This window comes from Triticum urartu, chromosome 7 (assembly GCF_003073215.2).
Source record: "Triticum urartu cultivar G1812 chromosome 7, Tu2.1, whole genome shotgun sequence".
Taxonomy (NCBI): domain Eukaryota; kingdom Viridiplantae; phylum Streptophyta; class Magnoliopsida; order Poales; family Poaceae; genus Triticum; species Triticum urartu.
In genome coordinates, this window is record NC_053028.1 from 684,275,163 (window position 1) to 684,341,526 (window position 66,364).

The 66,364-nt window shown below is 47.0% G+C and overlaps 1 protein-coding gene and 1 pseudogene across 1 annotated transcript; one reads left to right on the forward strand and one right to left on the reverse strand.

Annotated features, from left to right (window-relative positions):
* Nucleotides 1-19,735: 19,735 nt before the first annotated feature.
* LOC125525800 lies at nt 19,736-25,446 on the forward strand (annotated as a pseudogene).
* Nucleotides 25,447-25,799: 353 nt separating this feature from the next.
* Nucleotides 25,800-59,706, reverse strand: LOC125519407. Its single transcript, XM_048684225.1, has 3 exons — nt 59,170-59,706; nt 28,541-29,864; nt 25,800-26,884 (listed from the first exon to the last, which is right to left on the reverse strand). Exons 1-2 carry the CDS (start codon nt 59,704-59,706, stop codon nt 28,545-28,547), a joined length of 1,857 nt encoding a protein of 618 aa, XP_048540182.1. The 3' UTR covers nt 25,800-26,884; nt 28,541-28,544.
* Between the last annotated feature and the right edge of the window lie 6,658 nt (nt 59,707-66,364).

Sequence of the window (66,364 nt, forward strand, 5' to 3'; positions counted from 1 at the left end):
GCGCCGCCCCGGCCTCCCCCAACCCCAACGCCGCACCAGCCTCCCGCCGACCGCGAGCCGGCCGCAGCTCCTGCCGGCCCGCGCGCCCGGCCGTCCCGTCCCCGGCCGCCCCTGCCTGGCCCTCCACCGCCGCCCCTGCTCGCCCGCTGCCCCGGCCGCCCCTGCCTCGGCCCTCCACCGCCGCCCCCTGCTCGCCCGCTGCCCGCTACCCCGGCCGCCCTGCCTCGTCGTCCCGGCTGGCCCGGTGAGCTTTTTTTTTTCATTTTTTTGCATTTTTTACTGCTTGTTATGTGATAGATGCATGTTGTATGGATGAATGGATGGATTGATGTATATTGGTTAGTTATTTTATCATGATGATCTTGCTAAAAAATGTTGTCAAATGTTGTCAAATGTATGTGATAGATGCATGTTGTCAAATGTTGTCAAATTTGAAGAACAAAATTGGTATATTTGAGATGTTGTCAAATAGCTATAGTTTCATTTTGTGATGTTGACAAAATTGGTATCTGATGAGTAGTTATTTTATCATGATGATCTTGCTAAAATAAATTGAAGAACAAAATTTGACACTTGATGAAAATTAGGATTTGAAGTATCATGATGATCTAAAACCTTGACTAGATGTCATTAGCAATATGATTTTTTTTCATAGTTTGAAGTGTCAATGCTTTATGTGATGTGGTGCCGTCAAATTTTTTGACTCGGTAAAATTTACAGGCTTATGCATATATTGTTGTGATGGTGCCGGATGATATCCCGTTGTGTTTTATATGTCTATCTCATCATATATATATCTGCTGATATGTGCTGCTATTTGAATTGAATTGATCTGAAAACAAACAGAAAAAAGAAAAAAAAAAGCAAAAGCAAAAGCAAACTATGCCGACGGCTAGGCCATCGGCATAGGGCTAGCGTGAGCTCCCAGTAGCTGACACGTGGCACCTATGTCGACGGCCTAGCCGTCGGCTTAGTTTAAAAACTGTGCCGACGGCTAGGCCGTCGGCATAGGTGCCACGTGTCAGCTACTGGGAGCTCTGTATGAAGAACTATGCCGACGGCATAGGGGTGCCACGTGGCGATCAGTCATTGGGCAGACTTGACGGCGGCCGCCGTTAGGCGTGATAGTTGCCGACGGCCGGGGCCGTCGGCATAGATGTACGGCCCCCGTCGGCGTATCATATATGCCGACGGCTTTTCTAAGCCGACGGCCTCCCTGGCTGTGCCGACGCATATGTTGCCGACGGCCCTATGCCGACGTGGGCCGTCGGCATAGGTCTACCCCGACGGGACTCAGGCCTATGCCGACGGCCCTGGCCGTCGGCATAGGGGGCGATTCCGGTAGTGCATCTACATACCTTTGTAGATCACGCGCGGAAGCGTTCAAAGAACGGGGATGAGGATGACGTACTCGACGTGATCCAAATCACCGGAGATCCTAGCGCCGAACGGACGGCACCTCCGTGTTCAACACACGTACGGTCAGCGTGACGTCTCCTCCTTCTTGATCCAGCAAGGGGGGAGGAAAGGTTGATGAAGATCCAGCAGCACGACGGCGTGGTGGTGGATGCAGGGCGTCACAGCAGCAGGGCTTCGCCGTATACTGTGAGAGAGAGAGAGCTGTAGCAGGGGGGAGGGAGGCGCCAGGACTCAAGGTGTGGCTGCCCCCTCCCCCCCTTTATATAGGCTCCCCTAAGGGGGCGCCGGCCAAGGGTGGAGTAGCCACCACAACAAGGTGGGGCGCCCCCCCACCCCTAGGGTTTCAACCCTAGGCGCATGGGGTGGGCCTAGGGGGGCGCACCAGCCCACTATGGGCTGGTTCCCCTCCCCACTTTGGCCCATGGGGCCCTCCGGGATGGGTGGCCCCACCCGGTGGACCCCCGGGACCCTTCCGGTGGTCCCGGTACAATACCGGTGACCCCGAAACTCTCCCGATGGCCGAAACTGCACTTCCTATATATAATTCTTCACCTCCGGACCATTCCGGAACTCCTCGTGACGTCCAGGATCTCATCCGGGACTCCGAACAACTTTCGGGTTACTGCATATTCATATCTCTACAACCCTAGCGTCACCGAACCTTAAGTGTGTAGACCCTACGGGTTCGGGAGACATGTAGACATGACCGACACGGCTCTCCGGTCAATAACCAACAGCGGGATCTGGATACCCATGTTGGCTCCCACATGCTCCTCGATGATCTCATCAGATGAACCACGATGTCGAGGATTCAAGCAACCCCATATTCAATTCCCTTTGTCAATCGGTACGTTACTTGCCCGAGATTCGATCGTCGGTATCCCAATACCTCGTTCAATCTCGTTACCGGCAAGTCACTTTACTCGTACCGTAATGCATGATCCCGTGACCAGACACTTGGTCACTTTGAGCTCATTATGATGATGCATTACCGAGTGGGCCCAGAGATACCTCTCCGTCATACGGAGTGACAAATCCTAGTCTTGATCCGTGTCAACCCAACAGACACTTTCGGAGATACCCGTAGTATACCTTTATAGTCACCCAGTTACGTTGTGACGTTTGGTATATCCAGAGCACTCCTACGGTATCCGGGAGTTACACGATCTCATGGTCTAAGGAAAAGATACTTGACATTGGAAAAACTCTAGCAAACGAACTATACGATCTTGTGCTATGTTTAGGATTGGGTCTTGTCCATCACATCATTCTCCTAATGATGTGAATGATGTGATCCCGTTATCAATGACATCCCCATGTCCATAGCCAGGAAACCATGACTATCTGTTGATCAACGAGCTAGTCAACTAGAGGCTCACTAGGGACACATTATGGTCTATGTATTCACACATGTATTACGATTTCCGGACAATACAATTATAGCATGAATAATAGACAATTATCATGAACAAGGAAATATGATAATAATCCTTTTATTATTGCCTCTAGGGCATATTTCCAACAGTTATAGGGGGTGACTATCTGTCAGGCGACTGAAAAAAACAGTGTCAGTCGAGCTCTACGTCTCCGGTGGCCTTGGCTCGAATGGGATGTCAACGACCGGCCATGGAAAGGCACCAAAACACCCATTGACAATGTGGATAGACAACTATTCACGGCTTGCACTCACGTAATGATTGGAGATGGGAAACATGCCAGTTTCTGGCATAATAGATGGATGCAGAGGAGTGCTCCAAATGATATTGCCCTTGTTGGATAAACAACAACTGCATTCACAGGAGGGCCACAGGTCAATACATATACATGTGTATGATAAAGTGCAAGAGACCCCTTATACAATGGGGATAAACCAAAAGGGCTATACACATCTAACACAACCCCCCCTCAAACTCATGGTGAATCGACAACACTGAGTTTGAAGAGAAGAAAACTATGATGCGCTTGAGTCTGTGCCTTCGTGAAGAAGTCCGCCAACTGTAACTCAGAGGACACATAGTGAAGAGCAAGAGTCTGATCCTGCACATCAGCACGCACAAAGTGGGCACCCACACCGATGTGCTTGGTGAGCTCATGCTTCACCGGGTCATGCGCGATACTGATAGCACCAGTATTGTCTGACAATAAGGGAGTCGAGGCTATAGCAGACACACCAAAATCCTCAAGTAGCCACCGTAACCAGATCACCTCAGCCGTCAGCATAGCCATGGCTCGCAACTCAGCCTCTGTACTCGAGCGAGAAACTGCAGTCTGTTTCTTGTCTTCCAAGAAATAAGAGAGCCATCAAGAAAGACATAATAAGCAGACAGCGAGCGTCGATCAGAGGGATCACTAGCCCAGGTAGCATCAGAGTAGGCATGGAGCTCAAGAGAGCTGGAGCGGGGAAAGAAAAGGCGCTGAGAGATCGTGCCACGAAGATATTGTAGAACACGGAGGAGATGACTATAGTGGACAGAGGTGGGGGCTGAAACGAACTGACTCAGAATGTGGACAGGATAGGAGATGTCAGGACGCGTAACAGCAAGATAGACAAGACTGCCAACAAGGTGACGATAGCGAGTGGGATTAGGAAGAGGGTCACCATCAGAGGCACGAAGTTGAACGTTGAGCTCCATGGGAGTCACAACTGTGCGCTCATCACCTAGAGCAGCGCGAGCAAGAAGATCCTGAATATATTTTTCTTGGGAGATGTAGAAGCCATCAGAGGTGGAGGAGATCTCAATCCCAAGAAAATAGCAAAGTGGACCAAGATCAGTCATGAGAAACTGGTCGCGAAGGCGAGGCTTAACAAAGGCAATGTAATCAGAGTCGTCACTAGTGATGATCATGTCATCAACATAGAGAAGGAGAAGAGTCCGACCACGAGGAGACGTGTGAACAAACAACGCGGGATCATGAGCACTGGGCAAGAAACCAGCGGCAGTCACTACAGAGGCGAAGCGCTCAAACCAGGCGCGAGGGGCCTGTTTGAGACCATAGAGGGAGCGGCGAAGCCTACAGACCATACCATCAGGAGCATAGTACCCCGGTGGTGGCTACATATAAACCTCCTCACGCAACTCGCCATTGAGAAAAGCGTTCTGAACATCAAGTTGAGAGATAGACCACTGATGAACAGAGGCCACAGCAAGAAGAGTGCAGACAGTGGTCATATGGGCCATAGGTGCGAATGTCTCATCATAATCGCGCCCCTGCTCCTGCTAAAAACCACGGGCCACAAGACGAGCTTTGTGGCGCTCAAGAGAACTATTGGAGCGAGTCTTAATCTTGTAGACCCACTTGCAGGTGATGGGACGGACACCAGAAGGAAGGGGAACCAGATCCCATGTGCCAGAGCGCTCAAGAGCAGCAAGCTCTTTGGCCATCGCAAGCTACCACTCAGGCTGAGTCATGGCAGTTCGATAGGAAGTGGGCTCAGCAATAACAGAGAGACCGTACCGATTAGGGGAGTAGCGATCAGGCGGGAGGTGAGGCCGAGCACGGAGGTTGTGAACCGGGGGAGGCGTGAGAGGAGGTGCACCAGAGGTGGAAGGCTCGTTAGAGGAGACATCGAGTATAGTGGAGATGAAACGGTAAGAGAGGGCTACGTACTGGAGATGATGGTGAAGAGGTGGAGGAGGAGGATGGAGAAGACGGGGTCGGTGGTGAATGAGAAGGAAAGAGAGGTGCCGGAGGTAGAGGTGACACATGAGGCACATAGCAGGGTGTATCAGGAAGGAGAAGGAAAGAAAGGTCGTCCACAGAGAAACTCGAGGAAGAAGAACGTGGGTAGTAAGAACGAGACTCGTCAAAAGTCACATCACGCGAGATGCGCAAGCGACGACCCACAGGATCCCAACATCGATAGCCCTTGTGCTCATCACTGTAGCCAAGGAAAACACACTCAACCGACTGAGCAGTCAGTTTGGTGCGTTCTCGGGGGGCAAGAAGAACATATCACACGCATCCAAACATATGAAGAGCCGAGTAGTCAGGAGAGCGACCAATGAGGTACTCCATAGGAATACCACCCTGCAGAGCAGTCGATGGCTGAATGTTGATGAGATAGGTGGATGCGGAAACAACCTCAGCCCAAAAATGGGGTGGAAGGGAAGCAACAATCATCAGCTCACGAGCCGTCTCAAGCAAATGACGATGCTTTCGTTCGGCAACGCCATTCTGAGCATGAGCACCAGGACAAGAGAACTGGGCAAGAGTACCCTGTTCCGCGAGAAAACCACGCAACAGCTGAGAGATATACTCTCCAGCGGAGTCAGCACGAAAAGTACGAATGGGCGTGGCAAACTGGGTGTGAACCATGGCAGCAAAACGTTTGTATATAAGGAGAACCTCGCTATGATATTTCATGAAGTAGAGCCAAGTGTAGCGAGAGAAATCATCAATAAACAAAACATAGTAGCGATGACCACCTTTCGAATCAAAGGGAGCGGGACCCCAGACATCAGAATGAACTAAGTCAAAAGGACGCTGAGATACAGACTCACTAGTAGGATAAGGTAACTGAGTCTGTTTGCCAAGTCTGCAACCATTACAATGTAAGGAGACATCTCCAGATACAGACCCTAAGAGGCCCTGACGAACTAAAGAAGACAAGCGAGAGCCACATATGTGACCAATGCGATGATGCCACTGCTGGAAGGATGCAGTCGAAGAGGCAACAAGAGCATGAGAGCTAGCAGAAGTGGTGGCAGCGGAAGGAACACAAAGCCAGTCAACCTCCCAAAGGCCCTTTGACTCACGGCGCCGGGGGCCAGCACCAACCAAAGCCTTGGTGCGATGATCCTGAATGGAGCAAGAGTCGGTATCAAGAATGACACGACAACCAGAATCAGTAAGTTGGGCAGCGGAAAAAAGATTCATGGTAACACGAGGAACATGTGAAACACTCGGAACAGAAAAAGATGGAGTGGAAAGAATACCACGACTAGCAACAGGAAGAGATGTGCCATCGGCAGTTAGAACATTAACAGGCGAATCAAGTGGTCGAAGAGAAGATAAAGCAGAAGAATCAGAAGACATATGAAAAGAAGCTTCAGAATCCAGAACCCACGAGGATGTACCTGACTGAGTAGGCTCCGGCGGGGGCGGAGTGGTGGTGGCTGTCACAGCGGCAACATAACCCGTCGAAGAAGAACCAGATGAAGCTAACATGCGCTTGAAACGCATAATATCCTGGTCAGTGAGTGACGAAGTCGAGGAAGGCGCACGAGTCCCACTAGAAGAAGAGCGCTTCAGGTCTCTTCGCTTCTTGTGACAATCTGACTTTGGGTGACCTGGCCGGTTGCAGTATCCACAGAAGGTGTGCGAGCGTGACTGACCCTCTCCTGAAGGAGGGTAACCCGCCCCCCTGGAGGTGTGGGCAGGAGCGGTGGAGTAGAAGACACAGGAGCTCGGGCAGCAAGAACAGTAGGAACCACAAGCAGACCAAAGACGTGTCTCCTCAGCACGAAGCTCTGCAAGCACCTCCAAAATAGGAACATGACCACGAGCAAGCAAGTGAGCACGGCGAGGCTCAAACTCAGACCGGAGGCGAGATAAGAACTCATGAACCCTCTGAAACTCCAAGTCAGACCTCGTAGTCTGGCAACAACGGCAAGTGCCACAAACAACTGTCCACAGTGAGTCAAGCTGACGCCAGATGGTAGAGCACTGTGAGTAGAACTCATCAACAGACGAGTCACCCTGCTGAAGAGCATGCTCCTGACGCACTACAGAGAGGTATAGAGCATCACCAGAGGGCTGATAGCGCTGACAAAGATAAGACCACATCGCTGCAACAATGCCGAGGCCCATGAACTCCGAAGCAAACTGAGGGAGGACACTCGCAGTGAGAACAGCAGCAGCCCGAGCATCATCATTGCACCACTGAGTGTAAGCAGACAGATCATCCCGGTAGACAGAAAGAGCATCAGAATATGCAGATACCTGCTGATCGTAGGCAGCAACGACAGCATCATCAAAAGTCTTGGCTGCATCCCGATTAGCCTGAGAAGCCTCGGCAGCAAGCACCGGTGGTACTGGCGGAACAGGAGCCACCGAAGCAACAGGGCAGGGTGGATAGGGTACCTCGCCAGAGAGAACTCCCCACAGCAGAAGACCGCGCATGTGAATACGCATGAAGCCCGCAAACTCGGCATAGTTGGTGCCATCGAAAATCACCGAACACCGAGGAACAGCACATAGCCCGAAGAGGACATGAGGTAGTCACTCTTCTCTTCTTCTTTTTTTGAAGTCAACGGACTCCCGAACTGTATTCGGAGCGAGGGGGCCCGAACAGTATTCGGACTGAGATCGGGATCGAGCCCAAAGCGGGATCGAGCGGGGGGGGGGGAGCGCTCGCGGCCAGAGCGCTCGAGACAGCACTCGAGCGAGGAGCCCCGAATCACGAACGAGCCTGGCGCGCTCGCGGCTGAAGCGCTCGAGGAAGCAACTTCAGCGGAACTGGCGGCGGGAGCCGATTGGACCGGGAACGACGCGGGCCGGCCGGACTAGGGGCAACGGCGGTCGGGCGTTGAGGAGCCCGGGACGGCGCCGCTCGCGGCTGGACAGAGCAGGGCGTGGCTGCAGAGCGGGGAAGAGGCAGGCCCGGGACAGCGTCGACTGGACAGAGCAGCTCAAGGCGGCGACCGGGCAGCAGCTCAAGACGGCCGGATGCGCGACGAGGAGAGCCGAGGTGGCCGGATCCGCGGCGAGGAGAGCCGGACCTGGTAGTGGATGGATCGGGGGAGGAGCTAGCACGGAGTTGCAGCGTGCGGGAGAGAGGGGAACCTAACATCTGATACCATGTTGGATAAACAGTAACTACATTCACAGAAGGGCCAAAGGCCAATACATATACATTTGTATGGTAAAGTGCAAAAGACCCCTTATACAATGGGGATAAACCAAAAAGGGCTATACACATCTAACAGCCCCATCCCTTTTCAGGCTTGCCTCAAGGAAAAACCTAACTGTTGCTGAAGCGATGCAGGATGGCAGATGGATGCGGGGACTGCAGAGGATTACCTCCGATTCAGAACTGGATCAGTTTCTCAGTCTATGGAGGGCCACTAATGAGCTTATTTTGAATGATAACAGAGACACCATCTCATGACTGCCAGCATCTAATGGTTGCTACTCTGCTAAATCTGCCTATGAGTTTCAGTTAGTCACCAGACATATCACTGCGGCACCTGGAAAAGATTCGGAAGATCAAGGCTGAACCAAAAATTCAGTTCTTTATCTGGACGCTACGTACTGCAAAACAGGGTGTGGACTGCCGACCGTTTACGTACCCGGAGCTGGCCCTGTATTGATAAGTGCTGCCTCTGCGACCAGGAGGAGGAGACTGCTAAGCATTTGATCCTTTTTTGCTCCTATAGCAAGCAAGTTTGGCACTCCTTCAGAGATATATACACCGGAGCCGTGGATGCTGCCATTGTTGCCACTTCCATTCTTCAATGGTGGTCTGCATCTTCTGCATCATTGCCACCTGAAAATGGGATCAAGAGGACACTGTCGCTGCGTACATCGCTTGGAATATTTGGAATGAGCGTAATAGAAGAGTCTTCCAGCAAAACAGTGCCCCAGGACAGTTGTGCGATCTTTTATCAGAGAAGAAATCGGCCTCCTCATGGAGGCATGAGAGTAGTTGTATTTTACTCATCTCCTTTCTCTGACTAAGCTGGTCTTGTAAACGTCTTGTACCGCCTCGATAATACTGTAGCAGTGCTTAGGCGAAGCCCTGCATTGGTAGAACATCATCATCGTCATCACGCCGTCGTGCTGACGAAACTCTCCCTCAACACCTGGCTGGATCGGAGTTCGAGGGACGTCATCGGGCTGAACGTGTGCTGAACTCGGAGGTGCCGTGCGTTCGGTACTTGATCGGTCGGATCGTGAAGACGTACGACTACATCAACCGCCTTGTGCTAACGCTTCCGCTTTTGGTCTATGAGGGTACGTGGACAACACTCTCTCCTCTCGTTGCTATGCATCACCATGATCTTGCGTGTGCGTAGGATTTTTTTTAAAATTACTACGTTCCCCAACAGGTTGGGCCGACGTTCGTCTTCGGCAAAGGCGAGTTCTCTTGCTAGGAGATTAGGGAGGGTGATGACGCCTCTTGGAAAAAAGTGATGACGATGACACCATAGTTTATATTGACGAGATATGTGTTTTTTTGGGGGAGGGGGGCGGGGGTACCATGTGTGTGACGCTCGACAATTTGTGACAGTGTTAGCCTAGTTTTTCATTAGTTACCCGGACAACTCTCTTCTGCTTAATTTGGATGAGACAAATCCTGCCTCCATTTCGACAAAATAAATGTTATTTCACTCAATTTCAGTTTTTTAGATATTATTCACAAATATTCACACATATCTTACGCATTTTAGTTATATTTCAATCAATTACAGAAAAAAGTTCCACATGCATATGTCGCAAACATTTTAAACACATTTCAAGCAATTATTTAACATGTATTCAACGCCTTTTAATAGTAACTCCATTTATGTTCTTTCAAATGTCATTTCCCTCAATTTCAAGTTTTCAAATAATATTCATAAATATTCACACATATCTTAACCATTTTATTTATATTTTAATCAATCACAGAGAACATTCCACATGCATTTTTTCGCCAGTATAAAATTATCTTAGCGAGATGTCAATTAATTTAAGGATTTTTTTTACAAAAATACCCACACATTTCAGTAACATTTCACACGATGCATTTATTCGGGTAAATCTAGGTCGCCGCAAGGTTTTGTTAGTGTGTTTTTTTTAACCCGCAAAAGGTTTTTTTGGAGTAAATGTAGTCAGTTTCTTGGTGTATCAGTCGGGTCTGTGTGCTTTGTTTATGGGTGTTGAACCAGAGCTGCTGTGTCATGTGGTGGCAACTGACAATGACGGGTGATGGTTGACTCATCGAGCCCTTTTGGTTAAACGGATATACCCTAAAAAACATGTTTGAACTGAGATGTGGTGTTCCATAAAAAACCTGAGGTGCCGGGCCTGAAAGTAGAAATGTAAATGGGCAGTGTTGGCCCGAAGATGACCATTTCACAGGCCCATCGGCAGAACGAAAAAATCAGTCTCTCCAGACTCCAGCAGCGTCCGCACAGCACGCAGCCGGCTCCTGCTAAATCAGCGGCGAGGGTTCCCGAATCCCGATCCCAGTTCAAAAAACCAGGGTTCCCGATCGACTCCCCTTCCCCGGCGGCCGCCTCCTCCGTCCACCGGCGATCGCCTCTTCCGCCCCAGCCGCCCTCTAATCCCCTACCACCAACCACCCTCCCTCCTCCGCCTCACTCGCGTCCGGCAAGCAAATGGCCTCGTCGCTCATGTCCATCCCCGACCACCTCAAGGCGGAGATCTTCGTCCGGCTGCCTGAACCAGAAGATCTCGCCCGCACAGCTGCCACCTGCGTCGCCTTCCGCGGAGTCCTAGCCGACGGCTCCTTTCGCCGCCGCTTCCGCCTCCTCCACGCCCCGCCCCTCCTCGGCATCCTCGATCGCGACGGCTTTCATCCCGCCCTCCCGCCTCACCCCGCCGCGTCCGCCGCCCGCGCGCTCGCCCACGCCGCCGACTTCACCTTCTCCTTCCTCCCCTCTCACCGCCGCTGGATCGTGCAGGACGTGCGCGACGGCCGCGTCCTCCTTGCCGGCGATCCCGAACCCCAAGTGGGCACGGAGCTCGTGGTGTGTGACCCCTTGCACCAGCGACACATCCTGCTTCCCCAAGTACCTAACGACCTAGCCGCTTGGCTGGTCCCTATGGTATACCGGTGCCATCTTTTCATAGCTTCCCCCGGAGCAGGCAAGAACGAGGCAGCTGCAGCCATGGAAGAGGCGGCAAGGGCATTCATAGTGGTCATGATAGCACATTGTGAAACTGGTGTGGCTGCCTTCGTCTTCTCTTCGAGCACCAGACAATGGCAAGTTGCTGCATCCAAGGGTTGGAGTGATTTGTTCCCCTGCCAGGGAGAGTCAGCCATGATGTCATCTATGCACCCTAAGTTTGTCGGGCGCCATTACGCTTATGGCTGCTTTTATTTGGAGTCCACAATGAATAAGAAGTTGCTTGTGTTTGACACCCGAAGGATGGAGTTCTCCATTGTCGACGTCCCACACGAAACATCAAACATATTCAGTCTAGCCATTGTGGAGGCAGCAGAAGACATGATTGGCATGTTTGATATCCATAATGATCTCCGTTATTACATTAGAGGAAACAAAGGTGAGAGTTCTAGCCAGTGGAAGATCAAGAAGACAATCTCACTACCTTCTGATTATCAGTACTATATCCAAGATTCAACGGGGAGGTACTTGCTCCTAAGAAAGATTGGACCCCTGCAGTCCATAAGGTCGTCTCCGGAGATGCTAGAGGTGGAATATGTCTCAATGGACGTCAAGACATTGCAGCTTGAAAGGGTTTGCGGTGTATCATTCGGGTTTAGCTTGGCCAGCGCACGCATATATACCAGCTTCCCACCATCCTTGTTGTCTGCACCGACAATATGAAGTGGTAAACTTTCTATTGCTTCCTTATGTCCTCCCCTTCATAGTTAGCACACAGCTTGTCTAATGTTTATACGCTTCAGTTGTGGTTATTTAACTTGTGCTTGTGGGAAAACTAATCAATCACAATAATTTAATTGTGATTTGTTGTTTTATTTGTTCTAATCACTTTCCGGATAAAATCGGAAAAGAGAAGATTTTTCACATAGCTTATGCATTCACTGTTATTTAGGCCTCATGAAATCACAAAAATGATAGAACAATTATTTTACATGAGTACTTTATGGTCAAGGTGTAGAAATAATATTGGTGTAGATCCAATTTTCATTTTATTGTTCCACTCAGCTCACGCAAATTCATTCCATTCAAGCACGACTCATCTTGTCTGCTTCTTTTATATATAACCATAAGGGGGCAGAAAAGATTTTTTATATTTTGAGGCATCTTCACATATATAATATCTTCAATTGAATAACTATTGTGGTCACAAATAAGAGACTCACTACTCTGTATAGCAGGAATAGCTTGTGCTGGACAAGCTGTTTGATCTGAATCAGCCTCATAAGGTCACTGATAGGCGGGGCACCCAGTTTTTCTTTTTGTTTCCATTTTAAGATAGTTTAAACTATTTCCCGTGCCTCTTTCCGAGTCTCCCAGTGAACGGAAAATATAAGCATGCAAAATTTGTCGGTTGTGGCAAGTACTCTTGATTTTTTTCTTCCTTTCAGAGGCATAAGTTTTAAGTGTTTTTTTGAAATTGACCTAGGTTAAAAGTTTGTTAGACTATTATGTAGTATACAGAGCCCTTCAAGGCTGCAACACAAATCTACCTTTTTTGCATGATCTAAGTTTTACCGGACTCATTTACTTATGTTTACAGACTTTGCATTGCAAATTACATGGCTAAACACATAAAAGTAAAGTTTTGATGTTGCACATAAAAGTGCCCAAGACTCGTGTCTTCGTTGTGCTTCCTTTCAACTAATCACGTGGCTACTCCTTGCCTAATTAAGTACGTGAGACTGAAGTTTAATAGTTGTGATCATCATTTGTGAAACTATGGTGCCAACATTGCTACAATTTAAGAACATGTTTCTCTATGACAGTGTGAGCCTTGTCATCTATGTTTAGTATGTTTACAGGGTTCACTAGGACCTGGTTAGCCGCCGGCCTTATCTCTGTTTTGTCTTGCATATGTAGGAGTATACATCAATGCATGGTTTTGGCGTGACCCGTATTTTGAGCATAAAGTTAACTAATGTGATTAGGCTTCAATTCAAATAATCTATATTTTGCTCCCGTCCACTCCACCATACGTTGGTGTCTACCTTTCAATCAACAAATTTTTAATTGTTTCACCAAGACCTACACAATTGTCGCTTGTATCTGAATCTGAATTTGGTTGATGTTTTTTTTCACTTACTTGAATGTCATTTCTATATATGTTTTAATCCTACTCTAATTTCTGGTGTCATTTTTCTATATCAATCCGTACTAACTGTAAACATTCCATCACACTCACTCTAGTTGGACTTCATATGGAGTTCCTATGGAAACCAAATTGCTATATTTCCTTTTTTCCTTCACATATAAGATAGAAAATAAACTCCAGGCATGGATGTTGTGTTTTCAATCTGTCATATAGCAGTGCACAGTGCACGCCTTGGTCTGCCGGACCGAAAGTGAAATATATCTGAAGTTGGAGAACACTCATACAGTGAACTGTGGTGCGGTAGTTTAGCGAGTTAGTCCATCTTAGTTGCTTGCGCATCTTCCATTAGCATGTATAGATGTCAAGGCATGCATGTATCGGCTTTCCGTTTTTGTTTCAAACATATATGCTGATATTAGGTGTTTGCATACATTAGGTACATTAATTTTTTGAATCTTGGCCACAAAAATATACTGCAACACATTAGATAACTTTTCTTTTGTGGAATAACGTCATGGATTTCTTATATCCTGTTTAATAATTAATACTCCATCCGCCCCTAAATAAGTGTGGTTTTAGTTCAAATTTGAACTAAAGCCACAACACTTATTTTAGGACAGAGGAAGTAGATCTTATAAATGGCAAGACTTCTGTGACAGAACTAGCAACCAACCCAACACTTGACAAACACTATTGCAGCATGTCATTGGACTTTTTATTTATTTTTGCTTTTGCTCATCTACAATGACGCCAAACCTAGATCGCAAATAACAGTTTGAGCGGCTGCTCTGAATAGCAAGAACAACATGTGCTCACAAGCTGTTTGATTGAATCAGCCTCATAAGATTAGTTGTAGCTAGACTTCACATCTATCATCTGTGGATTGTGACTAACCAAGACTCCTCAGTGGTATCTTCCTTCTGTGGCCTAAGTTAGATTTTTTTAATGAAACCGACCTAATATAGTAGTCTATTACTAGAATAAGGAAATATATGAAAAACAAGAACCCCCAGTATCACACCCCAGGGCGACACCTAGCCGTGGCGGCGGCGGGCCAGCTGCCAAAGGTGATGTGGGAGATTCGGCAGCGCCTTGCTGCATGGTTTTGGGCAGAGCTAGCTTGTGGCCTCTGGAGGGCGTGGGGATGTGCTCAGGTCGAGGTTGTTCCGGTGTTGCTCGGCTCTGCATGCAGTGCAGCTGCCGGTGGCACGCATGGATGCTGTGGAAGCGGACTCAGGTTTGTGATTGTTGGCGTGGCGATGCCTACCGTGTCATGAGGTGCCACGGTAGGTGCTCCGTGCGGAGGTGCGCGGTGGTGGCTGTTGTGGGAGTGCCGGAGCCTCGGGTGAAAGCCTCGCTCCACCTTGGTTGGTGCCAACGACAACGGCACCAGTGGGTGTGGTTCCCCTCTTGTCGAGGCGTCGTCTTGGCTGCTCAGGCTCATATCCTACCTCCTTCGTTTTTGGTTCCTCCGGCTGAAGGTCGAGTTCCTGGTACCGGTGCGGGCGATGATGGCGTCCTCGTCACTTTCTCCTTGGAGGCATCGCCTTTGGACGACATGCCCTAGCCAGACGTGCCTCTGCTATGTGATGTTGCCATGCGTGAAGAACGACGTGGTCAAGCCATCGAGGTGTGTTGTGTGCGGCCTCGGGGCTAGTATGGAAGTCGGAGCGGCGGCTCTGGATCTAGTCGTCATGAAAGGGTGTCGACACTATTCATTTGGTTGACAGTATCGTTGGCTAGCCTGGTGCGCGGCCTTGGGGTCGGCGTGGATGTCGAAGCGGCGGCTCCGAAGATGGTTGTAGGATGTCGACTTTGGTTGCTCGGGTAATGCAGCAGCGGCTCACCTGGTGCGCGGCCTCGCGATCGGCGTGTGTTGTGCTTGCATTTATAACGTGCAGGTGACTTACATGGCGTGTGGCCTCGGGGTCTGTGTGGATGCCGGAGCGGCGGCTTCAGATTGGGTTGTAGGGTGTCGGCTTTGGTTGCTTGGGTGACGGTGTCGGCGACTCGCCTGGTGCGTGGTCTCGCGGTCGGCATGTGTTTTGCTTGCATTTGTAAGTCGGAGCGGCGGCTCCGGAGATAGTTGTAGGGTGTTATCTCTGTTGCTCGAGTGTCAGAGTAGGCGACTTACATGGCGCGTGGCCTTGGGGCCGGTGTGGATGCCGGAGCGGCGACTTCAGATAGGGTTGTAGGGTGTCGGCTCGGGTTGCTCAGCTGACGGAGTCGACGGCTCGCCTGTTGCATGGCCTCAGGTCTGTATGTGCATTGCTGTTGTTTCAGTTTTGGCCAGTTTTCCCTATTAATGTATGACTAACCTCATTAAACATTCTTCTTCTTGTATTTACCGTCACTTTCTTATGTATGACTAACCTTTGTTTGGTGGTGCAGGAGGAGAAACTGAAGCGGCCGCTCTCACACATGGAGGCGTGGGAGATCACCCATACGCGGAAGGACTCCAAGCCCGGCGAGCCCAAGTACTACGGCAAGAAGACCGCGCAGAGGAAGAAGGCCTACTCCGATTGGTATCTGAGGTTACATCTTGACACACCTGGCCCCATTGCGGCGGATCTGGACGAGAGGGTGGTGGTGGGCATGGGGCCCAAGGAGCATGGTTGGGAGGCGGTTCTAGATGCTGTGATCACTCCTACTATCTCCTACACATCATCCTGACAAACCTGACCCCGTTGCGGCGGATCTGGATGAGAGGGTGGTGGTGGGCATGGGGCCCAAGGAGCACGGTCGGGAGGCGATTCTCGATGCTGTGATCACTCCTACTACCTCCTACACATAGCTCCGTCGGATCGACCCGAGCCTAAGCCAACGCACGAGCACGCCCATGACCAGTGCACAGTCATAGTCCCTCTTTTAGGAGCGGCAATCTGTAAGTATTTTCCCTCTTATCTTCATTGCTCACTCTATTTTCCGCATTTAGTAGTTTTATGAGTTCCATCATGTCATACCGTAGGCCTACATGGAGTACACACGCTAGGAGACCATGGCGTGGCACCAGAGCCTTTATGCATACCATGAGCAGAACAATCGCCAGATGCAGTACGCTCTTCAGGAAACGGCGGCCCACAGGGTTCCTCAATTGCAACCAACACCATCTCCTCCACCACAACCAAGGATGCTTACCTTTGGGGAGTTTCTGGCACAGAGCGCTGGCCCCTCGCCGGTTAGTTCATCCCCAATCAATTCACCCAAAGCATAACATGCCTTTCAACACAGTCATATATCCTGTTAACATGTCTTTTCAACATCCAGGGAACCAATGGATCAACCGTTGGTGGTGGTCTTCGCAGCACTCCCGAGTCACGGAGCCCGACCACTCCGATCCACGGAGGCGGAGGCGGAGGTGGAGGCGGTCTTGGTGGAAGCGATGCCGCTAGCAGTGACGACCTGGGCTTCGGCGGACTTGGCGGTGACGACCTCCGCGGTGCTCGACGTTCTGGCGCTTAAGCCTTTGGGTTACTTGGGTGTGGTGATGATGATAAACTTGTGGTCTTTTATGGTTCTTTAGATGACTTGTGTGCTTCTTTATATGCTTTTTGTTGAATGTGATGATGCTTATGCTTTGTGATGACGCATATATTGTTGTGATGGTGTCGGACGATAGTTAGATGTGTTCTGTATGTCTATTTCCATCATATATATCTGTTGATATCTGTTGTATATTTGAATTGAATTGAACCGAAAACAAACAGAAAAAAGAAAAATAAATCAGATACAAACTATGGCGACGGCCTAGCCGTTGGCATAGGGCTGGCACGAGCTACCGGTGGGCGCCATGTGGCACCTACGCCGACGGCTAAGCTGTCGGCATACTTTTGAAACTACGCTGACGGCCTAGCCGTCGGCATAGGTGCCACATGGCGTCCATTGATAGCTCGTGGGGCGCCGCTATGCCGACGGCGGCATAGCTGCGCCCCAGGAGCGACCAGGAGCAGCCACATGGCATATGTATGCCGACAGCTAGGCCGTCGGCGTAGTATGAACCTATGCCGACGGCCAGGCCATCGGCATACAAATGCCACGTGGCTGCTCCTGGTTGGGCAACACTTGACGACGGCGCTTGACGGCGGAAACGTTGCCGACGGCCGCCCCCGTCAAGATAGATGTACGGACGCCGTCGGCATAAGAGCTATGCCGACGACCTTTCTATGCTGACGGCCTCCTGGCTATGCCGACGGCCCTATGCCGACGGGGGCCGTCGACATAGGCCTGTCCCGACGGGAATCAGGGCTATGCCGACGGGGGTTGATTCCGGTAGTGGTTGTTAAGTGGAAAAATACCATAGTTGTTCACCATTTATAATCAATGGAAAGCAACCATATGTAATGCAGCAATCATAATCATATTTGTTCGTATCCATAGACAGATATAAAGCAGAAAAATATCAAAGGAAAGCAACCGTATTCAAGATCACAAGACATGGGATTTCGGTCAAGTGGCTTTCAGGCCACCTCCATTGTGCAAAATAATAAGGATTTGGGCTTGACATTTGAGAGAGAGGGAGAAAAGGAGAGATTGACCTATAGATCATCGGCAGCCAGTACGACAATGTCCTTGACGCACGTGTTGGTGGCAGCTTGCGCTCTTCCTAGCCAGTAGCTCAACAGGTAAGCAAGCCATGACTTTGTCCGCTGCAAGCCAAGAAGGAAAGAGCAGCGGTCACACACACACACACAGAGGCTTTGTAATGGTTATTGATTAGAGTTATTTCTAATTAGGCAAAACACTGAACCAGTCTAGATTTTTTTTTTCAAATTTGTACTTTTAAGTGGTTCCACTCATAGAGACATGTTACACAAGGTGGCTTTTCTTTTGTGCAATATTAAATCAGTGCAAACAAAAATTACATTTCAGTGTGTGTTCTTATCAGCATCTGATGCTTTTTATATTTATCTTCATGCGACAAAAGAGACAACAATTCAGAATTTAGTAACAATAGTAAACAGACAAGTATCATTTATTCATATCAAGAAAGGGTATCGTCCATGATTATTATTCTGCCTAGTTGTTCTACATGAAAGATGCAGTGCGAAATAAAAACACTTGAAGAAAAAAGCATACCTGACTCCGAATGTTTTGGATATTGGAAGCAACATCATATGAAGCGGTGAGGTTGCAGCGAGATAACCCATCACAATAGACAGATTTCTAGACCAAACATACCTAATCTACTCTCCGCATATTGTGGCATCTCAAGATGCTAGCAGTGCATTGCTCTATAATTGAATGTCAAGAAGACGAAACAGCCTGTGCAGAAGTTAACCAAAACAGATCAGCAGACATCTCAAGATGCAGGAGTGCATTTCTAAGTGAAACATAAAATGGATATCAAGCAGAACAGAGGTAAAAAAATGACATCACAAATCTATCAGGAGGCAAAGCAATCCAGTCCGTGAAGGGTTAACCAAACCACATCAGTAAACTGAACTTGTTAGCTTTGTAGTAGATTGTTTAAGAAAATGGATGACTGCATTGAGTGCTCTCGTCCTGAGTTTTATACATCTGCCTGCGAAAAGACGAGAATGGGGGAGGTCGGCGGCAGCAGCGGCAGGGGTGGAGGGGATCGAGAGAGGAGGAGGAAGGAGCGGCGGGCCTTGTTGAGTGCTCTCGTCCTGAGTTTTATACGTCTGCCTACGAAAAGACGAGAATGCCCTCGATGGGGCATGGGAATTACAGGCGGTGGCACGAGTTTGAGCAGACTATTCATTGTAGCAGTGTTTTTATTGATCGGACGGCTCGGATCGTCTCACCCGAAGATCCGACGGCTCGGATCGTCTCACCCGAAGATCCGACGGCTCGGATCGTCTCACCCGAAAATCCGACGGCCCGGATGCGTTTGGAAGCGCTATCCGACGGCCCAGATCCAGACGCCCTGAGGAGGCTTCATTTTGCTCCACACTCTAACTATGGGATTTCCAAAATTTCTGAGAGACCTTCGATTTCATCAGAGGAGAGAGATGCATTATTTTTAGGGGTAATTTTCTCAGTAATTTTGCTCTAGCTCTTTCATTCGCTGGAGTAGGAGATAGAGTATATATATGTGAAGTATACAGATACAGACTGTACCGTGTTGCGTGGTCGGCAATAATTTTCAGAGCAATGATAAGATGATATGAAACTGACCCGTGCCGTGTAAGAACCTGCCTGGAAACTTCCTGCTGCCTTCAAGGTCAAGCATACCGCGTAGTACTGTCCTAGTATATACTATCATGCATGTTGTTATTCCGATAACCTTGTCGTATGTAAAGCAAACCAGTGGGTACCAACCAGAGTGGTTACGCAAGAGACATGAGTCATCCAATCTGAAATTGGGCAAAGTCTTGTTCAGCTTATATTAGTTCATGAGTCATTATGCTTTTTGTTTTTTCGTTAGTACTAGTATACACTATACAGGCATGATGGGATCCATTTGGCCTTATTATAAAGCACACCAGTGGAAAACAAAGCATTAGTTCAAGCATCTCTCTCAACTGCTACTTGTTTATGGGTCTTAGCTGTCACCGGGTGCATTACCAGGAGTTATGTACATACAGATCCTGCAGCAAAGCTATCTAGCATTACCGGGTGCATTGGTGCTGTTGTGGGATGGGGCGTATCCGCAATAGGCTGGCTCACCTCGCCCATCATTTCAAGGGTCCTCAACAAAGGTTTCGCTCACCTCGACTTTGATGCAACGGAGAAACTGAGGATACTTGATTTGCAAGTTTTACAACTGCAGCGGGTGATGGACGTAGTCGATGAGAGCACTTACAGGGTTCGCTTGGAGCCACTTCTAAACAAGCTTCGATCTGCTCTCTACGAAGCCGAAGACATCTTGGATGCTGTTGAATATCAGCGTCTCGAGAAGCAGATCCAAGCTGGCAAGTCAGCCGGCAGCATGCTGCATGCCTCAACGTAAGAGGAATTGGCTGAAGAAGAATCTTAGGTCTGCCATGCCAAGCTGCCTACTGAAAGATAAGGTATATATTTCCCTGCCCTCATACTTGGATGTGTTCTGATTTATGGCAGGCCTTCTCATCTTTTGTGCTTCTTCAGAATATATGACTATAGCTGCCCAATCGGAATGCACTCTCACTTGTTTGCCACAATTATCTAGAGACTAGATGTTAAGATCTTAGACGCAGTAACAGATACTACACAGGTTGTCAGGAAAAATAGGATTATTTTCTTTGGAGCAAAATAAATCAAGAGTTTATATAGTATTTTCTTAAGAGTAATTAGTCCAAGGAATAATCAAAGACTAGCTAGCACCGTCTTCCACAAGTTCCTCTTCCCTGTGTAGCCCTGACAGTGACAGCACAACTTTTGGTGTTTGGTCCTTTTCCGACGGGACAATAATGCCTCTCGGTGCACCCTTCTTCATGCATGATGCACGATCTGTGTCACTCGCAGAGCCTGGGGTCTCTATCCATTCTAAAAAGTAAAAACTCTCCTTCATACGGCGGTGTAGAGTAGCACCACCATCAACATGGCTGGCCGCTCGGAGTTGGGGCCACTTGTTCCTTCTTTTACTAAAATTTTCTTTCCTCTCCCCAAGCCCAATCTAGAGGAGCATGAGAAGCAACAGCGGTACGAAGGGAACAGTTTATTTGCCAAAATCAGTTAGATATATGTCCAGTCCGAGTATTACTAGTTTGAGTTAGTTTCCATGTATGTGTGTGGGCTTGTGCTACTCCGTTTAGAAATGTTTTGCCTGTATGATATTTAGGAGTTGGTATTCGAGTAGAATTTGAGTCGGCATAGACAATAACCAGAAAAGATACGAAAAGCGATAAGAGGAAAATACGTGCCACTAATTTCGAGTTTCTGCATTCGTGTGCTAACAAGTGCTATTTGTTTTTTGCAGGAGAGTGGTATGTCAAAAGTGGAATTGAAGAAGAGCCTAGAGAAGATAGAAAGTGCTGTAAATGATGCATGTGAAGTTTTGAAACAACTGAACTTGCCAGGTGGACGTAATGATGATGGGAGGCGAGCTGTTGCTACCAATTCACGCCGTGCAGTCACTACAGCAGCCCCTGCGATAGGAGTAATTGGCCGGGATCAGGATCGTGACAAGATCATCGCAATGCTTCATGAGAAGGAAGACCATTGTCAAGCAAATACTATCAGTGATACATGCTATTCTGTAATTGGCATTCATGGCGTGGCTGGGTCAGGGAAATCAACACTTGCACAGTGTGTTTATGATCATGAGAAAAAGTGTTGGAAAGAGAAAATGGAAGGACATTTCGATATTGTCATGTGGATTCATGTTTCTCAGAAATTTGATTTGGATTCCATTTTTAGGGAGATGTTTGAGGGGGCTACAGGGGAAGAATGCCCGAAATTCAATAGTCCCAACGTCCTAAAAGAAAATCTGGAGGAGAAACTGCATGGGAAACGGATTTTGGTGGTACTGGATGATGTCTGGTATAACATTAGGAATACGGGAGACCATGAAGAACTACGACAGTTAATTTCTCCGCTGGATGTTGGAAAGGCAGGAAGCAAAATCTTGGTGACTAGTCGAACTGAAGCTGCATTAGTAACCCTGGGTGCTGTAAAAGAGAGATGTATCCCAATATCAAACCTGGATGATAAAGTTCCTCAAAATGTTCATGCATTATGCACTTCGAGATGCAAGGGTAAATGACCATGATCGAAAAATATTTGAAATGATTGGAGAGGATATTGCAAAAAAGCTGAAGGGATCACCTCTAGCAGCCAGAACAGTGGGTTCACGGCTCCGTGAGACACAAACTGTTGAGTTTTGGAGGAGTCAGAAAGATCGGGACCTTATGAACGACACGATGGGAGCTCTATGGTGGAGCTACCAGTATCTTGATGAGCAGGTCAGGCGATGCTTCGCTTACTGCAGTATTTTTCCCAGGCGGCATAAGTTGAGACGTGATGAGCTAGTAAAGCTGTGGGTGGCAGAAGGGTTTATAAAGACTAGTAAGCCTGAAGAGGAAATGGAAGATGTTGCTAAAAATTATTTGATGAATTACTGTCGGCCTCATTTCTGCAAAAGGTTGAATTTGGAGATGAACATGAGGTTGATTACTTTACTATTCATGACCTGCTGTGTGATTTAGCGGAGGAGATTGCTGGACGAGATTGCTTCAGGATTGAGAAAGGCTTCATAGGAGAAGTTCCTCAAGATGTTCGCTATCTTTTTGTTGGGACCTATGACACAAAAATCCTTGCTGAAAAGATATCCGGATTGCAAAAATTACGCACTCTCATCATCGGCGACATGATACATATTGAGTCAAGTACTGCGTGCAAAGTCCTTGCGAGTATGTTCACTAAGTTAACCGAATTGCGGAAATTGCGGGTACTGAAGATAGATTTTGTTGGACTAGCTGACGCTAGGTTCTCATTCCCGGATTCTATTGGTCAGTTCAAGCATCTACGATATTTTGCTTTTGTGGTGACTGCATTTGTCGGGCTAACTTTACCGGGCGCCTTTACCAAGCTTTACCACATGCAGGTGGTAGACTTTGGTTCTTGCCATTGTTTGGATTTTTCTAGAGGTGAAGATATGATGAACCTCGTCAACTTGCGCAGTGTAATCAGCTGGGCAGATTTTGATTTTCCTAACGTGGGCAGGTTGATATGGCTCCAGACGCCACCATTCTTCAGAATAAGAAGGGAACAGGGGTATGAGCCACATCAGCTGAAACACCTAAACAAGCTTCAAGGCAAGCTGCTGATATGCGGTCTTGAGAATGTTCAGAGCAAGGAGGACGCTCTTGAAGTCGATCTTGCTGGCAAGGAAAAACTCACAAAAGTGGTACTGTCCTGGGATGATGATAGCTGCAGTCCAGAAGTTGAAGCAGAGGTACTTGAGGGTCTTTGCCCATCGAAGTACCTTGAAAGACTAGAACTCTGGAATTACCACGGTGCAAGGTTACCGAGTTGGATGATGGGTAAACATAACGGCAGCCCAAAGAACCTGAAAGAACTTACGTTCAGGGGATGGATCCAACTGGGACCTGCTCCTGACCTTGGGGCTTTCATTCATCTTCAGTCACTATTTCTTTCTGGCTGCAACTGGGATGCCTTACCAGGCAACATGGAGCACCTCAAGAAGCTGGCTATAGATTCGTGCAAGAATATGCGGCTGCTTCCAACACTGCCCAAGTCTCTTGAGGAGTTTATCGTTTTGGACTGCAGCTGTAATGCCTTACCAGGCAACATTGAGCACCTCACATCACTCAAGACACTGATTATAGAGTCATGCAAGAATATGCGGTCGCTTCCAACACTGCCCAACTCTCTTGAGGAGATTAAAGTCAGGTACTGCAGTGAATAGTTCACACAATCTTGTTTAACGACTGATCATCCAAACTGGCACAGGATTGAGCACATTCCAAAGAAAACAATTAAATTCTATGGTGAAAAAGGTCCATAGAAAAGGTATGTAGTTAGATTCTTTTGATGTCTTCGTTTTCCATTTCTTGTGTTCAATAAATGTTACTGCAACTATTAGCCGTTAAGGTTGTTGGTATTTTTCTGATTCGGCTGCTAACTGTCAGCCACGTGCCCTTTGGTTGAGGATGGAAGTCGAAGTCGAAGCCGTGAGACTCTTGCTAAATCTACAGGCTCTCTTTCTGGGTAACCTGTTCGTTGGGTTATGCCTACTTAGGCGTGAAGTGGTGCTACCCTTTACTCTCATAAACTACGGGTACTACAAAATGCTATGTCTCCATGCATATTCATGAACAATGGGTTTATTAGTCGTTTACTCCTACTATGTATGGATTTATGAGTTGTTTGCTGTCTACTATGGATGTAATAACGTGGAATACTGGATTAATTTGCTTCCTATATACAGTACTATATATGATCTGTAACGCTTTGGAATGGTGATCACTGAGTTTGTTCCTTTACTGTCATTTGTGGCATCGTTCACCAAAGTATCTGATTTGATTGATAGGAATCAGGGGCTACATAGCATGGTATGGTATGAGGAGCTTACCAGATTGGCCGAAGCTAATCGCAGGACCTGCTCCTGTCGTTGAGTCTTCCATTCATTTTCAGCAGTAGAATGCCAAGGCTTTAATGGTTGCATTCAACGCGCATTGTAATTAGTGGTCACATTTGTATTTCTCCAGGTTGGGCATTCAGGGGAAGTGCTCTGCACACGACGGCCTGTCCCCTGTTCTGCATAATCTCTTGTTGGCAATAATGTTTTTTTGCTTCGCTTAGGCCTGCAAACACGATTGACATCCTTTGCTCAAACATTGCCTTGCCATTTCATCAAAAAGGAAAAAAAGTATTGCCTTGCCGTAGTACAAGGCGTGAAGTGGACAGTGCTGGAGTCCAAGTTTTGGGCTGCTGCCTTTGGCTAAAAATGTGTTTAAAAGAAGGATATGAGCTGCAAATGTACATGAATACATTGATAGAATGATTGAATCGAAATGTAATTGAAAACAAAAATCTCGTTTTCCCCACAGTTGTTGACTGATTGAACGTGTTAATTTCATTGTCTGTGGCTCCACGGTGATCTTCTCCAGGTGAAAATAGAAAGAAGCGCCCAGACCAAGATCCCAAGAATCTCCAGCTCACATTCCCAAGCTCAAATCAACACCACAAGAACCGAACCAAACACACATAATCACTTTTGGGTTGAGAAGTGGTTGAGCTGCCCTGTCCTCGCCCCCAAGCCCCAAACAGTGCAAACAGTAAACATACAACAAGTACTTTGAAGTAGCATGAAAACAAGAACAACATTCACATATGAGATTGACATGCACCAGCCTGTCAGCAAGCTGGATCACATCTGGTGACAACTCCATGGTATCGAAACAGCAACCACTCTGAACTCAGAAAAGCTGATCTGTTGGCGACTCCACTGAATCTGGACAAACAAAAGGACAGAAGTTTAGATACCAGAGAAGAAACTTGGGTCCAACTTGTACACATATTTGAGATCTTACGACCTATTAAACGAACAAATTATATGCGCTTATGTAGTACTCCCTCCGATCCAAAATAAGTGTCGTGGTTTTAGTTCAAATTTCAACGCTTATTTTGGATCGGAGGGAGTATCTCATTGCTATACTGCTCTTAGCTGAATTTGAAATGTGTCACTACAAAACACCCAGTTCAGTGTGCTTAGCCTTGTAATTTGAAAAGACAGGTTGGAATACATAGCCAGACAGAGGCACGCCAACATAATAAAGGAAATGATTCGTGGAAAACTTGAGTCACGCAGAATTGGTACATTCATGTTCCAGCGTTCATATACTGCCTAGGCACCTAGCAGTATAGCAAAATTCAACTGAAAAAATGAAAGAAACTGGTGTGTATTGGTAGCAAGAACCAACACACTAGGTGCTGTCTGCCATCGATCCCAGTACAAAAGGGCATCACGGAAAGGAAACAAATACACGATTCATCTCGTTGAATTGCTAATGCACAAGCACCTGAAACCACCTGAAGACAGCAAAGTTTTCAGAGTATTGGCGTGATGTTCTACCAGGTAGCTGACTGTTGGCGTGAGGAACTCCTAATTCAAGTAAGTAGCTTGTGTAGTAGCTGATAAATCAAATGTACAGCAATATGTTATACTGAAAGTTTAGCCTGTCATTGCCATTGCAGGCTAGCACATAAGACCATACGAATTTCCCTATTGTTTTACTTAGAAATAAGAATGATGATGGTGGTGCTAACAGCAGGATTGTGAATATGTTTTCACGACAAAGTACTATTTTCCCTTGCTTTTACTTAACACACCGACCATTTGTTTTTCAGGTTTCTCAGAAAAATAGGCTGTTGTGCCTCCAAAGGAAAGTTTAAGTCAATCATCTCACCCATATGATCTGCTTTAAAATTCAGGAGAACTACCACGACACGAGGATCTAAAAGTGGTCGAGATTGACTGAAATAAACAAGAATTTTTGGTTGCCTGTGCAGCGATAAGCACTGCCTTGAGGTTGATTCCAGATAAAACAGCTTGTGAGCATAAGCTATTCTTAGTATTTAAAACAGTAACTCAGAATCTTGTTTCTGACCGTACCAAATTATGCAGATTTCTAAATAACACCATGACATAAAATTAATAAATTATACTACATGTGAAGATGATTAAAAGGAAACTTTTCTCCCTACTTACATATCTATCAAAAGAATACTAATGTACAAAATGAGTTGTCCTTGACTTTAATGAATTTTCTTTGAGGTGAAACAATCCAAGGTAAACTGGATCCAAACTTGTATTCCTTCTATGTTACATTGGAAATAATTGGTTCCATCAGGACTCGTGCATAAGCTACTCACAGTGTCCAAGATATTATTTTCTTACCAACCTCGTTCAATTAAAATGCCAGTTGGAATAAACAAGATAACAGAACACAAATATGCTCTCAAACATATGACCACAGCCAAGTGAAATATGTAGATCATCACGCGCTATCTTGTCAGCAAAGGTGATCACATCTGTGACAACTCCACGCTATCGAAACAGCGACCACTTTGAACTCTGAAAGCTGATTTCATCGGGACTCCACTGAATCTGGACAAACAAAAAGACAGAACTTTAGACACCAGAGAAGAAACTTGGGTCCGGCCTGTACACATATTCGAGATCTTAATTATGAGCTTAAAGGAACAAATTATATGCGCTTATGTAGTATCTGATTGATAATACTGATCTCAGTTGAATTTGAAATGTGTAACAGAAAACACTCGCTTTGGTGCGCTTAGCCTTGTAATTTCAAACACAAGTTGGAATATATAGCCAGACAGAGGCACGTCAACATAAAAAGTAATAATGAAATTATGCCATACAGAATTGGAACATTCGTGTTGCAGGAGTTCATATGGTACTACCAAATTACAGGCACATAGAAGTTTAACAAAATTCAACTGAAAAAATGGAAGACATTGGGTGTATTTGTAGTGAGAACAAACACACTAGGCGCCGTCTGCCATCCTCCCAGTACAAAAATGGGTCACAGAAAGGAAAGAAATACAAAATTCATCTCACTGAAGTGCTACTGCACAAGCACCTGAAACCACCGCAGGACAGAAAAGTGTCCAGGGTCTTGGTGTGGCATTTTACCAGGGAGCTGACAGTTGTTTCTTGCATATGATCCCAATATTACCAACTCGTTTCAAAAACTCAACAGTTGGCGTGAGGACTTCCTAATTCAAGTAGCTTGCTTAGTAGCTGGTGAATCAAATGTACAGCAAATATGTTATACTGAAAGTTTGACACGTCATGCTTTTGCAGGCTAGCCCATCAGATCCATCCCTTTTGTTTTACTTGGAAATAAGAATGATGATGACAGTGGTAACAGAAGGACTGAGTATTTCTTCGACAAAATGCTATTTTCACTTGCTTTACTTAATATACTTTATGATCTTTCTTTAGACTATTTGTCTTTCAGGTTTCTGGTAAAAAGGCTGGTCTGCCTCCAAGGGAAGGTTTAAGTCAATCATCTCACCCATATGATCTGCTTTGAAATTCAAGAGAACTACCACGACACAAGGATCTATGAGTGGTGGAGATTGACTGAAATAAATAAGAATTTTGGTTGCATGTGCAACGATAAGCACTCCCTTTAACTTATGAGGTTGATTTCAGATAAAACAGCTTGTGAGCATAAGCTACTCTTACTATTTAGAGCAGTGATTCAGAATCTTGTTTCTGACCATACCAAATTGTGCAGATTTATTTCTAAATAACATTGTGACACGAAATTATACATCTGAAGATGATTAAAAGAAAACTTTTCTCCCTACTTATATCTATCAAAATAATAGTATACAAAATTAGTCCTTGACTTTCATGAATTTTCTTGAGGTGAAACAATATAAGATAAACTGGATCTAAATGTGTATTACTTCTATGTTAAATTGGAAATATTATTGTGATGTAGTGTTTTTCATGGTTCCATCAGGACTCGTGCATAAGCTACTCATAGTGTCCAAAATATTTTTTCCTTACCAACCTCGTTCACTTAAAATGCCAGTTGGAACAAACAAAATAACAGAACACAAATATGCTCTCAAACATGCTTAGCTTTCCCCACACACACAGGAAAACATATACTAATAAATCATGTAAACAAGAATAATCGATTGCAATAATGAACAATCTAGAATTAGATAAGCTGTGCGATAATTACAAAGGGAGGAGATAACAATGATGCAATAGAAATTTTACCACTTCATACTGTCCGTGCAGGTAACAATGATGGTGGAAAGTTGGTATATATCCCGGTTTGAAAAAAGTAGGCATATATGCTTGACGTGGGCAGCCTAAGCTTGAATCGTTTCGCACAAACCCTCTGAAGCTGCAATGTCTCGATGTCCATTGTGAAATACTCAAGGAGTGGCTTCTCTATAGGTGAACCTGGCAGGGATTCTGCTATCATCAATAGCAAACACCCCTCTGTTACAGCTTTGATAAAATAATGGTACCCAGAATCTAGTGAGATTGTCTTCTCCATCAGCCACTGGTTGGGACTATCACCTCTGTTTCGCACAATGGTGCCATAACTGAGATCAGATGCAATTTCTTTTTCACCACAGAGACCAAACATCCCAAGCCTGCCTTCCCCTGCCTCAACGATGGCTACACCTTCCCTATACCATTCTCCGGGTGGGAGTTCTGCAATGGAGAACTCCATCCTCCTGATGTCAAGCACGACCAACAGGTTCCGCTTGACCACGAGAAAGTCCCAGTAGAAGCAGCCATAAGCATAATGGCGCCTGAGATAAAAAGGGTTCATCCATGAAATCATGTCCGAGTCACGCATGGCAAGGCCCAAATCACTCAAATCCTTGGATGCAGCATCTCGCCATTGTCCCGTGCTCGAAGAGAAGGCGAAGGCCGCCAGCTTAGTTTTGCCTAGTGCCAAACAGATCACCCTGAATGCCATCTCTTCCATGGGCGCCGCCTCCTCCTCCTCCTCGCCGAGGGGAGCGAGGAAAGGGTGGGGGAGCCGGTGCTCCACCGAAGCGGCTAGGTCGTCAGGTACCGGGGGAAGCAGGACATACCGACGGTGCAAGGGGTCGCACACCGCGAGCTCCGGGAAGACTCGGGGCTGCCCGTCTTCTGTGATCTTGCGGGAGAGGAGGACGCGGCCGTCGCGGACGTCCCACACGATCCATCGGCGGTGGGAGGGGAGGAACGAGAACTTGAAGTCGGCGACGAGGGCGAGCGCGCGGGCGGCGGGCGCGGAGGGGTGAGGCGGGAGGGCTGGGTGGAACCCGCCGAGGTTGAGGAGCGCGAGGTGCAGCGGGGCGTGGAGGCCGCGGAAGGCGCGGAGGAAGGAGCCGTCGGTGGCGAGCCGGCGGAAGGTGACGCAGGCCGTGGAGGCGCGGGCGAGGTCAGCCGGGTCGGGCAGCCGGAGGAAGATCTCGGCCAGGAGGTGGACGGGGAGGTCCGTCAGAGGTGACGCCATCTCCTGGCCGGTCGGCAGAGCAGGTGGCCGCTGGGAACCCTCGCGGCGGTGCCGGCGGCGGCGGATGTGTGCGGCTGCCTGCTGGAGTTAGGGGAGGGTGATATTTTCTTTGTTCTGCCGAATTGGGCTTGTAACGGGCCCTTCTTGTGCCAAACAAAAGATGCTGGACACAATGCTAGAGTTTTTTTTTTGGCGCTGGAAATGCTACAGTGTTTATATTGGCTGGAAACCATCCAAACCAGGTTTCTACTGGCCTCTGCAAGTCATTCTGGGATTTAATCTTCAACGTGTCTCCACTTGTTCAAGAAGCTACTAGTAGATATCAACACTACCCTATCCAGGAGATTAGGGTTTAGCCTACTCCATCGGTACCTCCTGTCGGCGTCGAGTTGTTCCTACTGTTTGCTCACCACATTCGATATCCGTCCTACAGATTCGATTCTTGGGCTGACTACGGGAACGGTGGTCCCGTTCACCCGGACTTGGTCTTTGCCGTGGACAGGACTCGAGTGATTGCATCTTCATCATTGTCTTTGAAGGCTTTCAAGTGTGTCGTCGTGGAAGCCCTAGTTCGAGTTCATGAGGGGCATTCATAGGAAAGGAGAAGCAATTCGAGAGGGATCTGGAGGATGCTTTGAGAAAGATGAGACTGCAGGAAGGGAAACTTAATGGCATGTACGTGGGGCTTGAGCAGACCGACGAGATGGCCAAATCACCCCGCTAGATGGAGGTGGCGAAGGTACACACCACCAAGAAACTTCAGCAGTGCGGTGTTCAAGGAAACATTGATGTTCATCTAGCCTAGCCCATGAGCCACAGATCAAAGAGGCAGAGGACAATCTTTTTGTGGTCTAGATGTTTTGTCTCGAAGACTCTAAGAGGGTGATGTTTCAAGAGCCCTGGATCTTCCATGGTCTGATGGTGTTGCTTGAAGATTTTGATGGGGAAAAGGCGCCGAAAACAATAAATCTTGGCAGGGCCTCGTTGTGGAGCACAAATACATAAGATCCTAGATTTATATAAGAAAGATCCGATTATGGATCAATTAGCTCGGAGAATTGGGACGGTGCAGAGCATTGAGCTGAACCCGACGTGGTACTTTGAGAGCAATTATGTGCAAGTAGGGGTGAAGATTGAAGTGAGCAAGCCCTTAATACGATGAAATTCATTAAACCTGGATAGATAAATATTGTTTATGGATGTGGAGTATGAAAAAAATCAGTTACTTTTGTGAGGTTTGCAGTTTGCTAGGGCATGATATGGAGGAATCCAATGACGGCGTACATCTTCCCGATAGTATACAACGGGGAAAATAGTTGGTGGCAAAGAGAAGGAAGACCCGGGTCTCCCAGGGTGGTGGTCGCGGTGGCATGAGCTCCTCACAGGGTTGCTCTCGATGTAGAGGACGCGATCGTGGTGGAATCCCATGAAAAAGAAGCTCCGAAGATGTAGGTTTGAGGGAGGAAGAAGATACCGTTGATACAACTCAAAGCCCCATGAAAATTGCAGGATGTGAAGGACAGAGATGGCATAGAACCAAGTGAGGTAAAAAGTCGGGCTATGAAAAGGCTCGACATGAATGTTGGAGAGGAGGGTGAGCCCGAACAAGGGGCAACAGTTTAGTCAAGAATGTCAGTATCAACATCGGGGGGGGGGGGGATAAATTTGGCACTAATAGCTATGTCCCGTCACTGCCTCCAGCCTATATTACTCCTAAAAAATGCAAGAAGGCAAGTAAAGGCAACTCACCAAGCAAATATGTCACATCTGAAGCAGAATCGGCGGCCTCCCTCGAGGAAATGCTAGTGTGTGTTTGGCGGTGGAAATACTAGAATCTTTAAATTGGAAACCACCCAAACTAGGGTAGTATGTACATTTTTTGCTGGCCTCTAAGAATCTTTCTGGAATTTAGTCTTCGTTGTGTCTCCACTTGTTCTCCGTTCTTAAGAATTATCATGCATCCGTTAAACACATGTCACCGTTGCAACACATACATGTGGAAACCATGAAAAACATCTGGAAGAGGACACTATGTTGGAATATTTATAGAATACCCTAGAATAATAATAATAAACCATAGGGTGTTTTGCAACTATAATCACCATCACCCGTTGTCATCGGACATGAGGGAGCATCATGCCACTAAAGGGCTTTGTGAATCGAAGAAGAAGCTCATAGGCGGTGGAGTCAATGATAATGTGGCACGTCAAACGGGGACCATCACCATGCTCTTTGACCCGCAAACTCATCGCTTGTTGTTAATATCACCAGGGCAACCCACCTGATTTGGCACCCTCGAGCCACCATCCATGTTCCTAGACCGCCCGTCCTCCCTTGTACATGGACAATTACATCACCATTGAAGATGCTAAGTGCCACAGCATTTAGAAAAAAAAACAAATACTCCACACCAAGGGAGTGACCGAGGACAAATCCCACGGATTCATTGACTTCAGAGAGGGTAATGCTGAATGGAGCTCATGTTGGGGAACGCAGTAATTTCAAAAATTTTCCTCCGCACACGCAAGATCATGGTGATGCATAGCAACGAGAGGGGAGAGTTTTGTCTACGTACCCACGTAGACCGACTGCGGAAGCGTTGATGCAACATAGAGGAAGTAGTCGTACGTCTTCCCGATCCGACCGATCCAAGCACCGTTACTCCGGCACCTCCGAGTTCTTAGCACACGTACAGCTCGATGACAATCCCCGGGCTCCAATCCAGCAAAGCGTCGGGGAGGAGTTCCGTCAGCACGACGGCGTGGTGACGATCTTGATGTTCTACCATCGCAGGGCTTCGCCTAAGCACCGCTACAATATGATCGAGGTGGAATATGGTGGCAGGGGGCACCGCACACGACTAAGGAACGATCTCAAGGATCAACTTGTGTGTCCTAGGGTGCCCCCTGAAGGAAATATGCCCTAGAGGCAATAATAAAGTTATTATTTATTTCCTTATATCATGATAAATGTTTATTATTCATGCTAGAATTGTATTAACCAGAAACATAATACATGTGTGAATACATAGACAAACTTAGTGTCACTAGTATGCCTCTACTTGACTAGCTCGTTGATCAAAGATGGTTATGTTTCCTAACCATGAACAAAGTGTTGTTATTTGATTAACGAGGTCACATCATTAGTTGAATGATCTGATTGACATGACCCATTCCATTAGCTTAGCACCCGATCGTTTAGTATGTTGCTATTGCTTTCTTCATGACTTATACATGTTCCTATGACTATGAGATTATGCAACTCCCGTTTGCCGGAGGAACACTTTGTGTGCTACCAAACGTCACAACGTAACTAGGTGATTATAAAGGAGCTCTACAGGTGTCTCCAATGGTAGATGTTGGGTTGGCGTATTTCGAGAATAGGATTTGTCACTCCGATTGTCGAAGAGGTATCTCTGGGCCCTCTCGGTAATGCACATCACATAAGCCTTGCAAGCATTGCAACTAATGAGTTAGTTGTGGGATGATGTATTACGGAACGAGTAAAGAGACTTGCCGGTAACGAGATTGAACTAGGTATTGGATACCGACGATCGAATCTCGGGTAAGTAACATACCGATGACAAAGGGAACAACGTATGTTGTTATGCGGTCTGACGGATAAAGATCTTCGTAGAATATGTAGGAGCCAATATGGGCATCCAGGTCCCGCTATTGGTTATTGACCGGAGACGTGTCTTGGTCATGTCTACATTGTTCTCGAACCGTAGGGTCCGCACGCTTAACGTTACGATGACAGTTATTATGAGTTTATGCATTTTGATGTACCGAAGATTGTTCGGAGTCCCGGATGTGATCATGGACATGACGAGGAATCTCGAAATGGTCGAGACATAAAGATTGATATATTGGAAGCCTATGTTTGGATATCGGAAGTGTTCCGGGTGAAATCGGGATTTTACCGGAGTACCGGGAGGTTACCGGAACCCCCCGGGAGCTATATGGGCCTTAGTGGGCTTTAGTGGAAAGGAGAAAGGGGCAGCCCAAGGTGGGCCGCGCGCCTCCCCCCTCCCCTAGTCCTATTAGGACAAGGAGAGGTGGCCGGCCCCCTCTCTCTCTTTCCCCCCCCTCGAGGAATCCTATTCCAACTAGGATTGGGGGGGGGGAATCCTACTCGCAGAGGGAGTAGGACTCCCTTGGCGCGCCCTCCTTGGCCGGCCGCCCCCTCCCCCTTGGCTCCTTTATATACGGAGGCAGGGGGGCACCCTAGGACACACAAGTTGATCCTTGAGATCGTTCCTTAGCCGTGTGCGGTGCCCCCTGCCACCATATTCCACCTCGATCATATTGTAGCGGTGCTTAGGCGAAGCCCTGCGACGGTAGAACATCAAGATCGTCACCACGCCGTCGTGATGACGGAACTCCTCCCCGACGCTTTGCTGGATCGGAGCCCGGGGATTGTCATCGAGCTGTATGTGTGCTAAGAACTCGGAGGTGCCGGAGTAACGGTGCTTGGATCGGTCGGATCGGGAAGACGTACGACTACTTCCTCTACGTTGCGTCAACGCTTCCGCAGTCGGTCTGCGTGGGTACGTAGATAACACTCTCCCCTCTCGTTGCTATACATCACCAAGATCTTGCGTGTGCGTAGGAATATTTTTGAAATTACTGCGTTCCCCAACAGTGGCATCCGAGCCTAGGTTTTATATGTTGATGTTATATGCACGAGTAGAACACAAGTGAGTTGTGGGCGATATAAGTCATACTGCCTACCAGCATGTCATACTTTGGTTCAGCGGTATTGTTGGACGAGACGACCCGGACCAACATTACGCGTACGCTTACGCGAGACCGGTTCCCCCGACGTGCTTTGCACATAGGTGGCTTGCGGGCGACTGTCTCTCCAACTTTAGTTGAACCGAGTATGGCTACGCCCGGTCCTTGCGAAGGTTAAAATGGAGTCAAATTGACAAACTATTGTTGTGGTTTTGATGCGTAGGTGAGATTGGTTCTTGCTTAAGCCCGTAGCAGCCACTTAAAACATGCAACAACAAATTAGAGGACGTCTAACTTGTTTTTGCAGGGCATGTTGTGATGTGATATGGTCAAGGCATGATGATGAATTTTATTGTATGAGATGATCATGTTTTGTAACCGAGTTATCGGCAACTGGCAGGAGCCATATGGTTGTCGCTTTATTGTATGCAATGCAATCGCGATGTAATGCTTTACTTTATCACTAAGCGGTAGTGATAGTCGTGGAAGCATAAGATTGGCGAGACGACAACGATGCTACGATGGAGATCAAGGTGTCGCGCCGGTGACGATGGTGATCATGACGGTGCTTCGGAGATGGAGATCACAAGCACAAGATGATGATGGCCATATCATATCACTTATATTGATTGCATGTGATGTTTATCTTTTTATGCATCTTATCTTGCTTTGATTGATGGTAGCATTATAAGATGATCTCTCACTAAATTATCAAGAAGTGTTCTCCCTGAGTATGCACCGTTGCCAAAGTTCGTCGTGCCCAGACACCACGTGATGATCGGGTGTGATAAGCTCTACGTCCATCTACAACGGGTGCAAGCCAGTTTTTGCACACGCAGAATACTTAGGTTAAACTTGACGAGCCTAGCATATGCAGATATGGCCTCGGAACACGGAGACTGAAAGGTCAAGCGTGAATCATATAGTAGATATGATCAACATAACGATGTTCACCATTGAAAACTACTCCATCTCACGTGATGATCGGTTATGGTTTAGTTGATTTGGATCACGTGATCACTTAGAGGATTAGAGGGATGTCTATCTAAGTGGGAGTTCTTAAGTAATTTGGTTAATTGAACTTAAATTTATCACGAACTTAGTCCTGGTAGTATTTTGCAAATTATGTTGTAGATCAATAGCTCGCGTTATTGCTTTCATTTGTTTATTTTGATATGTTCCTAGAGAAAAATTGTGTTGAAAGATGTTAGTAGCAATGATGCGGATTGGATCCGTGATCTGAGGTTTATCCTCATTGCTGCACAGAGGAATTATGTCCTTGATGCACCGCTAGGTGATAGACCTATTGCAGGAGCAGATGCTGACGTTATGAACGTTTGGCTAGCTAAATATGATGACTACTTGATAGTTTAGTGCACCATGCTTAACAGCTTAGAATCGGGACTTGAAAGACGTTTTGAACATCATGGACCATATGAGATGTTCCAGGAGTTGAAGTTTCAAGAAAATACCCGAGTTGAGAGATATGAAGTCTCCAACAAGTTCTATAGCTAAAAGATGGAGGAGAATCGCTCAACTAGTGAGCATGTGCTCAGATTGTCTGGGTACTACAATCGCTTGAATCAAGTGGGAGTTAATCTTCCAGATAAGATAGTGATTGACAGAATTCTCTAGTCACCATCACCGAGTTAGTAGAACTTCGTGATGAACTATAGTATGCAAGGGATGACGGAAACGAATCCCGAGATTTTCATAATGATGAAATCGATGAAGGTAGAAATCAAGAAAGAGCATCAAGTGTTGATGGTTGACAAGGTCACTAGTTTCAAGAAAAAGGCAAAGGGAAGAAGGGGAACTTCAAGAAAAACGGCAAGCAAGTTGCTGCTCAAGTGAAGAAGCCCAAGTCTGGTCCTAAAGCCTGAGACTAAGTGTTTCTACTGCAAAGGGACTGGTCACTGGAAGCGGAACTACCCCAAGTGATTGGCAGATAAGAAGGATGGCAAAGTGAACATAAGTATATTTGATATACATGTTATTGATGTGTACTTTACTAGTGTTTATAGAAACCCCTCAGTATTTGATACTAGTTCAGTTGCTAAGATTAGTAACTCGAAACGGGAGTTGCAGAATAAACAGAGACTAGTTAAGGGTGAAGTGACAATGTATGTTGGAAGTGGTTCCAAGATTGATATGATCATCATCGCACACTCCCTATACTTTCAGGATTAGTGTTGAACCTGAATAAGTGTTATTTGGTGTTTGCGTTAAGCATGAATATGATTTGATCATGTTTATTGTAATATGGTTATTCATTTAAGTAAGAGAATAAATTGTTATTCTGTTTACATGAATAAAACCTTATATGGTTAAACACCCAATGAAAATAGTTCGTTGGATCTCGATCGTAATGATACACATAATCATAATATTGAAACCAAAAGATGCAAAGTTAATAATGATAGTGCAACTTATTTGTAGCACTGCCGTTTAGGTCATATTGGTGTAAAGCGCATGAAGAAACTCCATGCTGATGGGATTTTGAAATCACTTGATTATGAATCACTTGGTGCTTGCGAACCATGCCTTATGGGCAAGATGACTAAAGACTCCATTCTCCGGAACAATGGAGCCAGCAACTGACTTATTGGAAATAATACATACTGATGTATGCGATCCGATGAGTGTTGAAGCTCACGGCGGGTATCGTTATTTTCTGACCTTCACATATGATTTGAGCAGATATGGGTATATCTGCTTGATGAAACATAAGTCTGAAACATTTGAAAAGTTCAAAGAATTTCAGAGTGAAGTGGAAAATCATCGTGACAAGAAAATAAAAGTTTCTACGATATGATCGCAGAGGTAAAACATTTGAGTTACGAGTTTGGTCTTCAATTAAAACAATGTGAAATAGTTTCACTACTCACGCCACCTGGAACACCATAGTGTAATGGTGTGTCCGAACGTCATAACCGTACTTTATTAGATATAGTGTAGTCGATGATGTATCTTACCGATCTACCACTATCATTTTGGGGTTATGCATTAGAGACAGCTGCATTCACGTTAAATAGGGCACCATCTAAGTCCGTTGAGACGACAACAATCTGAACTGTGGTTTGGCAAGAAACCAAAGTTGTCGTTTCTTAAAGTTTGGGGTTGTGATGCTTATATATGAAAAAGTTTCATCCTAATAAGCTCAAACCCAAATCGGAGAAATGTGTCTTCATAGGATACCCAAAGGAGACTGTTGGGTACACCTTCTATCACAGATCCGAAGGCAAGACATTCGTTGCTAAGAATGGATCCTTTCTAGAGAAGGAGTTTCTCTCGAAAGAAGTGAGTGGGAGGAAAGTAGAACTTGACGAGGTAACTGTACTTGCTCCCTTATTGGAAAGTAGTACATCACAGAAAACTGTTTCTGCGACACCTATACCAATTAGTGAGGAAGCTAATGATGATGATCATGTAACTTCAGATCAAGTTACTACCAAATCTCGTAGGTAAACCAGAGTGAGATCCGCACCAGAGTGGTACGGTAATCATGTTCTGGAAGTCATGTTACTAGACCATGACGAACTTGCGAACTATGAGGAAGCGATGGTGAGCCCAGATTCCGCAAAATGGCTTGAAGCCATGAAATCTGAGATGGGATCCATGTATGAGAACAAAGTATGGACTTTGGTTGACTTGCCCGATGATTGGCAAGCAATTGAGAATAAATGGATCTTCAAGAGGAAGACAGACGCTGATAGTAGTGTTACTATCTACAAAGCTAGAATTGTCGCAAAAGGTTTTTGACAAAGTTCAAGGTGTTGACTACGATGAGATTTTCTCACTTGTATCTATGCTTAAGTCTGTCCGAATCATGTTAGCAATTGCCGCATTTTATGAAATCTGGCAAATGGATAAACAAAACTGCATTCCTTAATGGATTTACTAAAGAAGAGTTGTATACGATGCAACTAGAAGGTTTTGTCGATCGTAAATGTGTTAACTAAATATGCAAGCTCCAGCGATCCATCTATGGACTGGTGCAAGAATCTCGGAGTTGGAATATACGCTTTGATAAGTTGATCAAAGCATATAGTTTTATACAGACTTGCGGTGAAGACTGTATTTACAAGAAAGTGAGTGGGAGCACTACAACATTTCTGATAAGTATATGTGAACAACACATTGTTGATCGGAAATAATGTATAATTTTCTGGAAAGCATAAATGAATATTTGAAAGGAGTTTTTCAAAGAAAGACCTCGGTAAAGCTGCTTACATATTGAGCATCAAGATCTATAGAGGTAGATCAAGACGCTTGATAAGTTTTTCAATGAGTACATACCTTGACAAGATTTTGAAGTAGTTCAAAATGGAACAGTCAAAGAAAGAGTTCTTGCCTGTGTTGCAAGGTGTGAAATTGAGTAAGACTCAAAGCCCGACCACGACAGAAGATAGAAATAGAATGAAAGTCATTCCCTATGCCTCAGCCATAGGTTCTATAAAGTATGCCATGCTGTGTACCAGATCTATTGTATGCCCTACCACTGAGTTTGGCAAGGGAGTACGATAGTGATCTAGGAGTAGATCACTGGACAGCGGTCAAAATTATCTTAGTGGAATAAGGATATGTTTCTCGATTATGGAAGTGAAAAAAGCGTCGTAAAGGGTTACGCCGATGCAAGTTTTGACACTAATCTAGATGACTCTAAGTCTCGATCTAGATACATATTGAAAGTGGGAGCAATAACCTAGAGTAGCTCCGTGCAGAGCATTGTTGACATAGAAATTCGCAAAATACTTACGGATCTGAATGTGACAGACCCGTTGACTAAAATTATCTCACAAGCAAAACATGATCACACCTTAGTACTCTTTGGGTGTTAATCACATAGCGATGTGAACTAGATTACTGACTCTAGTAAACCATTTGGGTGTTGATCACATATCGATGTGAACTATGGGTGTTAATCACATGGTGATGTGAACTATTGCTGTTAAATCACATGGCGATGTGAACTAGATTATTGACTCTAGTGCAAGTGGGAGACTGAAGGAAATATACCCTAGAGGCAATAATAAAGTTATTATTTATTTCCTTATATCATGATAAATGTTTATTATTCATGCTAGAATTGTATTAACCGGAAACATAATACATGTGTGAATACATAGACAAACTTAGTGTCACTAGTATGCCTCTACTTGACTAGCTTGTTGATCAAAGATGGTTATGTTTCCTAACCATGAACAAAGTGTTGTTATTTGATTAACGAGGTCACATCATAAGTTGAATGATCTGATTGACATGACCCATTCCATTAGCTTAGCACCCGATCGTTTAGTATGTTGCTATTGCTTTCTTCATGACTTATACATGTTCCTATGATTATGAGATTATGCAACTCCCGTTTGCCGGAGGAACACTTTGTGTGCTACCAAACGTCACAATGTAACTGGGTGATTATAAAGGAGCTCTACAGGTGTCTCCAATGGTAGATGTTGGGTTGGCGTATTTCGAGAATAGGATTTGTCACTCCGATTGTCGGAGAGGTATCTCTGGGCCCTCTCGGTAATGCACATCACATAAGCCTTGCAAGCATTGCAACTAATGAGTTAGTTGCGGGATGATGTATTACGGAACGAGTAAAGAGACTTCCCGGTAACGAGATTGAACTAGGTATTGGATACCGACGATCGAATCTCGGGTAAGTAACATACCGATGACAAAGGGAACAATGTATGTTGTTATGCGGTCTGACCGATAAAGATCTTCGTAGAATATGTAGGAGCCAATATGGGCATCCAGGTCCCGCTATTGGTTATTGACCGGAGACGTGTCTCGGTCATGTCTACATTGTTCTCGAATGGTAGGGTCCGCACGCTTAACGTTATGATGACAGTTATTATGAGTTTATGCATTTTGATGTACTGAAGATTGTTCGGAGTCCCGGATGTGATCATGGACATGACGAGGAATCTCGAAATGGTCGAGACATAAAGATTGATATATTGGAAGCCTATTTTTGGATATCGGAAGTGTTCCGGGTGAAATCGGGATTTTACCGGAGTACCGGGAGGTTACCGGAACCCCCCGGGAGCTATATGGGCCTTAGTGGGCTTTAGTGGAAAGGAGAAAGGGGCAGCCCAAGGTGGGCCGCGCGCCTCGCCCCTCCCCTAGTCCTATTAGGACAAGGAGAGGTGGTGGCCCCCTCTCTCTCTTTCCCCCCCTCGAGGAATCCTATTCCAACTAGGATTGGGGGGGGGGGAATCCTACTCCCAAAGGGAGTAGGACTCCCTTGGCGCGCCCTCCTTGGCCGGCCGCCCCCTCCCCCTTGGCTCCTTTATATACGGAGGCAGGGGGGCACCCTAGGACACACAAGTTGATCCTTGAGATCGTTCCTTAGCCGTGTGCGGTGCCCCCTGCCACCATATTCCACCTCGATCATATTTTAGCGGTGCTTAGGCGAAGCCCTGCGAAGGTAGAACATCAAGATCGTCACCACGCCGTCGTGCTGACGGAACTCCTCTCCGACGCTTTGCTGATCGGAGCCCGGGGATTGTCATCGAGCTGTACGTGTGCTAAGAACTCGGAGGTGCCGGAGTAACGGTGCTTGGATCGGTCGGATCGGGAAGACGTACGACTACTTCCTCTACGTTGCGTCAACGCTTCCGCAGTCGGTTTGCGTGGGTACATAGACAACACTCTCCCCTCTCGTTGCTATACATCACCATGATCTTGCGTGTGCGTAGGAATATTTTTGAAATTACTGCGTTCCCCAAGACCCCCTGCCTCCGTATATAAAGGAGCCAAGGGGGAGGGGGCGGCCGGCCAAGGAGGGCGCGCCAAGGGAGTCCTACTCCCTCTGCGAGTAGGATTCCCCCCCCCCCCCAATCCTAGTTGGAATAGGATTCCTCGAGGGGGGAAAGAGAGAGAGGGGGCCGGGCACCTCTCCTTGTCCTAATAGGACTAGGGGAGGGGGGAGGCGCGCGGCCCACCTTGGGCTGCCCCTTTCTCCTTTCCACTAAAGCCCACTAAGGCCCATATAGCTCCCGGGGTGTTCCGGTAACCTCCCGGTACTCCGGTAAAATCCCGATTTCACCCGGAACACTTCCGATATCCAAACATAGGCTTCCAATATATCAATCTTTATGTCTCGACCATTTCAAGACTCCTCGTCATGTCCATGATCACATCCGGGACTCCGAACAATCTTTGGTAGATCAAAATGCATAAACTCATAATAACTGTCATCGTAACGTTAAGCGTGCGGACCCTACGGTTCGAGAACAATGTAGACATGACCGAGACACGTCTCCGGTCAATAACCAATAGCGGGACCTGGATGCCCATATTGGCTCCTACATATTCTACGAAGATCTTTATCGGTCAGACCGCATAACACATACGTTGTTCCCTTTGTCATCGGTATGTTACTTACCCGAGATTCGATCGTCGGTATCCAATACCTAGTTCAATCTCGTTACCGGCAAGTCTCTTTACTCGTTCCGTAATACATCATTCCGCAACTAACTCATTAGTTGCAATGCTTGCAGGCTTATGTTGATGTGCATTACCGAGAGGGCCCAGAGATACCTCTCCGACAATCGGAGTGACAAATCCTATTCTTGAAATACGCCAACCCAACATCTACCATTGGAGACACCTGTAGAGCTCCTTTATAATCACCCAGTTACGTTGTGACGTTTGGTAGCACACAAAGTGTTCCTCCGGCAAACGGGAGTTGCATAATCTCATAGTCATAGGAACATGTATAAGTCATGAAGAAAGCAATAGCAACATACTAAACGATCGGGTGCTAAGCTAATGGAATGGGTCATGTCAATCAGATCATTCAACTTATGATGTGACCTCGTTAATCAAATAACAACACTTTTTTCATGGTTAGGAAACATAACCATCTTTGATCAACGAGCTAGTCAAGTAGAGGCATACTAGTGACACTAAGTTTGTCTATGTATTCACACATGTATTATGTTTCCGGTTAATACAATTCTAGCATGAATAATAAACATTTATCATGATATAAGGAAATAAATAATAACTTTATTATTGCCTCTATGGCATATTTCCTTAAGTCTCCCACTTGCACTAGAGTCAATAATCTAGATTACACAGTAATGATTCTAACACCCATGGAGCCTTGGTGCTGATCATGTTTTGCTCGTGGAAGAGGCTTAGTCAACGGGTCTGCAACATTCAGATTCGTATGTATCTTGCAAATTTCTATGTCTCCCACCTGGACTAGATCCCGGATGGAATTGAAGCGTCTCTTGATGTGCTTGGTCCTCTTGTGAAATCTGGATTCCTTTGCCAAGGCAATTGCACCAGTATTGTCACAAAAGATTTTCATTGGACCCGATGCACTAGGTATGACACCTAGATCGGATATGAACTCCTTCATCCAGACTCCTTCGTTCGCTGCTTCCGAAGCAGCTATGTACTCCGCTTCACATGTAGATCCCGCCATGACGCTTTGTTTAGAACTACACCAACTGACAGCTCCACCGTTTAATGTAAACACGTATCCGGTTTGCGATTTAGAATCGTCCGGATCAGTGTCAAAGCTTGCATCAACGTAACCTCTTACGGTGAGCTCTTTGTCACCTCCATATACGAGAAACATATCCTTAGTCCTTTTCAGGTATTTCCGGATGTTCTTGACCGCTGCCTAGTGATCCACTCCTGGATTACTTTGGTACCTCCTTGCTAAGCTTATAGCAAGTCACACATCAGGTCTGGTACACAGCATTGCATACATGATAGAGCCTATTGCTGAAGCATAGGGAACATCTTTCATTTTCTCTCTATCTTCTGCAGTGGTCGGGCATTGAGTCTGACTCAACTTCACACCTTGTAACACAGGCAAGAACCCTTTCTTTGCTTGATCCATTTTGAACTTCTTCAAAATCTGGTCAAGGTATGTGCTTTGTGAAAGTCCAACTAAGCGCCTTGATCTATCTCTATAGATCTTTATGCCTAATATGTAAGCAGCTTCACCAAGGTCTTTCATTGAAAAACTCTTATTCAAGTATCCCTTTATGCTATCCAGAAATTCTATATCATTTCCAATCAGTAATATGTCATCCACATATAATATCACAAAAGCTACAGAGCTCCCACTCACTTTCTTGTAAATACAGGCTTCTCCGAAAGTCTGTATAAAACCAAATGCTTTGATCACACTATCAAAGCGTTTATTCCAACTCCGAGAGGCTTGCACCAGTCCATAAATGGATCGCTGAAGCTTGCACACTTTGTTAGCTCCCTTTGGATCGACAAAACCTTCCGGTTGCATCATATACAACTCTTCTTCTAGAAATCCATTCAGGAATGCAGTTTTGACATGCATCTGCCAAATTTCATAATCATAAAATGCGGCAATCGCTAACATGATTCGGACAGACTTAAGCATCGCTACGGGTGAGAAAGTCTCATCGTAGTCAACCCCTTGAACTTGTCGAAAACCTTTTGCGACAAGTCGAGCTTTGTAGACAGTAACATTACCATCAGCGTCAGTCTTCTTCTTGAAGATCCATTTATTCTCAATTGCTTGCCGATCATCGGGCAAGTCAACCAAAGTCCATACTTTGTTCTCATACATGGATCCCTGAAGGAAATATGCCCTAGAGGCAATAATAAAGTTATTATTTATTTCCTTATTTCATGATAAATGTTTATTATTCATGCTAGAATTGTATTAACCGGAAACATAATACATGTGTGAATACATAGACAAACAGAGTGTCACCAGTATGCCTCTACTTGACTAGCTCGTTAATCAAAGATGGTTATGTTTCCTAACCATGGACAAAGAGTTGTTATTTGATTAACGGGATCACATCATTAGGTGAATGATCTGATTGACATGACCCATTCCATTAGCTTAGCACCCGATCGTTTAGTATGTTGCTATTGCTTTCTTCATGACTTATACATGTTCCTATGACTATGAGATTATGCAACTCCCGTTTGCCGGAGGAACACTTTGTGTGCTACCAAACGTCACAACATAACTGGGTGATTATAAAGGTGCTCTACAGGTGTCTCCAAAGGTACATGTTGGGTTGGCGTATTTCGAGATTAGGATTTGTCACTCCGATTGTCAGAGAGGTATCTCTGGGCCCTCTCGGTAATGCACATCACTTAAGCCTTGCAAGCATTGCAACTAATGAGTTAATTGCGGGATGATGTATTACGGAACGAGTAAAGAGACTTGCCGGTAACGAGATTGAACTAGGTATTGGATACCGACGATCGAATCTCGGGCAAGTAACATACCAATGACAAAGGGAACAACGTATGTTGTTATGCGGTCTGACCGATAAAGATCTTCGTAGAATATGTAGGAGCCAATATGGGCATCCAGGTCCCGCTATTGGTTATTGACCGGATATGTGTCTCGGTCATGTCTACATTGTTCTCGAACCGTAGGGTCCGCACGCTTAAGGTTTCGATGACAGTTATATTATGAGTTTATGAGTTTTGATGTACCGAAGGAGTTCGGAGTCCCGGATGAGATCAGGGACATGACGAGGAGTCTCGAAATGGTCGAGACGTAAAGATCGATATATTGGACGACTATATTCGGACTTTGGAAAGGTTCCGAGTGATTCGGGTATTTTTCGGAGTACCGGAGAGTTACGGGAATTCGCCGAGAGAAGTATTGGGCCTTATTGGGCCATACGGGAAAGAGAGAGGGGCTGCCTAGGGCAGGCCGCGCGCCCTCCCAAGGCCTAGTCCGAATTGGACTAGGGGGAGGGGCTGCACCCCTTCCTTGTTTCCTACTCCTACTACATGGAAGGACTCCTAGTTGGACTAGGAAAGGGGGAATCCTACTCCCGGTGGGAGTAGGACTCCCCTAGGGCGCGCCATAGAGAGGGCCGGCCCTCCCCTCCTCCACTCCTTTATATACGGGGGCAGGGGGCACCCCAAAGACACACAAGTTGATCCTCGTGATCGTTCCTTAACCGTGTGCGGTGCCCCCCTCCATCATATTCCACCTCGGTCATATCATAGCGGTGCTTAGGCGAAGCCCTGCGACGGTAGAACATCAAGATCATCACCACGCCGTCGTGCTGATGGAACTCCTCCCCGATGCTTTGCTGGATCGGAGCCCGGGGATCGTCATCGAGCTGTACGTGTGCTAAGAACTCGGAGGTGCCGGAGTAACAGTTCTTGGATCGGTCGGATCGGGAAAACGTACGACTACTTCCTCTACGTTGTGTGATCGCTTCCGCAGTCGGTCTGCGTTGGTACGTAGACAACACTCTCCCCTCTCGTTGCTTTGCATCACCATGATCTTGCGTGTGTGTAGGAAATTTTTGAAATTACTACGTTCCCCAACAGTGGCATCCGAGCCTAGGTTTTATGGTTTGATGTTATATGCACGAGTAGAACACAAGTGAGTTGTGGGCGATATAAGTCATACTGCCTACCAGCATATCATACTTTGGTTCGGCGGTATTGTTTGATGAAGCGGCCCGGACCGACATTACGCGTACGCTTACGCGAGACCGGTTTCCCCGACGTGCTTTGCACATAGGTGACTTGCGGGTGACTGTTTCTCCAACTTTAGTTGAACCGAGTGTGGCTACGCCCGGTCCTTGCGAAGGTTAAAATGGAGTCAAATTGACAAATTATCGTTGTGGTTTTGATGCGTAGGTGATATTGGTTCTTGCTTAAGCCCATAGCAGCCACGTAAAACTTGCAGCAACGAAGTAGAGGACGTCTAACTTGTTTTTGCAGGGCATGTTGTGATATGATATGGTCAAAACGTGATGAGATATAAGTTGTTGTATGAGATGATCATGTTTTGTTGAAGTTATCGGCAACTGGCAAAAGCCTTATGGTTGTCTCTTTATTGCATAAGATGCAAGCGCCAAATAATTGCTTTACTTTATGGCTATGCAATAGCAATAGTTGCAAGAGCAATAGTTGGCGAGACGACCATGTGACGACACATTGATATAGATCAAGATGATGGAGATCATGGTGTCATGCCGGTGACGATATAGATCATGACAATACTTTGGAGATGGAGATCAAAGAAGCAAGATGATGATGGCCATATCATGTCACATATTTTGATTGCACATGATGTTTATCTTTTATACATCTTATTTTGCTTAGTTTGACGGTAGCATTTTAAGATGATCTCTCACTAATTATCAAGAAGTGTTCTCCCTGAGTATGCACCGTTGCCAAAGTTCGTCGTGCCCAGACACCATGTGATGATCGGGTGTGATAAGCTCTACGTCCATCTACAACGGGTGCAAGCCAGTTTTGCACACGCGGAATACTCAGGTTAAACTTGACGAGCCTAGCATATGCAGATATGGCCTCGGAACACGGAGACCAAAAGGTCGAGCGTGAATCATATAGTAGATATGATCAACATAGTGATGTTCACCATTGAAAACTACTCCATCTCACGTGATGATCGGTTATGGTTTAGGTGATATGGATCACGTAATCACTTAGAAGATTAGAGGGATGTCTATCTAAGTGGGAGTTCTTAAGTAATATGATTAATTTAACTTAAATTTATCATGAACTTAGTCCTGGTAGTATTTTTCAAATTATGTTGTAGATCAATAGCTTGCGTTGTTGCTTTCATATGTTTATTTTTGATATGTTCCTAGAGAAAAATTGTGTTGAAAGATGTTAGTAGCAATGATGCGGATTGGATCCGTGATCTGAGGTTTATCCTCATTGCTGCATAGAAGAATTATGTCCTTGATGCACCGCTAGGTGACAGACCTATTGCAGGAGCAGATGCAGACGTTATGAACGTTTGGCTAGCTCAATATGATGACTACTTGATAGTTTAGTGCACCATGCTTAACGGCTTAGAATCGGGACTTCAAAAACGTTTTGAACGTCATGGACCATATGAGATGTTCCAGGAATTGAAGTTAATATTTCAAGCAAATACCCGAGTTGAGAGATATGAAGTCTCCAACAAGTTCTATAGCTAAAAGATGGAGGAGAATCGCTCAACTAGTGAGCATGTGCTCAGATTGTCTAGGTACTACAATCGCTTGAATCAAGTGGGAGTTAATCTTCCAGATAAAATAGTGATTGACAGAATTCTCTAGTCACCATCACCAAGTTAGTAGAACTTCGTGATGAACTATAATATGCAAGGGATGACTAAAGTGATTCCCAAGCTCTTCATAATGTTGAAATCGACGAAGGTAGAAATCAAGAAAGAGCATCAAGTGTTGATGGTAGACAAGACCACTAGTTTCAATAAAAGGGAAAAGGGAAGAAGGGGAACTTCAAGAAGAACGGCAAGCAAGTTGCTGCTCAAGTGAAGAAGCCCAAGTCTGGTCCTAAGCCTGAGACTAAGTGTTTTTACTGCAAAGGGACTGGTCACTGGAAGCGGAACTACCCCAAGTGATTGGCAGATAAGAAGGATGGCAAAGTGAACATAAGTATATTTGATATGCATGTTATTGATGTGTACTTTACTAGTGTTTATAGCAACCCCTCAGTATTTGATACTAGTTCAGTTGCTAAGATTAGTAACTCGAAACGGGAGTTGCAGAATAAACAGAGACTAGTTAAGGGTGAAGTGACGATGTGTGTTGGAAGTGGTTCCAAGATTGATATGATCATCATCGCACACTCCCCTATACTTTCGGGATTAGTGTTGAGCATGAATATGATTTGATCATGTTTATTGCAATACGGTTATTCATTAAAGTCAGAGAATAATTGTTGTTCTGTTTACATGAATAAAACCTTCGATGGTCATACACCCAATGAAACAAGTTCATTGGATCGCGATCGTAGTAATACACATATTCATAATATTGAAACCAAAAGATGCGAAGTTAATAATGATAGTGCAACTTATTTGTAGCACTGCCGTTTAGGTCATATTGGTGTAAAGCGCATGAAGAAACTCCATGCTGATGGGATTTTGGAATCACTTGATTATGAATCACTTGATGCTTGCGAACCATGCCTCATGGGCAAGATGACTAAGACTCCGTTCTCCGGAGCGAGCAACTGACTTATTGGAAATAATACATACTAATGTATGCGGTCCGATGAGTGTTAAGGCTCACGGCAAGTATCGTTATTTTCTGAACTTCACAGATGATTTGAGCAGATATGGGTATATCTACTTGATGAAACATAAGTCTGAAACATTTGAAAAGTTCAAAGAATTTCAGAGTGAAGTAGAAAATCATCGTGACAAGAAAATAAAGTTTCTACGATCTGATCGCGGAGACAAATATTTGAGTTACGAGTTTGGTCTTCAATTAAAACAATGTGGAATAGTTTCACAAACTCATGCCACATGGAACACCACAGCATAATGGTGTGTCCGAACGTCATAACCGTACTTTATTGGATATAGTGCAATCTATGATGTCTCTTACCGATCTACCACTATCGTTTTGGGGTTATGCATTAGAGATAGCTGCATTCACGTTAAGTAGGGCACCATCTAAATCCGTTGATACGACACCATGTGAACTATGGTTTGGCAAGAAACCTAAGCTGTCGTTTCTTAAAGTTTGGGGTTCCGATGCTTATATGAAAAAGTTTCATCCTGATAAGCTCAAACTCAAATCGGAGAAGTGCGTCCTCATAGGATATCCAAAGGAAACTATTAGATACACCTTCTATCACAGATCCGAAGGCAAGACTTTTGTTGCTAAATTCGGAAACTTTCTGGAGAAGGTGTTTCTCTCGAAAAAAGTGAGTGGGAGGAAAGTAGAACTTGACGAGGTAACTGTACCTGCTCCCTTATTGGAAAGTAGTACATCACAGAAAACTGTTTCTGTGACACCTACACCAGTTAGTGAGGAAGCTAATGATGATGATCATGAAACTTCAGAACAAGATACTACTGAACCTCGTAGATCAACCAGAGTAAGATCCGCGCCAGAGTGGTATGGTAATCCTGTTCTGGAAGTCATGCTACTAGATCATGATGAACCTACGAACTATGAAGAAGCGATGGTGAGCCCAGATTCTGCAAAGTGGCTTGAAGCCATGAAATCTGAGATATGATCCATGTATGAGAACAAAGTATGGACTTTGGTTGACTTGCCCGATGATCGGCAAGCCATAGAAAATAAATGGATCTTCAAGAGGAAGACGGACGCTGATAGTAGTGTTACTATCTACAAAGCTAGAATTGTCGCAAAAGGTTTTCGACAAGTTCAAGGTGTTGACTACGATGAGATTTTCTCACTCGTATCTATGCTTAAGTCTGTCCGAATCATGTTAGCAATTGCCGCATTTTATGAAATCTGGCAAATGGATAAACAAAACTGCATTCCTTAATGGATTTACTAAAGAAGAGTTGTATACGATGCAACTAGAAAGTTTTTGTCGATCCTAAAGGTGTTAACTAAATATGCAAGCTCCAGCGATCCATCTATGGACTGGTGCAAGAATCTCGGAGTTGGAATATACGCTTTGATGAGTTGATCAAAGCATATAGTTTTATACAGACTTGCAGTGAAGCCTGTATTTACAAGAAAGTGAGTGGGAGCACTACAACATTTCTGATAAGTATATGTGAATGACATATTGTTGATCGGAATAATGTAGAATTATTCTGCAAAGCATAAAGGAGTGTTTGAAAGGAGTTTTTTAAAGAAAGACCTCGGTGAAGCTGCTTACATATTGAGTATCAAGATCTATAGAGATAGATCAAGACACTTGATAAGTTTTTTCAATGAGTACATACCTTGACAAGATTTTGAAGTAGTTCAAAATGGAACAGTCAAAGAAAAGGTTTCTTGCCTGTGTTACAAGGTGTGAAGTTGAGTAAGACTCAAAGCCCGACCACGGCAGAAGATACAAAGAGAATGAAAGTCATTCCCTATGCCTCAGCCATAGGTTCTATAAAGTATGCCATGCTGTATACCAGATCTATTGTATGCCCTACCACTGAGTTTGGCAAGGGAGTATGATAGTGATCTAGGAGTAGATCACTGGACAGCGGTCAAAATTATCCTTAGTGGAATAAGGATATGTTTCTCGATTATGGAAGTGAAAAAAAGGTTCGTCGTAAAGGGTTACGCCGATGCAAGTTTTGACACTAATATAGATGACTCTAAGTCTCGGTCTAGATACATATTGAAAGTGGGAGCAATTAGCTAGAGTAGCTCCATGCAGAGCATTGTTGACTTAGGAATTTGCAAAATACATGCGGATCTGAATGTGGCAGACCCGTTGACTAAGATTCTCTCACAAGCAAAACATGATCACACCTTAGTACTCCTTGGGTGTTAATCACATAGCGATGTGACCTAGATTACTGAATCTAGTAAACCCTTTGGGTGTTGGTCACATGGCGATGTGAACTATGGGTGTTAATCACATGATGATGTGAACTATCGATGTTAATCACATGGTGATGTGATCTAGATTATTGACTCTAGTGCAAGTGGGAGACTGAAGGAAATATGCCCTAGAGGCAATAATAAAGTTATTATTTATTTCCTTATTTCATGATAAATGCTTATTATTCATGCTAGAATTGTATTAACCGGAAACATAATACATGTGTGAATACATAGACAAACAGAGTGTCACTAGTATGCCTCTACTTGACTAGCTCGTTAATCAAAGATGGTTATGTTTCCTAACCATGGACAAAGAGTTGTTATTTGATTAACGGGATCACATCATAGGTGAATGATGTATTGACTTGACCCATTCCATTAGCCTTAGCACTTGATCGTTTAGTTTGTTGCTATTGCTTTCTTCATGACTTATACATGTTCCTATGACTATGAGATTATGCAACTCCCGTTTGCCGGAGGAACACTTTGTGTGCTACCAAACGTCACAACGTAACTGGGTGATTATAAAGGTGCTCTACAGGTGTCTCCAAAGGTACATGTTGGGTTGGCGTATTTCGAGATTAGGATTTGTCACTCCGATTGTCGGAGAGGTATCTCTGGGCCCTCTCGGTAATGCACATCACTTAAGCCTTGCAAGCATTGCAACTAATGAGTTAGTTGCAGGATGATGTACTACGGAACGAGTAAAGAGACTTGCCGGTAACGAGATTGAACTAGGTATTGGATACCGACGATCGAATCTCGGGCAAGTAACATACCGATGACAAAGGGAACAACGTATGTTGTTATGCGGTCTGACCGATAAAGATCTTCGTAGAATATGTAGGAGCCAATATGGGCATCCAGGTCCCGCTATTGGTTATTGACCGGAGATGTGTCTCGGTCATGTCTACATTGTTCTCGAACCGTAGGGTCCGCACGCTTAAGATTTCGATGACAGTTATATTATGAGTTTATGAGTTTTGATGTACCGAAGGAGTTCGGAGTCCCGGATGAGATCGGGGACATGACGAGGAGTCTCGAAATGGTCGAGACGTAAAGATCGATATATTGGACGACTATATTCGGACTTCGGAAAGGTTCCGAGTGATTCGGGTATTTTTCGGAGTACCGGAGAGTTACGGGAATTCGCCGAGAGAAGTATTGGGCCTTATTGGGCCATACTGGAAAGAGAGAGGGGCTGCCTAGGGCAGGCCGCGTGCCCTCCCAAGGCCTAGTCCGAATTGGACTAGGGGGAGGGGCTGCACCCCTTCCTTGTTTCCTACTCCTACTACATGGAAGGACTCCTAGTTGGACTAGGAAAGGGGGAATCCTACTCCCGGTGGGAGTAGGACTCCCCTAGGGCGCGCCATAGAGAGGGCCGGCCCTCCCCTCCTCCACTCCTTTATATACGGGGGCAGGGGGCACCCCAAAGACACACAAGTTGATCCTCGTGATCGTTCCTTAGCCGTGTGCGGTGCCCCCCTCCACCATATTCCACCTCGGTCATATCATAGCGGTGCTTAGGCGAAGCCCTGCGACGGTAGAACATCAAGATCGTCACCACGCCGTCGTGCTGACGGAACTCCTCCCCGATGCTTTGCTGGATCGGAGCCCGGGGATCGTCATCGAGCTGTACGTGTGCTAAGAACTCGGAGGTGCTGGAGTAACGGTGCTTGAATCGGTCGGATCGGGAAAACGTACGACTACTTCCTCTACGTTGTGTGATCGCTTCCGCAGTCGGTCTGCATTGGTACGTAGACAACACTCTCCCCTCTCGTTGCTTTGCATCACCATGATCTTGCGTGTGTGTAGTAAATTTTTGAAATTACTACGTTCCCCAACAATCCCATCTCAGATTTCATGGCTTCAAGCCATTTTGCGGAATCTGGGCTCACCATCGCTTCTTCATAGTTCGTAGGTTCATCATGATCTAGCAGCATGATTTCCAGAACAGGATTACCGTACCACTCTGGTGCGGATCTCGCTCTGGTTGATCTACGAGGTTCAGTAGTATCTTGTCCTAAAGTTTCATGATCATCATCATTAGCTTCCTCACTAATTGGCATAGGTGTCGCAGAAACAGTTTTCTGTGATGTACTACTTTCCAATAAGGGAGCAGGTACAGTTACCTTGTCAAGTTCTACTTTCCTCCCACTCACTTCTTTCGAGAGAAACTCCTTCTCTAGAAAGGATCCATTCTTAGCAACGAATGTCTTGCCTTCGGATCTGTGATAGAAGGTGTACCCAACAGTCTCCTTTGGGTATCCTATGAAGACACATTTCTCCGATTTGGGCTCGAGCTTATCAGGTTGAAGCTTTTTCACATAAGCATCGCAGCCCCAAACTTTAAGAAACGACAACTTTGGTTTCTTGCCAAACCATAGTTCATAAGGCGTCGTCTCAACGGATTTTGATGGTGCCCTATTTAACGTGAATGCGGCCGTCTCTAAAGCATAACCCCAAAACGACAGTGGTAAATCAGTAAGAGACATCATAGATCGCACCATATCTAGTAAAGTACGATTACGACGTTCGGACACACCATTACGCTGTGGTGTTCCGGGTGGCGTGAGTTGCGAAACTATTTCGCATTGTTTCAAATGTACACCAAACTCGTAACTCAAATATTCTCCTCCACGATCAGATCGTAGAAACTTTATTTTCTTGTTACGATGATTTTCAACTTCACTCTGAAATTCTTTGAACTTTTCAAATGTTTCAGACTTGTGTTTTATTAAGTAGATATACCCATATCTGCTTAAGTCATCTGTGAAGGTGAGAAAATAACGATATCCGCCACGAGCCTCAATATTCATCGGACCACATACATCGGTATGTATGATTTCCAATAAATCTGTTGCTCTCTCCATAGTACCGGAGAACGGCGTTTTAGTCATCTTGCCCATGAGGCACGGTTCGCAAGTACCAAGTGATTCATAATCAAGTGGTTCCAAAAGTCCATCAGTATGGAGTTTCTTCATACGCTTTATACCGATATGACCTAAACGGCAGTGCCACAAATAAGTTGCACTATCATTATCAACTTTGCATCTTTTGGCTTCAACATTATGAATATGTGTGTTACTACTATCGAGATTCATCAAAAATAGACCACTCTTCAAAGGTGCATGACCATAAAAGATATTACTCATATAAATAGAACAACCATTATTCTCTGATTTAAATGAATAACCGTCTCGCATCAAACAAGATCCAGATATAATGTTCATGCTCAACGCTGGCACCAAATAACAATTATTTAGGTCTAATATTAATCCCGAAGGTAGATGTAGAGGTAGCGTGCCGACCGCGATCACATCGACTTTGGAACCGTTTCCCAGGCGCATCGTCACCTCGTCCTTTGCCAGTGTTCTCTTAATCCGTAGTCCCTGTTTCGAGTTGCAAATATTAGCAACTGAACCAGTATCAAATACCCAGGTGCTACTACGAGCTCTAGTAAGGTACACATCAATAACATGTATATCACATATACCTTTGTTCACCTTGCCATCCTTCTTATCCGCCAAATACTTGGGGCAGTTCCGCTTCCAGTGACCAGTCTTCTTGCAGTAGAAGCACTCAGTTTCAGGCTTAGGTCCAGACTTGGGTTTCTTCTCCTAAGCAGCAACTTGCTTGCCATTCTTCTTGAAGTTCCCCTTCTTCTTCCCTTTGCCCTTTTTCTTGAAACTAGTGGTCTTGTTAACCATCAACACTTGATGCTCCTTCTTGATTTCTACCTCCGCAGCTTTTAGCATTGCGAAGAGCTCGGGAATAGTCTTGTTCATCCCTTGCATATTATAGTTCATCACGAAGCTCTTGTAGCTCGGTGGCAGTGATTGGAGAATTCTGTCAATGACGCAATCATCTGGAAGATTAACTCCCATCTGAATCAAGTGATTATTATACCCAGACATTTTGAGTATATGCTCACTGACAGAACTGTTCTCCTCCATCTTGCAGCTATAGAACTTATTGGAGACTTCATATCTCTCAATCCGGGCATTTGCTTGAAATATTAACTTCAACTCCTGGAACATCTCATATGCTCCATGACGTTCAAAACGTCGTTGAAGTCCCGATTCTAAGCCGTAAAGCATGGCACACTGAACTATCGAGTAGTCATCAGCTTTGCTCTGCCAGACGTTCATAACATCTGGTGTTGCTCCAGCAGCAGGCCTGGCACCTAGCGGTGCTTCCAGGACGTAATTCTTCTGAGCAGCAATGAGGATAATCCTCAAGTTACGGACCCAGTCCGTGTAATTGCTACCATCATCTTTCAACTTTGCTTTCTCAAGGAACGCATTAAAATTCAACGGAACAACAGCACGAGCCATCTATCTACAATCAACATAAACAAGCAAGATACTATCAGGTACTAAGTTCATGATAAGTTTAAGTTCAATTAATCAGATTACTTAAGAACTCCCACTTAGATAGACATCCCTCTAATCCTCTAAGTGATCACGTGATCCAAATCAACTAAACCATAACCGATCATCACGTGAGATGGAGTAGTTTTCAATGGTGAACATCGTTATGTTGATCATATCTACTATATGATTCACGCTCGACCTTTCGGTCTCCGTGTTCCGAGGCCATTTCTGCATATGCTAGGCTCGTCAAGTTTAACCTGAGTATTCTGCGTGTGCAAAAACTGGCTTGCACCCGTTGTAGATGGACGTAGAGCTTATCACACCCGATCATCACGTGGTGTCTGGGCACGACGAACTTTGGCAACGGTGCATACTCAGGGAGAACACTTCTTGATAATTTAGTGAGAGATCATCTTATAATGCTACCGTCAATCAAAGCAAGATAAGATGCATAAAAAGATAAACATCACAAGCAATCAATATAAGTGATATGATATGGCCATCATCATCTTGCGCTTGTGATCTCCATCTCCGAAGCACCGTCATGATCACCATCGTCACCGGCGCGACACCTTGATCTCCATCGTAGCATCGTTGTCGTCTCGCCAATCTTATGCTTCCACGACTATCGCTACCGCTTAGTGATAAAGTAAAGCATTACATCGCGATTGCATTGCATACAATAAAGCGACAACCATATGGCTCCTGCCAGTTGCCGATAACTCGGTTACAAAACATGATCATCTCATACAACAAAATTCATCATCATGCCTTGACCATATCACATCACAACATGCCCTGCAAAAACAAGTTAGACGTCCTCTACTTTGTTGTTGCATGTTTTACGTGGCTGCTACGGGCTTAAGCAAGAACCAATCTCACCTACGCATCAAAACCACAACGATAGTTTGTCAATTTGACTCCGTTTTAACCTTTGCAAGGACCGGGCATAGCCATACTCGGTTCAACTAAAGTTGGAGAGACAGTCGCCCGCAAGCCACCTATGTGCAAAGCACGTCGGGGGAACCGGTCTCGCGTAAGCGTACGCGTAATGTTGGTCCGGGTCGTCTCGTCCAACAATACCGCTGAACCAAAGTATGAAATGCTGGTAGGCAGTATGACTTATATCGCCCACAACTCACTTGTGTTCTACTCGTGCATATAACATCAACATATAAAACCAGGCTCGGATGCCACTGTTGGGGAACGCAGTAATTTCAAAAAATTTCCTACGCACACGCAAGATCATGGTGATGCATAGCAACGAGAGGGGAGAGTGTTGTCTACGTACCCACGCAGACCGACTGCGGAAGCGTTGATGCAACGTAGAGGAAGTAGTCGTACGTCTTCCCGATCCGACCGATCCAAGCACCGTTACTCCGGCACCTCCGAGTTCTTAGCACACATACAGCTCGATGACAATCCCCGGGCTCCGATCCAGCAAAGCGTCGGGGAGGAGTTCCGTCATCACGACGGCGTGGTGACGATCTTGATGTTCTACCATCGCAGGGCTTCGCCTAAGCATCGCTACAATATGATCGAGGTGGAATATGGTGGCAGGGGGCACCGCACACGGCTAAGGAACGATCTCAAGGATCAACTTGTGTGTCCTAGGGTGCCCCCTGCCTCCGTATATAAAGGAGCCAAGGGGGAGGGGGCGGCCGGCCAAGGAGGGTGCGCCAAGGGAGTCCTACTCCCTCTGGGAGTAGGACCCCCCCCCCCAATCCTAGTTGGAATAGGATTCCTCGAGGGGGGAAAGAGAGAGAGGGGGCCGACCACCTCTCCTTGTCCTAATAGGACTAGGGGAGGGGGGAGGCGCGCGGCCCACCTTGGGCTGCCCTTTCTCCTTTCCACTAAAGCCCACTAAGGCCCATATAGCTCCCGGGGGGTTCCGATAACCTCCCGGTACTCCGGTAAAATCCCGATTTCACCCGGAACACTTCCGATATCCAAACATAGGCTTCCAATATATCAATCTTTATGTCTCGACCATTTCGAGACTCCTTGTCATGTCCATGATCACATCCGGGACTCCGAACAATCTTCGGTACATCAAAATGCATAAACTCATAATAACTGTCATCGTAACGTTAAGCGTGCGGACCCTACGGTTCGAGAACAATGTAGACATGACCGAGACACGTCTCCGGTCAATAACCAATAGCGGGACCTGGATGCCCATATTGGCTCCTACATATTCTACGAAGATCTTTATCGGTCAGACCGCATAACAACATACGTTGTTCCCTTTGTCATCGGTATGTTACTTACCCGAGATTCGATCGTCGGTATCCAATACCTAGTTCAATCTCGTTACCGGCAAGTCTCTTTACTCGTTCCGTAATACATCATTCCGCAACTAACTCATTAGTTGCAATGCTTGCAAGGCTTATGTGATGTGCATTACCGAGAGGGCCCAGAGATACCTCTCCGACAATCGGAGTGACAAATCCTATTCTTGAAATACGCCAACCCAACATCTACCATTGGAGACACCTGTAGAGCTCCTTTATAATCACCCAGTTACGTTGTGACGTTTGGTAGCACACAAAGTGTTCCTTCGGCAAACGGGAGTTGCATAATCTCATAGTCATAGGAACATGCATAAGTCATGAAGAAAGCAATAGCAACATACTAAACGATCGGGTGCTAAGCTAATGGAATGGGTCATGTCAATCAGATCATTCAACTTATGATGTGACCTCGTTAATCAAATAGCAACACTTTGTTCATGGTTAGGAAACATAACCATCTTTGATCAACGAGCTAGTCAAGTAGAGGCATACTAGTGACACTAAGTTTGTCTATGTATTCACACATGTATTATGTTTCCGGTTAATACAATTCTAGCATGAATAATAAACATTTATCATGATATAAGGAAATAAATAATAACTTTATTATTGCCTCTAGGGCATATTTCCTTCAGCTCATGCTAGGGAGACCTTATTTAGAACATCGGTATGGCCGTCAATGAGATGATGCCATGGGAAATTAAAAAAACACATCCCAAACTAAAGAGCTGAAGCAGGGAGCCAAGGTCACCTGTATCCTCGTGTTGTTGGTGCAGAAGGCTCCAGGTCCTCGCCGCTGAGAAAAGGAGGAAAACAATTGTCTCCCTTATCGCCTTTCAAGCCGCGGAGAAAAGGAGGAGAACAGTTATCTCCCTTATTGCCTTTCGATTGAACGAGCGGTGGTTGAAGATGTCATATGTGATCCAAAGGACTTTGACAGGCAGCATATGGACTTAGGTCAACACGCACGATATGATACAAAACCTACAAATATACAACCCAACTGACCAGAGGATTTGTTGTCAACAATAACAAGCAACCGGCGCCAGCTCCATGCTGCTTACAGTATAGTGCTTTAGTGCTTGTCTTGCGTTGGCCACTTGTTAGATTTCCCTTGTTATAATTAGTCTAACTAGGTTTCAGAGAGGTCACTTGATAAATACAGAGTACATCAGTTAGCATTACCGCGGGTGTTGAGTGATACGAACCCTTAATTTCATTGTGACAATCTTATAGTCATGGAACAACCACACCACTGCTTAGCATCAAAGGAAGAAAAACAAAGACATTATCACTGCAAAGTGAAGCCCTGTAGATTGTCATGTGTGTCTTTTAAGCAAGCAAAGCGATCACAGGTGGGAGAAATGCACACTATTGAAATCTGTTAGGAGCTAGGGTCCGGGCTCCTCTAGGTCGTAGGTGGTAGGGAAAGGAGGGAGCGGGGCGTGGGCTAGAACGCGGCGGCCGGCGGCGAGGCGCCGTCCTTGCGGCTGGGTGGCGGCGGCGCAGGAGAGAGAGAGGCTAGGGTTTAGGGTTCCGGCTCCTCTGGGAGCCGGGCAATAGAATAGTCTTATTGCTTAATCCTCAAAATAGTCTTACAACTTGTATATATAATCGTAATCTGAAAATAAACTAAGATAACTTGGGCCTTAAGCCTGCCCAGTGGGCCCTCGGTGGCCATAGACCTGGCCGGTCATAACATCTCTCCCCGCCTGCGCAAACAGCTCGTCCTCGAGCTGAAAGTCGGGGTAGTGCTGGCGGAACTCCTCGCGTTGCTCCCAAGTAGCGTCCTCCTCTGGTAGTCCAGCCCACCGAATCAACACGTACCAGGAGCCTCGGCGTAGCTGAGCCTTCAGCGCCTTCTCCGGTGCAGGAAGGAGACGCCCGTCCGCGAGTGGCGGAAGCGCCGGTGGTGCCGCGGGTGGATCGCCGCGAAAAGGCTTGAGCAGCCCGACATGGAAGACATCATGGATCCGTGCACCTGCTGGAAGCTGAAGACGGTACGCCACTTTGCCAATGCGTTCCAGGATAGCAAAGGGACTGGCATAGCGAGGACCGAGCTTCTTCCTCGCACGGGGGTCCAACGACTGTGTAGAGCGATGAAGTAGACGCAGCCAGACCCAATCACCCACCGCGAACTCCGCCTGATGATGGTGGCCATCATAGTATCGTTTGGCCAACTGCTGGGCCTGGAGGAGTCGTTGCTGGACCTCCGCGAGCATCTCATCACGGCTCCTCAAAAGAGCCCCGGCTGCCTCGGTCCACGCCGAGGCTGGATCAACCGGCAGAATCGGCGGGGCGGCCGGCCATACACCACCTCAAAGGGCGTAGCACGGAGGGCGGAGTGGTAAGAGGTGTTGTAGCAGTACTCCGCCCACGAGAGCCAGTCCACCCATGCGCGAGGGCGATCACCTGTAACACAACGCAAATACATGGCAATCACCTTGTTAACGATCTCAGACTGGCCGTCTGTCTGAGGGTGGAAGGCGGTACTCAGGCGGAGCTTCACGCCTGCCAGTCGGAAGAGGTCGCGCCATACATGACCCGTGAACACAGGATCTCGATCACTGACGATCGAAGAAGGGAACCCATGGAGACGGACAATGCCATCGAAGAAGGCCCGCGCGACAGATGCCGCTGAATATGGATGGCCAAGGGCGATGAAATGAGCATACTTGGAGAAGCGGTCGACCACCGTGAGAATGACGGACTTGCCGCCCACCTTGGGAAGGCCCTCGATGAAGTCCATGGAGATGTCCGCCCAAACCTGAGATGGGACCTCCAAGGGCTGAAGCATACCAGCTGGTCGCAGGGTCTCCGTTTTGTTGCGCTGGCACGTCACACAAGACCGTACCCAGTCGCGGACCAGGGCACGATCACCTAGAATGTAGAAGTCGGCGCAGAGGCGATGTAGCGTCTTCTGCATGCCCTCATGGCCCGCCGAGTGGGCGAGACGCAGCACCTGCTGACGAAGATCGTCGTGGTCTGAAACGAAGACGCGGCGCTCGTGGAGAAGCAGGCCGTCGGCTAGACGCCACGGCTCCTCTAGCTCGCCCGCCGCCAGCTGCTGCTGCAGGAGGAGGGCATCGGCCGCGGCAGCGTTCGCCCGACGAATGTCGGTGTAGAGGGCGAAAGAGGGCCCGGTGATGATGCAGAAGGCAGCCCCTTCCGCCACACCATCGTCCACATCGGCGTCACACCAAGATAGGGCATCGGCGACGGTGTTGAGGCGACCCGGCCGGTACTCGACGGTAAAATCAAAGCCAAAGAGTTTACTGATCCACTGGTGCTGGGGAACCGTCGAGAGCCTCTGATCCAGCATGAACTTGAGGCTGTAGTGGTCCGTGCGGATCCGGAAGGAACGGCCCCAAAGATAGGGCCGCCAATGGCGTACTGCCTTCACCAAGCCAATGAGCTTATGCTCATACGCCGCCAATTTAAGATGGCGAGCAGCAAAGGGGCGGCTGAAGAAGGCGAGGGGTCCATTGCCCTGGTGCAGGACCGCACCAAACCCCGCACCGGAAGCGTCACAGTCGACGGTGAAGGGAGGGTCGAAGTCCGGCATCTGCAGTACGGGCCCCGTCGTGAGGGCCCCCTTGAGGGCCTCGAACGCTGAAGTGGCCTCCGTATCCCAAGAGAAGGCGTCGCGGCGGAGGAGACGCGTGAGCGGAGCCGCGATAAGGCCAAACTCCCGGATGAACATCCGGTAGTACCCGGCAAGACCAAGGAAGCCGCGAAGAGCCCGCGGAGACTGCAGAATGGGCCAGGCGGCGACGGCCACCACCTTGTCGGCGTCCATGGCCACACCCTCGGCCGAGATGACGTGGCCGAGGTAAGCGACCGAAGGTGTCCCGAACGAGCACTTCGAGCGCTTAAGATGAAGATGATGCGCCTGAAGCTCGTTGAAGACGATGGCCACATGCTGGAGGTGCTCTGCCCAAGAGGCGCTGTAGATAAGAATGTCATCAAAGAAAACGAGCACAAACCGACGTAAGTAGGGCCGGAGGACATCGTTCATCAAGGCCTGAAATGTCGTCGGGGCATTGGCGAGGCCAAAGGGCATCACCAAGAACTCGAAGTGGCCATGATGGGTCCGGAACGCCGTCTTGGCGATGTCGTCGGGATGCATGCGCACCTGATGATACCCCGACCGAAGGTCCAGTTTGGTGAAGAAGCGCGCACCATGTAGCTCATCCAGGAGTTCATCGACCACTGGAATAGGAAACTTATCCTTAAGTGTGAGAGCATTAAGGGCGCGGTAGTCGATGCAGATGCGCCAAGTGCCGTCCGACTTACGTACGAGGAGGACCGGCGCCGTAAAGGGTGATGTAGAGATACGGATAATGCCCGCGGAAAGCATGATGGCGCACTGCCACTCCAACTCGTCCTTCTGCAACTGAGGGTACCGGTAGGGCCGTACTGCCACCGGAGCCGAGCCCGGCAGGAGATGAATACGGTGGTCGTAGACCCGGGCCGGCAGAAGGCCCTGGGGTTCCGCAAAAAGATCACCGTGCTGCTGCAGGAGGTGATCCAGCAGCGGATGCTCGACCTCCGTGGTGGCCGCGGCTAGCTGGAGTGGGGGCGACGCCGGGTTGCTGCCAATGCCCTCCCACCGGATGCGGCGGCCGAGGCGCCAGAAGGTCATCGTCAGGGCGTCGAAGTCCCAAAGGATGGGACCGAGAGTCCGCAAAAAGTCGACGCCGAGGATGAAGTCGAAGCAGCCCAAGTCGATGCTGGCACATGTGATGGTGAAGTGCTCGTCGCTGATAGTAATGGGAACGTCCCAAGCGAGCCCATGGCATCGGAGGCGGTCGCCATTAGCGACGGTGACCCGCAGCTGCTCCCCTCCCGTCGGCTGTAGGGCAAGGCGCCGCATAGTAGCCTCCGGAAGGAAGTTATGTGTAGATCCCGTGTCTAAGAGAGCCACCAGAGTCTCGCCATGGATCGTGACCGGAATAAGCATAGTCCGCTCATTGCGGATGCCAGCCAATGCGTGGAGGGAGACGACAAGGGCCGTAGCCGGCGCGGGCGCGGTCGCCGGCGCGACCTCGGCGGCGGCTGGGTCGCCGAGTCCATCGTCGGTGGCAGCGTCCTCGGTCTCGTCGACTATCTCCAAGTAGAAGAGGCGTGGGCAGACATGGCCCGGGGCATAGGGCGCATCACAGTTAAAGCACAGCCCCAGGCGGCGGCGCTTGAGCTGCTCGGCCTGCGAGAGGCGCCGGAAGGGCCGCGTCGCGGCCGGAGTGGCCGTCGGTGAGGCGGCTGCAGAAGCTGGTGTGGCCGGCGGTGGTCGTGGAGGCACTCGGCTCCCCCGAGGTGGTGCGGGCCGTGTTAAGGCCTGGCCACGCTGCTCGAACGCCCGAGCGTAGTACATGGCCGTCTGCAGGTCCTGGGGTCCCTTCATCTCGACGTCCACGCGGATGTGGTCGGGAAGGCCGCCGACGAAGAGCTCAGCCCGCTGTAGTGCTGTCACCCCCGGTGCGTGACACGCCAGAGCCTGGAAGCGGTCGGTGAAATCCTGGACCGTGGAGGTGAAGGGTAGGCGGCCCAGCTCGGACAAGCGGCTGCCGCGCCGTGGTGGACCGAAGCGAAGGAGACACAGCTCGCGGAAACGATCCCAGGGGGGCATGCCGCCCTCGTCCTGCTCGAGGGCGTAGTACCATGTCTGGGCGGCACCCCGGAGGTGGTATGACGCGAGCCAAGTGCGCTTGGACGCGGGTGTGCGCTGCCCCCAGAAGAACTGATCACACTGGTTTAACCAGTTAAGAGGGTCCTCCGAGCCATCATACGTGGCAAAGTCAATCCGGGTAAAGCGAGGTGGTGTCGGGGTTGCGCCAGTGCCCACCGGTTCATCGATGCGAAGGGCCGAGGACGGCGCGCCGAACTGTAGCGTGGGCACCGCCGGTTCGCCGGCCTCCGTGTAGACCGGCGGTGGCGACGTTCCGGTGAGCCAAGCCGGAATCGAAGAGGGCGACGGTGGAAACCGCACCTGCTGGATCGGAAGCCCCCCGGAAGGGCCCTGACTCAGGCCGGCGGTAGGCGATGGACACGGCGTGGGGGCCGGCGCAGCCGGCGCGGAGGGGCCGGGGCAGACCAGACCGGCCACGGGGTTGGGGCGGACGCGGCCGATGCCGCGGGTGCTGGCGCGGGCCAGTGTGGCCAGGCCGGCGCTGGAGCGGCCGGCTGTTGTAGCGCCGGGTAGCCGCCGGCGAGCGCGGCCGGCACCGAGTACCACGGGAGCGTCGGAGCCCGGAGGGCGCATGCGGAGGGGGCGGCTGTGGCGGTCCGTATGGGCTGGCCAGGAAGAGCCGGATGCCCTGGACCGCGACGACCAAGTCGTTGAGGACCCCCGCCATGGCCTCCGGGGTGTAGTGGGCCGGTAGAGTTGATGGCGACGGCGGCGTAGTGGTGATGGGGGCCGGCGGATGGCCGGGTGACGCGCCAGGGATGAGGTCCAGCGACGCAGACGGGAGGACCAGCGACCCCGTGGCGAGGGGCGCTGACGCGGCGGCGGTGGTCACGGGCAGCGACGGCGATGGTGGTGAGGATGACATGGTCGAACCAGAGCTGACTGATACCAAGGTGTTAGGAGCTAGGGTTCGGACTCCTCTAGGTCGTAGGTGGTAGGGAAAGGAGGGAGCGAGGCGTGGGCTAGAACGCGGTGGCCGGCGGCGAGGCGCCGTCCTTGCGGCTGGGTGGCGGCGGCGCAGGAGAGAGAGGGGCTTGGGTTTAGGGTTCCGGCTCCTCTGGGAGCCGGGTAATAGAATAGTCTTATTGCTTAATCCTCAAAATAGTCTTACAACTTGTATATATAATCATAATCTGAAAATAAACTAAGATAACTAGGGCCTTAAGCCTGCCCAGTGGGCCCCCGGCGGCCATAGACCTGGCCGGTCATAACAAAATCACAAACCACTATGGACTCAAGAATGCTGGTCAGATTACAGCTCCGTCAAATCTGTCTCAAAAATGGTGATGCAGAACAAAATGTATTTCCGTTATGCTAAGTAATGGAAAGGGGTCAAAAAGCTCTGTCAAATCTGAAGAAAAAGGGACAAAAGATCAGAGAGAGAAAATTTCCCACCCAGTTTGTGCATATTCAAGATTTCACGAGGAACAAATTATCGTTACTTCTACTGGTCATCCGAACTTAGTGCCCCGAGGGCACCGTACAGCAGCAACAACAGAGAACCGAGTCCCTCCAGCTGCAGGTTGGTGCTGCTTATATTGTTCTTGCTTTCGTTATCAGTTGACCGTTTTGCCAATAGTCAGACTGTGTCTGTTATAGCAACTCTAACTAATAATTAAGAAAGAAAAATCTGACTTGAAAATACACAACAGCTAGCTTTTAACACAACTGTCGATTTAGAGGAGCTCATAGTTTCAATGCCACGTTCTTAGGCAGTGAAGGTCCACATTGATGTTACACTTAATTAATCGAAACATAGATATGACCACCGCCAGGTGAAGCAATGTAGATCGTGTTGTCTTGTAGCCAAGGCGATCACGTCCTAGAGAACTCCAAGCTATTGAAATCACTGTTACTTCGAATTAGCAATGCCGATCTGAACCTGAACAGATAAGATAAAAGTTTAGGCACCAAAGAAGAGTGTTGCAGAGTAGCATTGTCACATTGGTAGTATTAATCTCAACAGAATCTGAAATATGTGACTGCAAGCACTCGCTTCAGTGTGCTTAGATTGGAATTTGTAACAGAAGTTGGAATGCATAGCGAGACATAGACAAGTCACCACAAAGAAATGAGACGTGAAAAACTTCATAATTGGGACCTTCGTGTTGCAGGAGTTCATATACTACCTTAGTACTAGTATATATGCACCTATCAGTATAACAACCTTCTAACTTAAAAAGAAGAAAGAAACTGGAGGTATTGGCAGCGAGAACAAATATACTAGCTGTCATCTGATATTCTAGTACAGAGATAATGTACAAAAAGGAATGGAAAGAAAACTAGGTGCCCCCTCAAATTCATCTTTACAGAGAACTTGAGTTTCAGTAATTAATAGCATCATCACATTGGTAATATTGATTATTGATCTCAACTAAAATTCAGAACATGTACTCCAAAGACTCTCTTTAGTATGTCAGAATTGTAATTTGCAATAAAGATTGGAATACATGGCCAGACTGAGGCAAGTCAACATAAATAAATGAGTCATGAAAAAAACTTAAGTGGTAATTCCATGTTGCAGGACAGCAGCAGATTATATATTTCCTCCGTCCAGGTTTATTAGGCCCCCTCGTAATTTTGATCAAACTTTGACCATCTATATGATTTTACAAGTTTTAGAGTAGTTGGGCTTTTTTAGAACCGTTCGTTGATGTCGATCTAACGGCAGACAAATACGAAATACTGGGTAGTACTCCGATGAAAGTATGCGAAAGTACTAAAACAAGTGGGACCGGTACTCGTGACAAGGTGGGGACGCGTTTTAATCTAGGGGCAGTTTAGTCCTAGGAAAATTTGCACGCGCCGCCCCTCTCGTCGAATGCATAACCGCCGCCATGGTGCTACACATTCCACAATTACTCATCGGCGGCCATCTCCTCCCTCTCCTCCATGTCCACCGCAGTCATCTCCTCCTTCTTGCCGCTGCAACTTCGCTCCACTCAGGCAACCCCCCCACCCCCCCCCCCCCTTCGACGGCAGATCGAGCTGATGGCCGGCGGCGAGAACACCGACTTCGTGCAGATCGCCGGCGGCGACCAGGTCAAGTTGGCCAGGTTGAGGGAGATCCGTTCTTGGTTTGACAACACAAGGCAGATGAGCTGGACGGCAATGGCCACTCTCAAGAATTTGACGAAGAAGGGGAGGGCAAAGCTTTTCCCCCAGCCCGCGCAACCGATTCAGAAGATCGA

Coding starts and splice junctions, on each gene's coding strand:
- LOC125519407 (XM_048684225.1), bottom strand. CDS start 59,706: ATGCTCGCGGAGGTCCAGCAACGACTCCTCCAGGCCCAGCAGTTGGCC. Junction 29,865..59,169: donor GAGATGTTATGACCGGCCAG/GTCTATGGCCAC, acceptor CCCTAACTCCAG/CAGGCAGCCGCACACATCCG.